Source organism: Lagopus leucura, unplaced genomic scaffold (assembly GCF_019238085.1).
Source record: "Lagopus leucura isolate 7727_CA_CO unplaced genomic scaffold, USGS_WTPT01 Super-Scaffold_100037, whole genome shotgun sequence".
NCBI lineage: Eukaryota > Metazoa > Chordata > Aves > Galliformes > Phasianidae > Lagopus > Lagopus leucura.
In genome coordinates this window covers 2,393,838-2,465,030 of record NW_024962286.1, presented here as the reverse complement: position 1 = coordinate 2,465,030, position 71,193 = coordinate 2,393,838, and the positions used below count along the sequence as shown (strand labels likewise).

At 45.0% G+C, this 71,193-nt stretch overlaps 2 protein-coding genes across 6 annotated transcripts; one reads left to right on the top strand and one right to left on the bottom strand.

Annotated features, from left to right (window-relative positions):
• Positions 1-47,918: 47,918 nt before the first annotated feature.
• On the top strand, positions 47,919-53,525 carry LOC122186393 (TAR DNA binding protein). 2 transcript variants are annotated; one of them, XR_006181123.1, is made up of 7 exons: positions 47,919-48,008; positions 48,322-48,574; positions 49,270-49,433; positions 50,414-50,554; positions 51,100-51,270; positions 51,588-52,175; positions 52,684-53,525. XR_006181123.1 is itself a non-coding variant. In XM_042883006.1 (6 exons), the coding sequence occupies exons 2-6, from the start codon at positions 48,337-48,339 to the stop codon at positions 52,116-52,118; spliced, it is 1,245 nt and encodes a 414-aa protein (XP_042738940.1). In that variant the 5' UTR covers positions 47,919-48,008; positions 48,322-48,336; the 3' UTR covers positions 52,119-53,525. The 2 variants fall into 2 exon arrangements, 1 of the variants encoding a protein (XP_042738940.1); XM_042883006.1 differs by having other exon boundaries at positions 51,588-53,525.
• An 859-nt stretch (positions 53,526-54,384) lies between these two features.
• MASP2 (MBL associated serine protease 2) lies at positions 54,385-68,803 on the bottom strand. Of its 4 annotated transcripts, XM_042883003.1 has the most exons (12): positions 68,699-68,803; positions 68,220-68,439; positions 66,683-66,860; positions 66,363-66,494; positions 60,638-60,834; positions 59,933-60,080; positions 59,267-59,385; positions 58,204-58,282; positions 57,759-57,896; positions 57,302-57,376; positions 56,456-56,531; positions 54,385-55,462 (listed from the first exon to the last, which is right to left on the bottom strand). In XM_042883003.1, the coding sequence occupies exons 1-12, from the start codon at positions 68,701-68,703 to the stop codon at positions 55,417-55,419; spliced, it is 1,413 nt and encodes a 470-aa protein (XP_042738937.1). In that variant the 5' UTR covers positions 68,704-68,803; the 3' UTR covers positions 54,385-55,416. The 4 variants fall into 4 exon arrangements, with proteins under 4 accessions (XP_042738937.1, XP_042738936.1, XP_042738938.1 ...); XM_042883002.1 differs by lacking the exon at positions 54,385-55,462 and having other exon boundaries at positions 55,491-56,531; XM_042883004.1 differs by lacking the exons at positions 54,385-55,462; positions 56,456-56,531; positions 57,302-57,376 and having other exon boundaries at positions 57,771-57,896; positions 58,204-58,254.
• Between the last annotated feature and the right edge of the window lie 2,390 nt (positions 68,804-71,193).

Below are 71,193 nucleotides of genomic sequence, written 5' to 3'. Positions count from 1 at the left end.
ATACACGCTAAGACGGGTACACCTAGCTGAGCTTGACCCCCGTGAACCTTGCAGCAGTTTATCTCATGCTGTGTCAGACCTTTGCTTAATGCAGCCATCCTTCTCTGAACTGAGCCCACGCTGACATTACTGTGCTGCTTCCTTTCTTCACTCTACACTGAGGTGTCACCTCCTGCAGGGATCTGCTGCACCCCTCCAGGGCAGAACTCCTAAGCACCCTGGAAAGACTAAGCTGCACAACCTGAGCTAAGCGAGAGCTGTGCTCCACATCAGGCATGGGATCCGATCAGAAAACATTAGATGTCTCCTTTATTGCTCTCTAATGGATCTGACCAAACATTTCCAAGCATTTACCCCATCCCTGTCCATTCTGTTACCTTACACCCACAATCTGGTTCTCCTTCACTCCCCATCACAAACTCATTCAGCTTCCTGGCAGGGCAAGGAGGAATGGGGGCAAAAAAGCAGTACTTAATTTCACATAGAGGTATTGTGGCGGGACAGGGAAGGGGGCAGTGTGTAAATGTTACACACCCTCCTAGAAGGCAGCAATTGTTTTGTCCCAACCTGCTGCTGCCCTCCATCCTTCTTGAAGGGAGGGAGATTTCCCCTGTATCCTCTGCAGGCATCACATCTCTGGCTCACCTCATTTACTCAGCTAGCGCATGTTTTATTAATCTGGAGTCTCGACAAGGTCCTTTACTTCTATTAATTTATTAATATTGCTAATTAAATATCATATTCGCAAATGTAAATTTCCTAATAGTGTCCCTTCCATTTTCAAATTTAAAAAAAAAGAAAAAGCAGCAGCAGCTTGTTAGTCAATTGAAAGCAGTTCAGTCTAATCAGAAGAGTGGGGGGGCCTCGTGTCTGCAGTGAGGGATGGCCACAGTTACCTTGCTTTTGGGCAAACATCCTCCCTTCCTCCATCATTTTTAGCTACCGGATTTCAAAGCAGCAACAAATCGAGGTGCATGGAGTAAAAAGGGGAAGGAGGAAAAGGAAAGCAGGGAGTCGGTGTACACAGGAACAGGTGCCAGGAAAATACTCTAGAAATTGGCACAGCAGCGCCGATAGGAACAGGGGCAGCATGCAGCCAGACCCCCAAAACTGCGCTGGTTATAAAGGAAGGAATAATGTAAGAGGCAGCCTGCAAGCCTGGGGCATGGCTGCTCCTGTATGGAAGGGTGATGGGAGCAGATCAGCCCCTCTGGAGGAGTGTGCCCCCCTGGGGAAGGAAGGCTGACAGAGGGACATCCAACACCAGGGCTACATTCTACATATTCCCTTCCTGAAGCTTGCAACTATGTATTTATATACATATTTTTAGGCAGTTGTGATAATTCGAGTGTTGGGATGACTGGGCTGGTGTTGCATTAAGGAAAGTTTTAAAAATACATTATATCGTTTTTATTATTAATGGTAATGATATGGGCCTCCTCGTTATCTTTCTTTTGTTATGAGCTCTGTAATCTGAGGATGCTGTGGCGTGAAATGGATAATGCAGGGGCTCTGCTAGATTTGGTTCTGGTTTAAAATTCTGTCCATATTTACGAGCAGGAGCCAGGACAACAATTACATTTTGCTGCCTCTTGAAAGGGAGTTAACAAAAGCTAAGAAACCTTCCCCCCCCCCTTCTGCCTTCATTCTGCACCCAAAGCAGACTTGGGTAAAAAGAACATGATGCTCAAATTATACAGGGGAAGAAACAGAAGGTAAAATCCAAATCCTAAGGGTATTGCTGAATGTGTCTTCTCATCTCCTCCCTATGTTGAACTCTAAACCATCTGCATGAAGGCACAAAGCAGTAGCAGAAATTTGGGCATCAAACTCGGGCTTCAATCTCTTGTTTTAGATGCTAAAAGCTGCCCTAACACAGACCATGAAAGCATTAGAAGGGTATGCTGAACCAAGGAAAATACAAATCACAGCCTCTCAGCAGGTGACTCTTTACACAGGAAAGAATTCTAAACTGTACATCCTTGGATGGCTTCAGGATCCCTCATAAAGGGCAGAGAACTGACCAGGTCGTGAGCAGGTTCCAGTCAATGGCTCAGTGGTGACAGCCATTCTGTCAGATGGAAGTCAGGCCTACAGCTTCTGGGGCACAGCTGGAGATGAGGTCCCAGCCTGAACATCTGTGCTGACTCACAGCAGCTGCCCAGCTTTCCCTGGTGCTTTGCCTGTCCACATGAACAGGCTGCTAAGGACAAATGCTTTGCAGGCCAGGCAGAGGGGCTGTTGCTTTCACAGGTGGAGGAGCTGGACTCAAGGAAGGAGAAGGGGGGCAGGAGCCACAACAAAACCCTTCTTGGTCTCACGTGCAAAACAGAGAACAGACAAATCCCTGGCTGAATTGGAAGGAACTGGTTCTTGTCACCCACCAGTTTCAAGCCATTCATGATCTCTGTTGACACGACCACCATTTTCTCTGTGACCCAGCATGTGTAATTGAGTGGGGCTGCGATGGGGAGACAGCACTGCCCCAAGTCAGCACTCACTGACAGCCTCATCTCAGCTCCAGGAGCGTTGCCTTGGTGTTGGCTTCTGATGCCTTGTTATCTCCCCAGCTTGAGAAAGTATAGAGCTCACCTCTCTGTGTAGATGTAATAGGGGAGGACATCACCTTAATTCCACCTCCATTAGACCTCAGAGAGTCGACTGTGACCCCACTAACCTCATCAATATTCAAAAGCTTAACAAAAAAAGGCTATAACTGGGGAAGTCAGAAATAATGTAATGCAGTATTGATTATTTTATGGTACGATTAGGTGTAATTACATCTCTCAAATTTTATTTTAATGTTACTTTCTACTACTTTTAGCCTTTTAAAATTATCCAAAACATCTCCATTTAATGGAACGAACATGCCTTCAATTTAAATGTGAAACACTCTTTTTCTGCTAAAGTGTGACCTCAATATATTTGAAAACATAAATTACTGCTATGTATAAACCATAAAAAATGAATGATGAATTTAATTCTGGTGAAGCGTGAGGGACTGGGAATGCAATGGGGAAATACTGTTTATCCAGAGGGTACAGCCCAGGTGGAGAGGAGGCGAAACATGACCTTCTCTAAGGCTGGATGGGACACTACATCTGAAGGACTTGACTTTGGACTTAGACTAAGGGCAACGATAATCTATTCCCTCAATCAAGTCTTTAACAGGCTTTGATCAGCATAGTTTTGTTGCAATCAAAGGAGTTATGCTTATTTACACCAATGGAGATTTCAGTCCGCTGTGTTTGCTAGGTATTTGGTTCCCTCCAGCTGTGTCAGACACGGAGGTGATGCTATGGTCAGACCCCCGTGGGTTGACCTCCAGCTTCTCAGGCCTCTTTGCACTGGCGTAAACTGACCTTTGCATAAACAAGAGCAGTGCCCAAAAAGCTCAGCTGAACCCTCCCACCTCTCACTCGACGGTACCACCTCACCCATGATTAGAACTAATTACATTCATTACTTCGGACCTCGGAGCCTTCGCCACGAGCTGGGGCTCCATTACTGCAGAGAGGAGACAGCTGAGTGTCCCTGCTCCACCTCCACTACTGAGCCTTGTCTAACGCACCCACATTTGGGTCCCTGCATGTTATCACAAGAGATATTGTAATAAATAATGATAGCCCAGAACAGCTTCTCTCAGTGACCACAAACAGGGATGATGCGTTCTCCTGGGTCCCCTGTTTTAAATGGAAGCTAAACCTGGACTTCACCAATGCTCTACAGGCCTCTGAGCACCTACTGTGCAAAGATAAGTTCTGACTTTGTGTTCATAACATCCCCAACCTCCACCAACAAATATTTCCCTATTTTATCTCTAACAGGCAGGGAAGGAAGAAAGCATGCTCTCACCAGAAGTGTGGGGAAAAGTTCAAGTTTATGCTTGAGGAAAGAGTAGCCAGTAGGGTCACTGATAACAGCCTTGGAGCTCCTTTGGGCCAGTGTGAGTGACAGACTGGTAGATTAAAGTAATTTTCATATGAGTTCCCTCCCCACCTCCTGCCTTTCACTCCCTGGAATCATTTAAGTTTTTTATATCACTTTGGGGGGATATGGAAAGTGTGTAGGATGAAAAATTAGAAAGACAGACAATTGAAACAAAACTGCTGGAGAATCTTGGCTTCTGTGCCTCAGGACTCTGCAAAATCATACATATCACTACATCCTGCTTACCAATTTTCCCTCTGAAGTCCATCCATGAGATCTGAGCTTTTTCTCCTGATTCTATCTGCGGACCTGGAAATCCTAAAGGATTTTCAAGGAGAGATACCAGCCCTGCTTACCAGTACATGACAACAGAGAGGTGATATCACACTGACTGTCCCTATGCTCCAAGAATGGATGTTGCCCTTCTAGATCATCTTGACAGTCTAGAACATGCTGTGACCTCTGCAGCCTCCTGTACTCTCAAAGGAGCAACTTTAGCAACAGGTACAAAAGACAAACCTCAGCCTCTGTCACAAGAGCAACACAGGGTTTGTTGAAAACCGAGCAATTCATCTGAGGAAGAATAAAAGCAGCATGAAGTCTTACAGCAGAAAGCTCACAGAGATCCAGTGAGAGGGATCCTTGAAGGAGCAGTCAAACATTAAGCTAAACTGAAGTCCATAAAGCATTAGCTAAGTTTATTGAGTGGGTTTCCACTGGCACAGTTGGATCAGCTCTGGTCAAATTGTGCATATTCACTGAGAAGACAAAATTTAAGTTCTGTGATTTAAATTATGTGAAGCAAAATAAATGTGTAGTTTGATTATCAAGTCTGGCTAATTTCTGAACTTAAACTTCTTGAAACTCACACATCTTCCTCATAACACTTGTTCAAACTGAAAACACAATGAGCTGCGTTAACTGCTAATTGCTGGGATCACTGCTGATAGCTTTGTAAGGCTGGTCTTTGTTCCAGAACCACTAATATGGCCTTACCATGAAGGACCTGCCTGTTTAATCCACAACTTTTCAAAAACACCTGCCAGCAGTTCAGTGAAATCAGCAGCCAATTCCCTAAACATCCCAGGATGCTCATCAGCTGGACTTGCTGATTGGTTGCTATCCATTCTTTCAAGTGTTCCCTTATCTGCTTTACATCAACAGCCAGGGTGCCAAGATGCTCATTACTTCCTAATGGTCCATATTCCATTTCTATATTTTTCTTCTTAAAGACCAATTAAAAAAAAAAAAAAAAGTTAAGTAGCCCAGCCATTTTAGAGTCACCATTGATTCCAGCTCTCTCCTAATTTATTAATGGGCTTACCTTCTCTCTCATATTTCTTTCCCCCAATATACTTGGAAGAGCTCTCATTATTTATTGTGGCCCTTTGGGCCAACATTAACTCGTTCCTCTTCCTACCTACACTGAAAGCTGGAAAGGTTTCTCCATTTGCCTGCTGGCTTCTTCCCCATTGCTGGATGAGTTCAGACACTTAAAGGTTTTCCAATCTGAAAACCCAGGGAGTTCTGTCATTCCTAGTCGAACCACACCAACCTTGGAGATAAAATAAAGAATTCAAACCATGAGCATGTTCTCGCATCTCAGGAACACAGAAACGGCACAGAATTGCATCAGCAGTCTATTACTTGAGAAATGAGTGCTTTAGAGAAAAGCACAAGGAACCCCACAAAACTGGAGTCAAATAATTTGACTCCAAAGAAGATTTCATAAGATGCAAGCAAAACAAATGAAATACAGCATCACAAAGTGTCCCAGGGGTGCCAGGCACATAATTTCCATTTTTTTCCCTCAGTATTTTGGGAGAATCTCAGTCTGTGAGAATGGTTGCGTTGGCTGCCAGGATTTACAGGATTTTCTCTCTTTTCAGATGAGCAAATTATTCATAAGACTGAAGTAGGGAAATCCATTCCTCCCTGGCCACAATCAAGTTTCACATCAATTAGGCAAATTGGCATGAGGTTTAACATTTTCCCACTTACTCAAGTACTATGAAAACAAACCCCTAAATTGATATCCAAATGAGCCCTGCCCTGTAAAACAACTTCAGGAAAAGCTTTAGAAGGTAAAAAAGTAAACCAGAAAGACGTCAGTACAGCAGGTCAGCCAAAGACGACAAGAACACGGACAGACCATCTTCAAGCATTGCATTTCACGCAGACAGGCAGCACTGAGAGAAATCACAGACATAAGAACTCACAAGAATTCACAAGGGGCATTCACTAGCCTGTTCTGGAGCAAAATTCTTTCTACAAGCATTTCTGATGCCTGTTCTGTAAAGGCAATAAGAAAGGATGCTTGTGGAAGCATGACTGAAAGGCGCTCATGTGTTTCTGTATCCACACACACATACATACACCAACATACAGCAGAATGCCTCTCCCTTACATGATACAGATCTTCATCTTTCACCGCTGCTCGTGACAACCCCACAGGTTTGCACTGATGGCACAGAAAGGCTCACAGCTGCATTTCAAGCTACTACTCTGGGCCACGTACAGCCTCTGCTCTTGTACTGACCCTCTGACTTAGATTTAGAGCAGGAAGACTAAAGAACAGCTTGCAACTGTGCTTACTCCAGATTTACCCGTCATTTTACAAGTCTCATCCTCAGAGTAGAAGTGTAATCCAGCAGGCAGTGCTAATCTCAAGGCAATACCAATCCCTGGGGATAGTCAAGACCTGCTTCCCATTTAAAGAACACGCAGTGGCTGGTTAGGCAAATTGTGTGCCTGCATTTCCTATGAATATCCCTGACAGTCTATTCCCAGCTCTGTTTTCTATTTAAAGTCGGCATGATGGATGCTTGGAGAGATGCTGTACGCTCATTCCTAACAGTACCGGTATCAATTCTCCTGAGATAATTCAATTTATCCATTACCATTATCTGCAGGAGAGTAGCACCTAGATGCCATACAGGGCTGAATAGGCACATGCTATGATGCAGCTCCTATCCAGAAGGAAAGAAAAACATCCAAACACACAGGCCTGCAGAGAAGGCAAACGGAAGCTTTCCTCCTCTTAACCAGTCCCACACAGCAAGCCCATGGCAGAGTTACACAGCCAGGAGTGCTGAGCCTTAGTCCAAACCATTAACAAGTACAACAGGAACAACTAAAGGCTCAAGTCGTGCTCTTTGAGCATACACTCACAACTCATTACCAAACAAGATGGGTCACCATCTTCCCTGCCCTGATGCTTCTTTACTGCATCAGCACTGAATGGCAAAGAAACTCCAAATATAGCAGCTCAGAAATCTCTTGCCTATTCCCTACTTGCTGGCAAAAAGCTTGTTTTGATATTTGCAGGAGTTAATTTGGTCTTCCCGATATGATCTCAGACACACCCCAGTGACACTTACACCCACAGCCATAGAGGCTGATAAAATCATCAGCTGACTTCTCAGCTCAGCAGCAGCCTTTTTCACCCGTTTCTAGGATTATGAAATACATATTTTGTGTGGCTGGCTAATGCCAAAGTTACAAAATCCATGTAATTAAGATTAATTTAAGAGCTGGATTGGATCAGCTTGTGGCATCCACCCATTAATTAAAAGAAACACTTTGAATTTCAAGCGGCTGCCTTAATATTTCACTCCGTGCTGGCATTGTTAACCTCAAGTTGGCAAGCAAAATGAAAGTGCCCAGGTGTGAGAGGCTGGGGGCCATCGGTTAAGCAAGGTTGCCTGCACTGGGAGACAGATGCCCTCTTCTGGAAGGTGTGTACGTTCCATCTCACAGCTCGGTGTTTGCATGAATACATGTATGTGTACTCCACCCAATGCACAGCAAAACATAAAATCTACATTCATTTACAGAGAATTATGACACACATCTTGCCAGTGCTACACATGCTGCACTCAGATGCTTACCTGCAAGGATGACGCGTTTGACTACTGTGAATGTTTCTGATTTCTTTCCAAAAAGCTCGGTCTTTGTTTAACCACATGCATGCACTAGCTCTACATACAAGTAAATCATGTCCACGTGTGCAACATTTCATCAGCCATGCAAAGAGAACACTGAGATGGGGATGCATTCAAAGTTGTACCTATTTCAACCAGAGTAGAGAAAAAACCAGTGGCAACTATTTCATGTAAGTTTACACGGATGGCTTTGAAGGCTCTCTGGGGGAGCCTTCTTGCCCAACTCATCCCATATTTCCATAAAAGCTGACCATTGTTATTACCCATTTGCATTGTCCTGGCACCTGAAGTCTTAAACAATCTGTCATTGCTTTTGTTGTATAAACAAAGAAGGGAATCTACTTACTGCCCTGAAGAGCTTACAGTCTAAGCTACAGAGCATTAAAACCACACTATATGCTGAAATGTAAAACTTCAGGTCCCAAGATTACCTTTCATTTGGAATGGTTCCACTTATCCCTCGGGAATGAAATGAGAAATAACACAGATTTGGAATAACTTAGTTTTTCAATTTGACTACGTTGATCACCTCATGCATATATGGGAATATGAACAAAGATACACAGATGCACCTTGGGACATGCTGATGTATATGCATAAAAGCACATTAATTCAAAGAGGAAGTTAATTTCTGTGAGATGATGCACACACACAAAGCACGTCGGATGTACGAGGCTGAGGAACGATGCGCACACACACCAGGAGACTGCATTTCTATCAACAGAAGAACATGGCTATAAAGGTCCTTGAACAAACTAGCTGGAGAAGATGCAGACTACGTGTAAACAGCTGCAACAATGCATGAGAGCAAATGGCTTTACTTACTGTCACAATGTATGAAAAACTTAAGAATCTCTTCCAAACCCAGATTTTCTCTTAGATTCTACAGCTGCTCAGTCTATTTGTTTTATGTATATTTTATAATCTGAACTGCTGTCATGCAAAGACATTATTTTAACTCATTTAGAATAAAATTTCTCCCTTCTCTTTATGACAGTATCCCATCTTCTCTGTGGCTGGAAAACACTCCGGCCCAAACAGAGCATGCTGCTCTCTTCAGCACCTCCTGTTGGGTGCAGTTAGACTGGTCTTTCTCAGATATATTCTATCATTTAACCTATGGCCCGTGGCTGAATCAGAGATAAGTCCCTCATAACATCTTCTACTAGATGACATGTAAACCAGCCACTGCCTTATGCCTTATTCTCTCCGTATCATTCCATCAGCATCAGAGCTGAGTACTTGGCTTTGATCAAACTACTAGTTTCCCTTCCAGACATCATCATGATCCATATCCAACTCTCCTTCAGCAGGGCAGGCTTCAACCCCCTGATTAGCTGCTTTGTATTTGCAGAACTGTGGCAAGTACAGGCTAGATGAGAACTTGCATACGTTTAATATAATCTAAGTAACTGAACAAGTACTGGATTTAATTCATTTAACAGATTGGTTATTCCCAATTATATCATTCTTCTCTCCTGAGATCTTGATCAACAGAAGCAATTGAGCTCCTTACATTATTTCAAATACTAAATCAATTATAGGACTAGAAAAAAAATCATATAGAAATACAGGTATAACTTTACCTGCCTTGTGAAATGCAGCCGTATCTGGAGTGCAACACAGCAGAAGTTCAGAGCACAACAAAACTGCAGTCCAGTGAATCTGCAAGGGAAAAGAGTTTGATTACCATAATGTCCTGTACCAGCTACATTGGTTAGCAACAGATTGTTTTTAATTAGTCTCTTCTGCATTTTTGCAGCTAATGTCTGAAAGCCAGGTAGGGGCAAGACGACTTATTCAGGTTTATCAGCAGGTGATCCAACAGCAGTCAAGCAGAAGCTAGAACTGAGGAGCTGTAAAGCACTGTCTGTTTTTCCAGCACCTCTGCTCAGTTATGCTTAAGAGCACCATGAAATCTTCAGCAACCAGCAGTGACCAGAAGGTCGCCCAAATGACACTGCAGAAGCTGCTGTAACTAATAACCAAAACAAGTTTCCATGGTGAGGGTTATAAGGCAGTCGCCTCTTCTCACAGTCACAGATCTCTTTGCTGCTAATGGTCACCAATTTACCCGCACCTGAGGCCAGCACATGGAAGCAGATTTTAAGGTGTCAGTGTACTCTACATGTGTTCTTATTCTTGGGGAAAATGTTCATGATTATTTCATTTTGTGGCAGTAATGGAAAATACATTTTAGTGCTTGTGTTCTGCATTTGCAATTCATGTTCCCATACATGATTACATTAAGTCTGTGTTCTGTCATTTTTGATGAATGTAGCTTGTTTTCTGTAAAAAACAGACTCTGGGATGAAAAGTGACAGAAGTGAAGCTGTAACAAAGGATGATCAATTTTTTATGGCCAGCCCCAAATGCAGAGGAAGTCCCTGAACGTCTCTCCGAAGCTGGGGACCCTTCAGTCATGGGCTGCAGTATGACCCATTCCTGTCACCACACTGCAGTCACAGGGCAACAGTGTCTAACATTGCTGCCTTTTCTTTTTGTCTAAGTCGATGAACTAGCTTTTCATTAATAGGTCAGTGGCAGAGAGCACTTTAGTCTCTGCAAGCAAGTTTCAGCAGGTAGAGAGCAAGCAGCATGGCAAAGGGCAGCAGGTGGGTTTGATTCACCTAATGGCACAGCAGCATCTATGATCCTTGCACAGAATAACAGTCACAGACCCTGGAGCTGGGGCTGTCTCCCCCACAGTCAAAAAGCAATGAAACCTGAGGAGAAAAAAAAGGCATGAAGAAGAGAACTGATTTACTCAGAAATAAGTTCTGGAGGCTCCACTAGAGTTTATCAGGATAGCTGCACTAAAGATGACATCCTAAAGGACTTAATTTCCCAGTGCGTGCAGACTGGAAAATCAGAGTAACGCAAGTCAAGAGGCTTTGGTTGATCTTATTTAGACTTAGGACTCGAAATAAAGAAACATTGGCCCCACATACTTGTAGGGACAAAGGGTTCTGCCGATAGCAGCTCCAAAACCTGCCTGCGTGTCGGTTCTGTTCAGACAGCCGTGAGCCGGATTCTGATCTCCGGGATTCAACGGTGCCCACCCTGCAGAAGCAGAGCTGACACTGATATCTTCCTCCCTACAAAAGCTGGGCATAAGGCCTCCTGGCACACAACCCAAGCTTACTGTGCCATTCACATTTCTTACTCAGGCTACGGTGGAAGAAGCTGAGGGACTGCTGGGTTTGCTCGCGCTCCCCCTCCTCGGGGACATGTGCTCACCATAAGCAGATGGTTTCAGAGATTAAGTTCTAAGGAGGCATTAGCAGGAATATCTGCACACTGCACCCCTGCAGCTGCCTGAGCTCACACCTGTTCTAAGTTTCACAGCTTTCAAAGAATCAGTGTTCAAGGCTTTTTTGCCCTTTCCTTTTTTGGAAAATGGAAGCTTTTAGGGCTACTGAAGAGTGGGCTTTCACACAGACCAAGAGGTTTCTCCCCTTCACAGATTCCCCATAGCTGCGCCTCGGTCTGGATTTTTGGTTATCATCATCAGGCTCTGAAAGAAAGTCAGATTGCTGCCCTCCTCCAGAAATTCCAACTGCAAGGAGAGCTGCAGCTCTCAGACAGATCTAACAAGAAAAGGGCAGAAGGCAGCACCGTGGGCCGTCACAGTGGTCTCTGGCTGCTGGGCACTCAGTTGAAGCATGTCTCTGCAGGTTCTGCACTGCTGAACACATGCTGCAAGGCTCTGTGTTTTCCCTAAACGAAGGCGGAGGTACCGAGCTTGAGTCACTCTTTGCAGGAAAGGAATCTCCCTTCCTAAGAGGAATTCGGCCACAGTGTAATCTATTACCTGGAAATTCATAAACAAAGAAATATCAGCAAAGCAACCATGCCAGAACGTCTCTTTGGGTTAGCCATACATCCCAGGTGATCCACAGCCCTTTTAGCTTAGCGTCACCTCCATTCTCCTATAGAAGTGGCCTTGGTTCTCATTCCCTCTCCTGAGCACAATCCAGTAAGGTACGCTCGTGAAGGAGATGCCATCGAAAACTGGCAGCTGACAGCCAAAAATATTCCAGGCAAAAGCCTGAGCATCAAATAAAAACAAAAGGGGAGAAGCAGCAGACAGAAACGAGATAGAAGAGAGAGGGGCTGGCACAAGAAGCAGGAAAGAGACTGAAGATTCAGGGGGGAGATGAAGAAATTTAGACCACGCAGCAAGAGAAGGAGGAACAAATGTGTAGAGGACAAGGATGGCCAAACATGGGCGATCCTGCTGTCCCACCAAACACCCCTGGGTGCCCTGTGCCAGCAGTGCTCATTGCTCATTAGCAACGTGCCATCTGCCTCTGTCCCTGCCAAAACACCAACCCCAGCAATCAGTGGAGATTTGTTGGTGACATCTGTTGGGACAGTCCACAGATACCAGTGGCTTCTCACTGCGCACACTTGTTTTAAGCAATGTTCAGCTGGTATTCAGGAGTACTCAGCTGACCCCTGCACCCACACACACCCCTAGCAGCAGGACAACAGGCAGCTTCTCCACCCCTTCTGCCCTAGCTTGGCCATCACACAACACAGGACCACAATGCCACGTCTCACCTGCAAGGCACAGCCACCCTGCTTGCCATGCCCTGCACTGCTCTCAGGTGAGGGGTTCTCCCAACCCATTTCCAAAAGCCAAGCTGTCCAGAAGCCTGCCCTCCAGCACCCGCAGCACAGCCCTCCAGGCAAACATGCCAGCAGGGATGGTGGCCCAGCTGCCTGCTGGTTTGGAAGAACAAAGATGTGAGCACTAAACTCCTCCCCCTCCATCTACCATAGTAAGAGGGTGGTCCTGAAAATAGAACCACGGGCTTAAAAATGTGAGCTGCAGAAAGTATTTAGCTGACACAGAAAAATAAAAAATAAAAAGGGAAGAACCACATTAGGCAGGGCAGGAAATTCCTGCTGCTGTGTCACATGTGGCTAAGCAGGCTCTGTGTGCAGGCAGGACACGCAAAAGCTTCAGTGCTTTTTTGCTGCTGGTTATTTCCCTGGCTCCCTCCCTGCCTGCACCTCTTGGAGCAGTGAGGGCTCTTTTGGGATGCACACCTCCACCTGCACTGTGCCTCTGCCTCCCATCGAGGTGTGCGTTCAGCAGCAGCTTCCACTAAGCCAAAGAGCCCGTGCCAGTCGTGTCCCAGCAGAATCAAAGCACCACTCCCAAAGGCTCAGGTCTAAGGGTTGCCTACACTGTTTCCATGTTTGAGAAAGAAAAAAAAAAAAAAAAAAAACAGGAAAAAAAAACCAAACACAGTGAAATCCATGAGATGAACAGCATTTACCATGACAGGAACACAGCAGATTCCACATCTACTCTTTGACACTTTGGAGAAGCTCAGTCATTATTTACAGAGAAAAAATACTTAGCAAAACACAACGTTAAGTTTCCAGAAATCACCTCATAGTTGCTGCAAGAGTTGTTCTGTGCCTCCCTGTTTCTTAGAGAGGTCTGCTACCCTTTCCTTTCTTCACTACCAGATACAAGATGGGCAGTATCCAGTAACAGGATTGTAAAGCTGCTCTCTGCAGACCAGTGGAAGAGCCAGAACAGGGGGCTCCAGCACTGCTGGAGAAGAGGTGAAAGTGGCTCCTGCCTGGCAAGGGAAGGAATGCCTTTCTTCCTTCCCTCAAATGAACGAGCAAACTTTTCAAATCACAGTGGCCTGACACGCAGAATGGTTGCATGTCATCCCAGTTATCCTTTTCTACTATTCATTACTTCCATTTTATCCACTTACAGGACTTCACAGCTTTGCTTGGGACCCCGATGCAGCGGGAGCTGACATTTCCCCCATGAGGCCAAAATCAGTTTTGATGCAACACCAGAAACTTCTGTAGAAAACAATTCCAATTAATTCAGGTGAAATACGTAATATAAATTCAAGGAGTCACGTTAATATGGCATGAAGGGGTCCTGGGCAGTAGCCTAGAGACCAAAGGTAGGCAGTTTCTACCCACCTCAGCAAACCTCTGCCCTCCCTCCACCACCAGGCACACGGCATTACTCACACCACACTCGATCAATTGCCAGCTGCTGCTTCCCGTCCCCTGCAGCGCCCTGCTTTACACAGCATCACAAGGATGCTCTTCACAGCCAGCACCACCCAGTGACACGACTGCGTCCTCTTTAGACAACAGACTGCCCAACCTCTGCTGGTCTACTGGCCATCTCCTCGCATCTGATCGAAACGTGCTGTGCAAAACTGGTGGCTCACCACAGTGACAACAGTCAATAGCACAGCGACGGCACCAAGTCCTATGGCTCTGGTAACACATCAGTGCTATCGCTTTAGATTCTGACGCCTGGCGGTTTTTACCTCCTCGCCCATCAGAGGTTCTCAGGATGCCAGTGGGAGGAAGAAAACAGCCACAGGTTTGGGCAGAGGCTCCGGCATTAGAAACCCCAAAACCAGCTCCCAGCTCTGCCACTGCGGCTCTGCCGTAATTACCTCGCCCACCAGTGCCTCAGTTTCTCCATCTGCAAAATGAGGACAATGATAACGACCTACCTCAGCAGGCTGGGGTTCAGATGGGTTAGCGACCAGCGCTACAGAAAGACCCCCCACCTACAACCAACCCAGCCTGGCACTGGAGGAACCGAGGGCACCGCATCCTCCCCTCCTCTCACTCCCTCACCGATCCTGCTAAGGAGAAAACTGCTTGCCAGAGCTCTGCCTGCGACTGCGCAAGTGTCCACTCAGCTCCATCCTCATCGAACCATCCTGCGTCTATTTGATAAAGACGAATATTGCTTTTTAAATAAATATAAAAACTCTGCTTCCTCCTCGGCGAGTTCATTTTGAGTCATTTTATCTCTTTCCTCCCCCTAGATTTTTCCCCAAATAATGTGATTAAGTGAGTCAGCGTTCTGCTTTCCCTGACAGCCTCTGGATTTAATTCAGTTTGAGGACTGTGACCTTTGACTCCTTTTTACTATACTAACCCAGCTAAGAGAACACTTAGCGATTTCTCTGCTTCCTACTGGGAGAGAATCTGGTGGGGGCGAGGAGGGGGAGGAGGGGTGGAGGGAGGAGGAAGAGAAACAAACTTTCACATAAAATTATGGTATATGGATAATTGAGAAGTTTAAAAACATGAATCTAATTGTGCTGTCCCTTGAGAAGCAGATATTGAGCCATCCTATAAAAGGCTTGGAGTATCCCAATGGTGATTTATTGCTAAATCCTAGTATTTTTCAATACATTATAGTTTTTAAATTGTGTTTAAATTGAGTGTAGAAGAGCAGAGGCCATTAGGAGATGCAGAAATGATGATTATATTTAAATATTCATGCACGCAGTACCTTATTATTGAATCTGAACACTAACAAAATCAATATTAAGTGCGGTTTGACATGAATTTATTTATGAATTTCGACTTTCTAAGTACTGTATTTTTTCACTCAAAAATTGTGAGTATAATGTAGTAATGATATCAAAACAGAGTGTCAGGGAGCATTAGCTAAGGAGGTTATAAACCTCCGTATTATAGGGCCCCATATCGCCCTCAAAAGTGCTTAGTGCACAAAACCAAAATGTTTTTTTTGAAACACGTAAATACACACACACACACACACACACTCAGAAATAGGAAGGAAATTCTCCATCGGAAATTGCACTGCAGTGGCTTTGATTGCTCTCAGAGCCTGCTTCAGGGACCGGGCAAACTGGGATTTGAAGACAGGCAACTGTGAATGGAGCACTCCGGGTGTGTGGTTTGTGGGTGCACTTTGGTGCTCCGAGGGGAAGCTGGCAGAGAGAGAACAGCCCGCAGGCACGGCGCAGGGGCCCCACCAGAGAGGAACCCCATCTATCAGCCTCCACCGAGAACCACAGCTCCCTCCCACTCAGCAGCGCTGGGTCACTCACGCTGCCATCCCAGGTGGCAAGCAGTCAGAATTACTCGAGTATTCTCATTCAGAGCCTGGTGGTGAGCGGCGTTCAGAGCGGCTGGTCAGCCTGGTAGACAAGGATGCCCCGGCTCCGTTCATTAACGGAGCGCCAGCAAAGCAAAGGCAACAAGCTGAGGGTTCCATCCATAAGCAATATGCAGTATGGCAGGCATCCTGAGCAGCTCTCAAAGCAGCACAAAGGTGGGGAAACTGGAAACCATCAGCCTTCCTCCTCTCTCAACAAAGCTCCTGAAGCTAGGCACTTGGTGCCATTCATTTCCTTCAGATCAGTTCGTGCCATGGTAGGCAGGGTTTTAAATGGAGCTCTCTCCCTTAGACAGCCAGATGCTGGGGAAGACAGAAGCCTTTACTGTACTGGGGAGGGGATGAGGAAAATTTCAGGCTAAAGCCTTGACAGAAGGAACACAGGAGGGCTGTGTTCATCTATCTACAGATAAGTGATATATATTAGAAGCTGCTTCCCTTTCTCCTCCACCAATTCATTTCCAATGTGAGAGGAATTTATTTGCTATTGACAGGAACCTGGACCGAGCCCTCCGCACCGCGCTGTGCGATCCACCCCTGCTTCCAGCACTCGGTTCCAAATGCCACGCAGCCCACAGGAGGAGACACTCATTCCACTTTCCTCTTCAGCACAACACGCACTCCTGCCCTGGCAGCACTCCCAGTGGAAAGGGCTGTCCTTTCCTCTTCAGAGCCATAGCCCTTACAAGTGTCAGACTACTTACACTACATGACAAACAGTTCTGGTAGCTCTCAGTCCGATTCTTGGTCAGAAGCCCACAGGGGGCAGCAATAGATGCTGTGGCAGAAGGCTTTTCTGACTCATTGCTTTCCACACACTGACCACAAGAACCATCTTTTGCCTTTCGTTTCCAACCAAGAACAGGAACCAAAACTTACTGAATCCAATACAAAGTCATCTCGCCTTCAGTAATACTAAAGCCCAGCTACTGAAAGAGTTAATACTTAAGAATGCTTGAGCATTTCATTTGAAGCACGCTGTCAAATGACCACAGTCCCAACATATACATAATTTGCTCAGATCTCTGAAATATCAAGTGCTGGCAAGCAAGAATCAGGAACGCAGAGCAAACTGTGCAGCACAGAACAGTACTGCAGTCCTGAGGAAAATCTCTTCAACTAGAGAAGCCCTCTGCAAAGGTGAACAGTGAAGTGCAAGCCCCAAAATTCTTTTTCCGATGTAGAATTTCTGCTCAGATTAATCTTTTCTTCCTCTTTCCTGCCTCCTTATTGTCAGCCTTGCCTCTCTTTGCTCATGCTAGCATTTCCCAGTACAGCCTGCCAGGCTCTTAATGGATTGGCAACGTTCTTCAGGGACTGGAATTGACACAGAAATCCATGTAAAGTATCCCCTCTCGGAAGGGGTTTGATCATGGAGCACTGACATGATGGCAGATCACACTGCGCACACAGGGGCCGCACACAACAGGGCAAGCAGCAGCAAAAACATCACTCATTAAAATTAATTCCTTTCTCATTTTCATCTTAAAAGGAACGCTCAGATTTAGTGGTCTCAGCTGAGTCTCCGATGGATAGAGATCTGCATTAGCAGAGCCCAGCACAGCCAGTTTGACTTGGTTTGTGCTCTGCAGAATGGATTCATTGGGTGAATTTTCCAGGAGTTAGAACCAGTGCAGGAGCCCAATACTAAGAACACACCATTGGAAAAGACTCCATGAACGGCCAGTGAAGTTCTTATCACTGCATGCATCCACATTATATCATCTCTTAGATAAACCAAAGGCAGAGGCGTAGAATTCCAGTGCCCACCTGCCTCTGAGGAAAAGTCATCATCTGTAAGGTCTGAGAGCTCTCTGCTCCATAAGGGACCCAGCAGCAACGGCAGCTGGCTGTCAGAAGCCAGTCTTCATCTAGGCTGGGAAATCACAGTACCCAACACAGTACAAGCATATGAGGAAGACTTTTTTCTATTTTCTATTCTGTTGTGCTTTATCTTCAGAATCTAAGTGCTTCACATGTAGAAAAAAGGAAAAAAAAGCCAACATTTTGTAAATGTAATGCACAGAACAAGTGATGTGCCCAAGGTACACAAAGCTTGCAGCAGAGTTGGGAATCAAGACTGGCTAAGTGCATGTGCCAGCATACTGCCTTAACCACAAGATCTTGATTCTGAACTCAAAATATAACCTTGGTAAGAGATGCAGCATAAAGGGCACGGAGGAACATTTATCACCTAACCTCACTGTTAAGCTTTTGGTAAAAATAGTCAGGTCTTAACCATAGTGTGGCTTCCATCAGTGCCACCCTTCTGTGCTTAAGAGCAGGACGTGCCCTGGAAGAGGACACCGGGCTGAAGTGTCACTGCTCTGACCCAGGGACAGCAAACCCACTTTTCCCATGAGATCTTCTTCCCAGAAATGCTGAACACCATCTTGGAAGCTTCGCACACAAGAGATGTCTAATGCTGGCATTATTTCTAACACTAACAACTCGTTAAGTTTTTCCACTGTGCATCTGTATCAATATTTTAACACAACTGTTACAAGGAAAATTGCTTTTTTTGTGTGTCTGTATCCTCCCTCTCCTACTCTCTCATTAAATCAGCATGACAGATTTCAGCCTATTCCATAACTAAGTGAATATCTCGGAAATTTAAAATCCCCAAAGCACAGGGACGGGTTCTGAAAGCTTTCCAGTTGTGCAGAGGATGAACGAACTGGATGGGCTTCGATCGTCACCTCCCCTTATTGTAACTACGTGCAGGCTGCCACCAGAGAGCTCCAAAAAAAATGGGATCAGCCTGAACCTCAACAGGAGATACAGAACACAGCACACAACGGCCATGAGATTCAGCTGCATGACCACAAAAGGACTAATCTCTCAGCTGGCTCACCTTGACGCAAGAGACGACAAAGAAGTGGGGCAAGGGGGGATCCATAACACTGTGACAGAAGTCAGACATCAGGATATGGACGGCAAGATCCACAGATGGAATGAAAAGGTGCCATCCAGATCACTTCCCAGTATCAGCAGACCAGCCATTTACTGGTGTTTGGAGATATGACTAAAATGCATTGATGAAAGATAATTACCTCAGATCAGCACAGACAAAACAGGCTGCAGTGGGGGGCAATGAGCAAACTGTTCTCAAGAAGAGCCAGGGAAAAAAATAATACTCATTAGGAACTGATTAAAAAGCCCCAAGAAGAAATTGGAGGTCTTTGATATGGAACATCCACCAGCATTTTTAAGGTGGGGGTGAAGAAAATGCTATGACCAAGGGGGGGAAGAAAAAAAAACCATACCTGCTTTTCCAGTAAATCGATGTATTTCGCTCTAATTTTATTAGGAATATAAAAGGAGCCTTTAGAAAAGTGCTTAGAGAGCAGAAAGAAAAAAAGAAGAGATAGGGAAGGCTAGCAGTGGAAACATTAGTCTGTCTGTATTAGGAATCCCATACTCACATTTTATTGTTACTGTCAGGATGCAAAAGGCAGCGCTTAAAACAAAATAATACATAATGTATTACAGGGGCATAAACATCAGCAGTCATTTTTATTTTAAAAAGAAAATGCAAAAAAAATATGGAGATAGCTTGCAGGGGAAGGATCTGAGGCACAGCATTTATATCTGTGTCCACTGAGATAATCAAAAAGGTATTAGAGCAGCTGATGGAAGGGTACCACAAAGGACTCCTCAGCAGTTTACCACTGTTCTCATTACAAGGTGCCTGTGGAAGCTCATTCGAAGAAATCGTGGGGGTCCATTTTTAGATTGGTTTGGTGTTTATTCTGCCTCCAAAAATGAGATATTTAGGGAAATAACCCCATGTTTTTTGAATAATTAGTAAAGAAAATGGGTTTTGTACTTCTAGCAAAACATTGGCCCACATTCTAGGAGTGAAAGGGTGTGGAAAGAGAGAAGACAGATGCAGAAATAAAGCCACTGATGCTTTTCAGCCAGCTCTTCTCAACCATTAATTTTCTGTCGTTCTTGCCTTACGTATTTTAACTTCTGTTCTTCCAGTGCCAGCTCCCTTACTCTGCCTCTGCACAGCACACCTAACATGTCTGACTCCACTTCCAGTATCTTTTGTCAGTCATAGTATAAATAAAGCAGCTTTATGACAACTGCCTCACACAGAAGTGATGCATGTGTCATCTACCTTGCTTGGTGGAAGGGGGAAGGCCAGGTCCCACTGCAGCAAGGACCCTCCTCTGCACAGACTTCAGTTGCCAAATTCCTCTTCCTGCATAATGGTGCTTGAATCACTCCTGCTGTTTTCTTCAGGATTGCTTACTTACAGGGCTTGAACTGCACAAGTGGCTCCAACAGCCTTGTTCAGCCTGCTGGTTCCAACACCGCGTGTTCACCACAGAGAAGAGACTCCTGCCCTTCAGTGGGCTCCAGAGCCACACCTGCTTTGAGAGCAGTTGCTAAACTCAGGAATGCAAAGACCACCAGGTGAGTGTAACAGTGGCAAGTGCAAGCGAGATGGAACGAAGAAGCAATATTTATTGCAAGCACAGAAAATATCCCCTTTAAATACTTCAGTTGACAGCTGGATCCAACATCACCCAGAACAGCTGGATCCAGGCACATCCTCACTAAAAAAAAAAAAAACAAAAAACAAACAGCTTCTTCCTCTCATTCCCTGCGACTCTCTGAAGGTCTCAAGGGCACCAGATCCCTCCGTTTCCCTACCTAGTTGTAGTTTGTCACCACATATCATGCACACGTGGCACAGCCACAGCTTGCTGATGGGATGATGTCAAGAGGATGCGACTGCTGGTGGCCCGAATGGGCAATGACCTGGGGGACAAGGAAAGAGGACAGGAGATGCAGATTGGCTGGGAGGCTGAGGAGAAGGGAGTTAGAAAAGAAACATGAGAAGCAGAAAATAAAAGTAATAATAAAGAAGTAAGCACAGCAAGAAAACGAGGCTAGGGAAAATATTCACCTCAACTAGGAATGCAATGATCTTATTTTTAAAAAGACCCCCACAGTAGACCATGATGTGTACATCTGCCAGTGCTGTGCACGTTTACTCTACAAAGCAGGGTAATTGAGATCCGTCACAGAGCAAATACAGGGGTAAAAATCAAACTTGCTGTACTTACTGATTTCAAATGACCTGGAAAAAGAGTCTGCTTCAGCAGCCAGGAATTATTGACAAGCAGTTTGGAAGCCCCATATGGAGAACCACATGCACCAGAAATTGATGAATTATAGAGTTCTGGAGGAGTTGCTCTGGAGAACTGGAGAGGGGTTGACACAGAGCTAAGTGTCAGCCCTAAATGCACTGCTTGCTTCAACTCTTAGCACCTTAAATTAGCTGCAGTGCTTAGTGGTTTAACAGAAATAACTAAGGATACCTCTCTCAAAATGAGAGGTCTGGAATTGATCAGCATTAATGGGACTCTGCACTGTGTTCAGTTTTTCTATGAAGATAGGTACACTGACTACACTGATTTCAGGTTGTCTTGGAGGATAATGGCTCCTACAATGAAAACAGTTGTATGCACACAGGAATCCTTTGTCTGGGAGAGAGCTGTAGGTGGAAAACTAGAGCCAAGGCACACCAAGGAAGAAGGCATGCAGCCATGCTGCTGAACAGAACTACTTCATGAGCAGCTGCCTAAACTCAGGCCTGAAGGGCAGCAAGCTGTACAGGGATGAGCTCATTGGGTACCTGTGCATCTGCAGTCTCCCTCCTCTTACTAAAAATTGTACTCTTTAAAACCAGAAAGAGAACAAATTCCAGAGAAGATACAGATTGCATGGTCTGAAAATTCTGCCCACAACCCAGACGACCGTCTTCTCCTCCCTCCTCTCCTACCAGCTCATCTCTGTGACATTTTTCCACTTCACAGATCTCTTCCTCTATTGCTGGAAACACCAGGGCCTGCAAGCACAGTCACTGAGAGGCAGAGCTGGGAAACAGCCCCTGGGGGACTGGGCGAAAAACAGTTCCTGAAAAGCCTGCATACCAAGCCAGAGGCATCTTCTCATTGAGGTACAAAGCAAGCAAAGGCCTTATACTGATTGCAACTGCACGAGGGTTCTTGGCACCATCTAGTGCCAAGAAAAGACACTACGGAAATAATGCTAGAGAGGAGAGATGTGCAGTGTGCTAGGACAGTCTGCTTGGGTGGTGGGGACTGGCAGCACAAGCAGGCCACAGCTCATCATCTCCAGATTTTGGGTACAGTGGATTCTTCCTTGTAGCACACTAACAAGAGGAGATGCCATGTTAGGGAAGGGATGATGGTATTTGCCTGGAGCGCATTACCTGCTGCTATTAGAGGCAGCTCTGCTAGTACAGGTGGGGCTGTGTACACCAAGGTGCGTACAGAGCCCCCTGTCAGCATGGAGATGGCTAATGACAGCTTTCAGAGTGCATAGCGAAGTCTGGAACCCTCTGAGGAATCCTGAAACCCTGAGCTGCAAGTGAAGTTGCATCAGCCATAAGGTGATAAAGGTTCTCCTCAGGCACATGTAGCTGTGACAGGAAAATAGTGCTGCATGCGTCAGAAAACCCATAAGAGTGGACTGAATTGGATTAAAGCAGAGCAAGAAATGTGCAGGGATTGAGTTAGGTGAAAGAGAGGGGTGAGCAGAGCAAGAGACAGCTCAGAAAGTGACTTGACTTGGATACATTGTCCAAGCAGCAAAAGACAAGGAGGATCTCAGACCTTTTTTGTGGTCAGCCACTCCTGCGCACAAACACAAATGGCAGAGATGCAGATTCTAGGAACGTCACAGGTGGAAACCAGACCATAACTGCACAAACTGCAGTGATTTTCAGACCCCACAATGAATTAGAAGATGCAACATGGTGCTAAGAAAATCAGGTGAGTTTTTACGAGATGTTCAGCTCACCCACCCATCCCTTACTCCTGACATGAGCAGCTGCCATAAGGGTGCAGAGTCCAAAGCCCAATCAGAAGGAGTGCCATTGGTTGTGCTGAAAAACGGATTGGCCTTTCTGGAGTCCTCTTCCTGCCTCACTAAGCAGTAGAAGAATAGAGAAGACGACAAGTTAATATCAAGGCCACAGACTGTACAAAAACGGATCTGACATAGAGTGTAACTATCACTTATGAGCAAAGGAAAGTCATCAGGGTGCATTACTCATCCACTTCCCTTCTCTCCTGTACAGCAAGAAGAATAAACAGTTGCCAAAGTTATACAAAACAATCAGCATTTAAAACTAAACAAGGCTTCTTGTTTTTCAAGCTTTCCTGGAGCCACCCTGCTTCCTGTCCAGGCACATCATCTTTCATCCTTTCTGAACACAGTCATCACCACCAAGCACATGGAACTGCAATGATACTGAGCCTAGTGTGGAACTTCAAAGACAGCTATCACCTGGAAAAGGCTAGTAGCTTGTGATGCTGACAAATTGGGGCATGTTTTGGAAGACTTCAAGCATCACTCCTGCCTGCAGACCTCAGAAAGCAAGTGAAGAAATCAATGAGCTACCCAGGAGTAATGTTCTCCAATCAACTCAGCTCTTCACATTTCTTAGGGAAGCAAGCCAAAGACCATGCTGAGGTCTTAACCACAGGGCCCAGCTGCTCTGTGGATGTGAAAGGTGCCAGGGCAGTCTCCCAGAATGCAGGGGCTAGCTTTGGCTTCCTTGACCAATATTTACCTTCTTCTCTGCTGTTACAAAGCAGCTTTCCCATGAAGGTAAGGGATAGATTCCCAGGGGAATGTAGGTACCTAACTCCAGTTTCACTGGGATTAAGAGCTGAGTATCTAGATCTGGTCTATAGTGCTTCAGGATCCCTGTCAGGCAAGTGAGCGTGGAGGGGTATGAGGCCCATTCTACCCTGTCTTGAAACCCATGTTATCATTCACTCCACATAAAGCAGTTCTGAAAAGCTCCCATGCCAAAACTCCCCGCTTACCCAACAAGATCACGATTTACATTCACTTTGCTAGGGTGCAAACGACAGCCTGTGGTGCAAGGAAGCAGCAGGGATCCTGATCTTGTGACAGTTAAGTGAGAAATCACTGCAATGGCAATAGATCAGCAAATGTGGGTACAATCCTGACACACACAATGCTCAGCACTGGCAGCATGCAGAACAGTGCAAGAGCATCCATTCTGCAGTCCTGTCTCCTTTAAGGACACGGACACATGCAGCTTTAAGTGCTTTAAGCAGCTAATTAGGGTGTCTTCCCCTCCTTTATCCCACAAGATGATAATTGCATTATAAAAATGAATATGTAACTAAGCAGAAACCACAGGAACGGTGATGGCAGAAAAGGAGATGGAACCGGCAGCAGTCTCACTCCAGTCACAGGTGGAAGCCCTCACATTAGAGGGACCAGCGCTCCAGTGCGGTTTCTGTAGCCGTGGGGAGGAAAACCTCGAAAAAGCCCCACATCATTTAGAGTCACAAGAGTCAGCGAATGGTTTAGTGCTTAAACAATCGATGTCAGGAAGAGAGAAGATCCGTGAGAGTGTCCGCCTCTTGCTCTCCGTGCATACATCTCCCCAGAACATCTCCAGTCATCAGGGTAATTTAGAGAGGGGGGAAAAAAACAAGAGAAAAAAACCAGACAGACTTGGCATGGCCTAACGGGGACTATCACTGTAATTGTGGAAGGAAGTGAGAACATATCAGCAGGGCCCTGGGGAGCAAGGAGCAAAGTAAAGGGGAATGGAGACTGCATTTGTGGGACCCTGCGAAGCTGAAGACGTGTCAGAGTGCAGCACAGCGATGCCTGAGGGTGGAGCAGAGCTGAGGCACTTCCATCCTCCTGAAACAGCAAGCAGCAGAGATCTCAGCTGCAAGCACAGCCTCACTGCTCCCGCGCTCCGTTCCCCTCAGTACTCGCAGCACAGATGACCAGGTATCTGGGCACGCTCCCTGTACAGCCCAGCCCCCTTTCAAACCTGAACAGCCGCAGGGATGAACACCTTCATGCTTTCAAAGAGGGAAGGGGCTCCTCCTCCTTTCTGCTGCCAGTTCCTCGCTGCCCCCTGTGCACAGGCAGCTTCTCTTCTGCCGGTCCATTCTTCCAGATGCAGTGCATTATTATGAACCCTCCAGCACACACAGTTAATTAGGGAAAATATCCTTTCTAGCAATTTAAATGATTTTGGCATTTTCAGGAGGGCACATGTAATATTCAAATTACTTCCACTCTGCGCTGCCTTGTCTTGCCTGGCTCATCTTCCCAGGTGAATTTGTAGTCTCTGAAATGCTCTAATTTCCCACACAAGCCATGTCAAATATAATTTTGGTGCAAAGTTAGTAATTATACGTAACATCAGTCTGATGTTAAAAACACTGAAAAATTTAGCAAGAAGAGACGAATAGAGAGACACAAGTCTGAGACCAACGAACGAAAGGCGTGCGGCCCCCTTAGTATTTGTGCTCTTTAATTAATAATAGCATGTTTTCAGGAACTGAAAGGACGTGTTTCCCGAACTGACTGGAATTCACTTATGTCCCAATTACATTGTCTCAGCAAAGAACTTTGGTCAGGTCTCGCTGAAGAGCTACAGCTAAACCAGAAGTAAAATCCAGGCTCCCCACTGACATCCATCACAGCTGCAAGAGGAGCAGAAATCTCAGCCTTGGGTTCAAACGCAGAGATTAGATTGTCTCCTCCTCCGCCACCTCTGCTGCAAAACCTCTCTGGAAGGAGTCAGATTTGCATCAGTGAGTCATCAAGGGTATGGATATGTATTAGAATATATGTAATTATAACTGCTGGCCCCAAAGTATTGGGCAAACAGTTTAACAGACTTGTTCCTTGGCTCCAAAGAGAAGAATTAACATGAAGACTGAATTATCTGACCCTATAATCAGCTCTTCCCCAAGGATGCCTGGTCTGCCTATTTAAAGGAGCGTCTCAACTCCGCTTGCTTTTTGACACCATTATCCCAGTACTCTGGCTATCAGTCCAATCCGGTTGAGAAACTCTGCATTAACCCATTCCACTCTAAAATTCATGGCTGCTGGAACTCCTGGGAACTGCTCAGCAATTTATTCTGAACTTCTGGCTCCCAGTAAAATCCATTTGTGGTGTTAATGCATTGTGGAAGGGAAAGCTCAGGTATTTAATCACTGCTGCAACAGTAATTGCTGGCTCACAGGAGAACCTGGACCCAAGCAGGTAAGAAAACTTAATTTTGAGCCTAAATTTATGACAATAGTCAGGAACCATAACATGTATGGAACCATGTATGTAAATTCAGTGCATTCAAGTAAGAGTTTGACTCCAAAGGATCAAGTGAGAGCCACTGCTGTTGCTTTAGATGAACAAGGTCTCACAAAAACAGATGAAGTCTCAAACCTGAAGCTCCTGCATTTATACACAAATTCTGCTTTTACCATACACTACCTTGCACATGCTTGTATGCAGGAGTTCAAGAGCAAGTCTTGAATTTCAGTCTCATTAGTGTTTAGTATTTCACACCCCTCTCCTACTTCAATCCCACATTACAGAAAAGGATGAGATCCCTTGTTTTGGAGAATGAACATTCCCTGGCTTTGTAGCTCACTCCACCTACTGCCTTCAAAGCAGTTCCAATTTCTTACACCCTTTCTCATTCTCTCGGGTTTGTGCTGCTCATTTCACAGTGGCTGGCTGGGTGTAAACACACCACGCTCAGACCATATGGGCCAAAGAAAGCCAGAAACTTTCACGACAGCTTTGTAAAGAGATGAAAGAAGATCTGTGCATCTCCAAGCAAGAAATGAGCGGGACTGGCTTATGGATCCAGAAAGCAGAACCACAGTCCTGTTAAGGGCAGTGTGAGTATCTATTGCAGGGAGAGGAGACAAAAGAAGGGGCAGGCCGGAAAGGGGAAAGGTCTACAGAGGATTAAAATATATCATCTGAACCAACATACACTGACATTACCTAGACATTGATATGTTCATTATGAGGTAAAGCAGAATCATAATCACAGAATGGCCTGGGTTGAAAAGGACCACAGTGATCATGTAGTTCCAACCCCCTGCTGTGTGCAGGTCGCCAACCAGCAGCCCAGGCTGCCCAGAGCCACATCCAGCCTGGCCTTGAATGCCTGCAGGGATGGGGCATCCACAGCCTCCTTGGGCAGCCTGTTCCAGTGCCTCACCACCTTCTGAGTGAAAAACTTCCTCCTAATATCCAACCTAAAGCTCCCCTGTCTCAGTTTAAGACCAAACTAAAGTAAACATGACTATAACTGCCTATTGGAGCTTACTGCATTTATAGATGTAGAGGCAAAACGAGACCAAACCAACTCAGAAGGGCAAATGTGGGTTGTTAGCTGGTGTGCTTGGTCTGTTTTTAAGACTTGCTGGGATCACTGTTAAGTCATTAGGGATCCTTTAAGTTCTGCCAGCCTTTAAGAAAGCAGTTGTACGCGATGCTGAGCCATCACTTTACACCCATATACTGCTTGCAAACTCTTCGCAGGCATCTTTCTAACCTCTAAGAACAGCAGGATTTCATTGTATCTACTGAGATTCATTATTCAACCCATTATAGCACAACACCAGACAGAGTCACTGGCCTTGCCCATCAGCTAGAACAAGAAGGCGCCTTCATACACTAAATAAAGAACAATGCAAGTAAATGCAATCAACGTGGAGAATCTATTTAGTTGCTGCTCTTGAACATCTGGCCTTGGCACTGCTGGTTCTGGTACAAAATTCCTACCTCGCCATTTTGCTGCTCACCAGGTGCACTCAGCGCCCACATCTCACTGAGCTGCAGAAGGCAGTCTTACTGAATACAGTTCACAACAGAATGCTCACATAGAGCCCTTCATCAGACGCTTTCTGCTGCTGCCTCAGCAGTATCAAAATACTACAGCATCAACAGGCACATCAGAAATAACCCTTCTCTCCAAAATGCTTTTACTTCAGCTTACGTGACCCTACCCAGGAGTCACACAAGCATTCCAGTGGCACGGATACAAGGATAGAATAAAGGCATGAAAAAGCTTGGAAAAGAAAACCTTTACAGATATGGAACACAACTTCAGGAAAGTCATCACAAACATCTCAAATCCAGGTTGAGCACAGTGGGTTCAATTCAGCACGACCATGGTCCTCGTCCAAAGCAGGAACACCATGCCAATTTTGTAAGAATCTCATACTAGCATTTGGACTTTGCTCTCAGTTCATCAGTGATGATTTGTACCTCATATTAACAGATCCTAAAACTTGTTTTTCAAACCGTAAAGTCTTCAGAGTATGCCCATGACTTTGTACTTTTGCACATTATCTGCTGACAAACAGTGCAAGGCTGAGTTTTACAATGCCCTGAAGACCCTTGGCTAAAAGCAGCTTTACAAATGTAAACTGTGATTCTGCAGGGCTTCTCCTTCTTGGTTTTAAATGACAATATGCAAGACACAGAAGAATAGGAAAAAAGATGACGTGACTTCCAAGTTCCTGAGTGCTGAGCAGCTCTCCTTGCCGTTTTGAGTCAGATCTGCCTTTGCATCCAACGGCAGGCCAGGATGTGCAGAGTTAGTTGATGAACAAACAGTCCCCTCACTGCCATGGCAATGGTGCAAACACACTGGCAGACGACGTGCCAAAGGAAATCGTCATAAATCACCAATCGGTCAATTCTGTTCAGTTTCCAAGCAAAGGTTACGCAAGCTGGTAGGAAAGTGACTCACCAAGGAACCAATTTTCATTTTCTGCAGGAAAATAAAACGTTTTCTCTGTAGCTAAAGCTGTGTTTTGCAGATTTAGTTTTCTCAGCTTCAGACCTTTCTCCTTCACAGGCACGAAAGACTCTTACTTCCACAGAATTCCACTATTCCCAGTGTAGTTTAAACTCTGCCAGGATGCTGGGAACAAAGGGCGAGCAACATCCCAGCACTTGGGTTATTTTCATCTGTTTCTTAGGAAGCCATCAGCCCCAGCCTGGAGGAACTTCCCCACTTTCACAGGTGTTCCTTACCAAGTATTCTGCAGGTGACTGCAAGGTGAGCTAAGAACACGGGATATGTTCCCACGCTCTGCTGTCCAGCTACAAGCTGGAAACAATCTCTACAAACATGCAGTGTTTCCTGCTGTTCCACTGATGCACCAGGAGAGCTTTCCCTCTTGCAAACAGAAATGCCTGCGATGCTCATGCCCGTGAACTCATTCAGCTTGTGGCCGAGACACCAAGTTGGGAACTTTCTCACCTCTCCTTCGTACCAAGCAAAGAACATCCTATGCTAAACACCACGCAGCCACCACCAGCACCGAAATGAAATCCAGCTTCTTCTTTCACAGCTATTTTGGTTTTGTGGGCTACATTCATTGAAGAGTCTGGGAAAGGGGGAGGGGGAAATTCTGCTCTGTCAGATGAGAAGCTGCTCCCTCGGCCTGCTTTGCAAGGTACCCATTTGACTACACTCTCCCATGCGTGGTCTGTTACTGCTTGGGGTGGCCAGCTAACAAAACTCTTCTGCAAACCTTTCTGAGTCCTGTCAACACTGCATCTCATCTGGTTTAATGTAAACCAGGAACTCATTCTCCATCCCCAGAAGGGGTCAGATACAGTTGTAAACCATGAGAGTGCTGACAGGGGCTTCAGCAGTATGCTCCTGTTGTATCATTAGGTCCATATTCACTGCATCTCGTGCTCCTCCTGGATGCTATCTAGGTTCATTCTGATGCCAGAGACATTCTGCAGACAGTCAGGGACTTCTCCCTAACTCACACAGTTACAGTATGCCCCATTCCTTCCCTGTAAACTTCACATTTGCACCATGCTAAGACAGCATAAAACCATCCAGTCAAAAAATTGGAGCACGTCCTTCACCTGTCCCGTGCTCAGAGGGCACAATTGAGAATGAAACTCTTCCTGGTAAGCCCTTACTGATTTGCCAGCTGATGGGGACATGCGAAGAGACAGAATTATTTTCTAGATTAAGCAGAGACCTCTGGTCTGCACCAAAGACAACAAAAATCAGCAGAAAAATAGCGATGGAGTTCAGTGGATACTGACCACAGCAGCAGGCTCTGTAGGAGCAGCAGAAGAGCAACAGTTTCACCCACAAATATTCACAATTAACAGATGAAAGCTGGCAGTAGTATTTACATGATAAGGGGAGCCAGTCCTTTAAAAATTAAGCCTGTGCTAGTGTCAGACCATGAGAAAGTTCCATGGCTTCCTTATACAACATCCTGCTCTCCTTTATGTTCTTTCCCACCCAGGATAATTTGCCAAATAACTGTTCCACCTAAGCCAGTGCTAGGGAAGCAAATAGCTGGGAAGGGGATTTTGCCCGTTACAAATGTCCTGTGGTCTGGCACAAAATAAAGGAGACACTGATCATTGTCTTCAAAGCCTCAAAGAACGTAATGGTAGCAGAAGTTAATTCTGGACTCCTTGCTTAGAGAGTATGAAGGAAGAGAGCAAGTGCCAGGGGAGAAACTGATTTCCTATCATTTCATTATTACCAGAATCAAATAAGCAAAAAAACCTCACACACCAGGCTTTCATAGCCATGAGATCTGGAAATGAATACATTGGATCGCTTTGTACTGACTTGACTTCAGAGCCTTTACAGTGACGTCATTTCAAACTTCTCTTGTAGACCATTGCTGTCAGAATTGCCTTTGATTCATGTAAGTTTAGAAAAAAGGAAAACACCTCATTTAATCACCAGACTCCACCGCTAGGACTTTAAGGAAGATGCCCACCAGATCAACTGCACACTCATCGCTGTCTCCTGAGGCCTGAAGACAAGATACCATTTAGTATGGGGTCAGAATTAGGCACAGAAGAGCTGAGATGCAGCCACGGTGAGTTGCATTTCAGTCCTAAAATGGACTTCACAGCACATGTTACCATCATTCTATGTTTTAATTGTCACAGACAACCAAACTAAGACTCAGAATGAAAATCAAGTGCGCCTTTAGCTAGCAGTGCTCGCTCACAAGTTAGGCTACAGCCTACACACAGCTAACTCAAGGAGCGTGGCTGTACAACAAAGGACCCAGCTCAAAGTCTTCCTGCTTCAGCAGGTGATGAGACAGCTAAATTTGGGCCACGTTGGTGGCTGTGACTATGAAACAGCAGAACGGTCTCCTACCCTGCTGCTGAAACCCAGCTCTGACACCCAGCCAGCCTGTTACCAGCATGATGTAATCCAGCAGCATCTCATCAACTGCTGCCACCCTGTGCCTTCCCCCACCCTCAACACTGGAGGATATGTCAGAGCAAAAACATCTCTGCATTTCTGATCTCCCTGGGGTCACATCTGTTTTGAGTCAGACCTCCCATTTGGTTCCAATCCACTGATTTCCTGCTACTGTCCATGAAAAAGAGTGCGACTCTGTGGCTTCCCCTGGGTGTAATGGTCTAATCTGTACCTTGTTGTGCACTGTAGAAGGGAGGGGGAAATCAGAGCTACTTGGGAGCACATTTCTCTTCTCTTATGATTGCATCCTGTTCTTATGCAAAGCACCTTTATTCTCGCTTGCAATGGCAGCCCCAGATGTCCTGGTGCCCTCCCCATCTCATCCATATTTCTCCGGCCTCCTAATTGAATCCATCCCTGGCTGGGACAGGCTTTCCTCATTACGATGAGCTGGATCCAATCTACTTCCTCCCCTCCATCTCCCAGTCTTTCCTTGTGAACACAGCACAGAGCTTCTGTGAGCAGCTGACTGCACCAGTGAACTGTTCTTGCAGCTACTGTAATGCTGCTCAGGAGGTTAACAGAGCAGGAAAGCCCCAGACAGGTACAAGGTGCTGAAGGCATCTTCTTTGCCAAGGTTCTGGCTCAAGTCAAGGCCCACTTTAGTCCTTAGAAATAATACCTAGTTATTAGAACGTATGGCTTCTAAAGCCATTGATCTACAACATCAGGGTTTTGTAGTTAGTGAAGTAGCCCAGGAGTTCTCACAAGACCAGAATCCAGGAGTTTAACAGGTCTCTTCCATCTTCATCTGATGCACTACCCACGAAGTGATGCTTTCTTCCTGTAGTAGACCAGTGCCTCTGTGCAAAGCTTCTCCTGTGCCCTGAACAAGGTAGGGCAGCACGAACAAATTCTTGTTTTTCACCCTTATGCACTCCCTGAAGATCACAGGAGAATTCAGTCCCCTTACCTTCTTTATCCTTTGGCACATTACCTAAGATAGTGCAGCACATTACTCTGTACAATACCTACAGACACCCAAGATTTCTTTGAATGCTCTAATTAGGGAAGAAGGAGCAATGCTGTAGTATTAAGACACTGAAGATGACTCTACTGTGAAGTTACATCAGTCTGGGCTTTGGTAACTGAACTGGCTTGTCTACAGCTAGCTAGCTTATCATTACATGGCACTGTATTAGCGTGTGCAGGCACAGCCATGACTTACATCAGGGTAAGTAAATGCAGAGAAAGCTGAGGCACAAAGACTTAGCTGTACTGACTTCCACGCAAGTCCTCAAGAATGCTGCAAGGAGAACTAGTACTGCAAACTTCCCGAGTGACACTGCTTCAACTACCAATCCACACTCTCCTACTGCAATAAGCATTTCTGGATTTCATCAGAGCCTTGATATTATTAAAAACAAAAAAACCTGAATCTTTGGAAAAAAATATCCAGGGCAAGGCCTCTGATCTAGAGGCTTTTCTACACCTTTGGTGGTGAAAGATGCTGCCATCATTGTCGCTGGAAAAGATCTTAAGGCAGTAGTACAAGCAATGATCTATAGGGCAAACGCACGTTTGTTATGCAATAATTTGGATCCACAGAGGAATTCCATATGTGACCTCCCCTCTGGTGACTGGAAGCTCCCACCTTGGCAGCGATCCTGGAGCCCTGTGCCTACAGGCTCAGCAGCATGCAAAGGGAGGGTGGACGCTGGAGGAGTAATGGGATCGTCAGCCGCCGAGGCTGCTGCTTGGCACGCCGACAATGTTTGTTTGCACCTCTTTGAAGATGAGAGATGAAAGTGGCGCCCACATGGGCTGCCTTTGATTAGCTTCTTATTTTTAACATTGCAGCTGCGATTATTTTTCTTTTTCTTGAAGCATTTCTTCCCCAGCACTAGAAACTCTGAGGTTCCCTTCTCTAGGGAGGTTCAACTTCAAGGAAACATAACAAAGAGAAGTGTGAACGTAAAGGAGACTGGACAACTCGGGGCCAAGGGGGATTTATGTCATTTTATTTTTAATTTTACTTCCATTTTTTTCCCCAATCCCCCATCCTCCACGGGTCTCAAAAAGAAAATACTTGTTTACTTCTTTTTTAATAGGGAAAATAAATGAGTCCTGGGATTGTACAGAGCTGTCACGAAGAGGAAAATGTCTAATGGTTCAATTCCCAGCTCTGTCACTGAACCACTCTGGGACTCGGGGAAAAGTCAGTTTGCCCATCTGTAAAATGGGATTTATAATGCATTGCCTCTCGTGGGTATCGAAGGAGTACAAGCACCACTGATGGAATGCTTCATGCACCTTGGATAGAAGGGGCAATAGCCCTGTGAAGTGCTGTCCTTAATAGATGCTTAGAGGAGTTTCCTTCACTGTGGTACTTATCTGACCACAGCAGCTGAGTGCCTCACAGCTACTGATGGATTTTATTCTATTACCTCCCTGCATTGTAGGCTTGTTGCATAGGAGAATAAGGCAAATTGAATGAAACGGGCTGTCGCAAAGAGAATCTGTGGCAAAGCCAGGGACTAATCCTGTATTTCCTAGATTTCTGCCACATCCATTAGATCTTCCTCATAGCTGAGCAAATCTCACAGTCTGGAGGCATAGAGAAAAGCCTCCTTCCCTTCTTCCTACGTTTGCTAGTCATGCTATGGCTCTCTTCCTACTGCCTAAGGAGCAAGTGGTCCGAAAAGGGAGTTAACGTTTGTTGCACGTTTATTTCCTATGACACCATTTGTTTGTTTTTCTCACATTTGATTGAACATTATTTTACCCAGCACCTTGGTCAGATGTTAATCCAGCTACCTGCAGTGGATGCTCTAGCTTTAATGATGCAACACCCATGGGACATCAAGATAAACATTTTCCTTATTTTCAGGATCAATTTACAAAGACACTCAAGAGCTATACATACAAACAACATCTGAAGAAACTGCTAGTAATCAGTACTTGCAGAACACAGCTTCACAAAGCCTGACCACTCATAGTAGTTCAAGTTTGACTTCTGTCAGATGGCATTATAAAAAGTGCCAAGAAGAACTTGATAGCAGCAACGTTAATAAGAGAAAAATCCAGAATAGGGATAAGAGGAACAGCCAAAAAGGATAAATAACATCAGGTTCTTGATCCTCGTGCTCTTCAAAAGGAAAATAAAGAAGAAGAAAAAAAAAGAAAAAGATACACAACCATGCATTTGCATTTATTTCTCTATTTTATCTATCAAGAAATTTTCAGCTAAGGAAGGACAGGAGCACACAGCTTGAATAAGAAACTGCTGCATTCCTGCACAAATCCAACCAACTCTGAGAGCAAAACGCTTCCACCAAGCAAAGTACCTGCTGGATTCTCTAAAATACGTTTCAGTCCACCGTGACTCAGTGCAGCCCTGGCACAGCCCCAAAAAGCCTGCCTGCTCCAGTCAGTGCACACAGCTCACCCCGCTCTGAGATTCCACCTGCTTGCAGGAAGCGAGGCGCGCGCTGCCCCAGCCCAGCACACTGCCCACACAACTCCAAGCACCCCAACACCCTGTTCTTCAACACAGCCTCCCACCAAGCCATAAGCCAGCCCTATGGGCGACCTGCAAGATATCATGGAAAGATTACTTGTACAAGATAGCTTGTAAAATAGCTCAACTTTATGTTCACCCCCAGAGAGGGAACATATTCCAGCCCAACTCCCTCCAGCCTCTCTGACTCCAGAATGTTAAATTAACCCCCTGCCAAATTTACTACAAGCCATCTGACCACACCATTTAGCCACTGTAAAGACAAAATCTATATCCAGTTGCAGCCAGGAAAGCAGGCAACTCTGTTGAAAACCTATTTATATCACTCAAGGAGATCAATGGAGAGCCCAGGCCTGGAGGCCAGCGACCTTGGATTGACACAAAACTTAAAGGAAAAAATTAATGGAATCGGCTCACAAGCCCATGGCTGCTACGTCCTGAGGATTCAGAGCCCGTCCAGCAGCTTGCTAATTAAATAAGCATGCTTAAGTACAGACAGATTTTTGGAAATGGAGTAAATACTCACCGGCTGCTGGTGCAGGAGCACAGCACAGAGCTGCTTCTGCATGGAGCCCAATGGCTGCCCAGCTGGCTCCTTGCACTGACCGTGGCTCTCTGTCTGTCCCAGACGCCAACAGGACTGCTGGGACACCAGGAATGGCATTTGCAGAAATCTCTCCTCGGGATGCTCTGAAGTGAGGCTCCAGCAATTCTCCACAGCTGCCTCCAGAACATGCTTCCTTATGGACCTGGCTCTGAGGAGACAACAGGAGAAAACCAGGAGGAAAAAGAAAAAAGAAAAAAAAAAAGTTGCCTATAGCAGGCTGCAGGCTACATGTGCTGAGAAAGAGGCTTTTCAGATGTAGAATTTCTCAGTTTTACTCTAGTCCTTCCACAGCTGCCCCAACGTGGAGCTGCAACCAGCCCCAAGATGGCCTCCAGCAGCCCCAAAATGGCGCCCAGAGGAGGGCAGTTCCCTCTCCTTTGTTAGTGGTCAGCTGTGCAGGTGATGAGCCCAGGTGGTGCTGCACAGGCAATTAGGGTCCTCCACAAATAACGAGGCCCCCGAGCAGCACAGCAACCCTGCTGGGCTGGCTAAAAAAGGCTGGAAGTCCCCTTACATGGTGCTGCTGTGAGGCAGCTCCAGCAGAGCCGCGGCTGTTAGAAGCCATCAGTCAGGTGTAAATTGCAGCCCAGTGCTACTATGAAGGGTGTTTGGAGGTTGGAGTAAAGCCTGTGCCCTGTCACAGTTGGCCCTGATGCCAAGGAAAGCTCCCAGGAGGATCTGCCCTACCTGGCTGGGTGGGGGCTATGTGATCAGCTCTGTGGAGAGGTTACATGCTATTTTTGCTTATTTTTCAAGTCAAAAGATTAAAAAAAAATGGGATTCTAGAAGCAGCAGGTGGCAGGGGTAGTGATATTCAGAGGGAGGAAAACACAGAGATGAGTTTTGCTTCTGGAGCAGCCACTGCCTGCTAGCACAGTGCTGGCCATAAGATGCCTCTGCTGCCTTCTGCGCCTCTCACTTCCCTTTAGCTTAAGGTTTGGGGTTCCTTTCTTCTTTAACTGAAGCTCCTCAACATAAGGGACTTCATTTAATGGTTTCTTCTGGGTGAGAAAAGCGGGAGGCTGATCCCAGGCTGGGACCAGTAGCTCCCACTTGAGGTCCAGCATCAGCCCAGCTGGCTGCCGGAGCAGAGCTGGCTGCCACATTGTGGCCCGCTTCTCCATATGTCACATCTGGCTGATGTAAAACACACATGTTTTGACTGAAGCTTTTTCTTTAAAATGCCAACATTAAAGGAAGGTTTGCTTTGTAAAACTGAAACTGTAAAACTCTTCTGAAACCCAATCTGGGGGATTAAAAGAACCACATGAAAAGGGATAAATATGACCTGGACATTCACTTCCTGTGCAGAAGTTCGCTGAACATGTGCCTCCCAGCCTGTCAGGGTGAGATGCGACCTTCTCTTCTTTGCAGAAGGAGATGGAGGAAAAAGAGGGGGGAAAAAAGAAGACGGGAAGCTCTGTGAAATGACAGCTCTTCATGTTCCATGGCTAACTGCAGGGATGCTTTTCTTTACAGTGGTGTCTCATACACCCCAGAAGTAGAAAAAAACAACTAATAGCAAAAGTATTTAATATACAACCTGCTCTTCTTCATTGTCTGCAGTTATACAGAGCTTGATCCCCATTTTAGCTGGGAGTCAGTGGCAGAACTCCTTTGGATTTCAGTGGGAATAAGATCAGACCTAAAGATATTATGGATTGAGTCCAAAGATTCTCTGATGTGCAGAAGAAACACATGGATAGACAAGCAGATCTTCAGTTAGTCAAAAAATGGCTCACTTTCAACCAAATGCAAGATGTTTGCATTGCCCATTTCAAGTACACAGCCAGGTTTGACGAAACAACATAAACATCATGGAAATTAACAAAGGTAATTAAAGATTCTCTGTATTTGTTGCTCAGGTTTTGGATCTTTAAGAGGATTTTTACAGATTTTCTTTCCATGAGGGAACTGTTAGAAACTTTATATTTTTCAAAAACAAAGGCGACGTTCTGATTTATTACGGTATGATTTCACAGGATAAGATTTAAAGAAAACAAACACAATACATTAATCACTTGTTCTCAAAATAGTTTTCTACTCTGAGCTCTCAATGAACTGTTACTGCAGAGGACAAAAGGCAATGCAAAACTAAGCATTTCCATTTTGTTTTGGCAAAGCAATGTCCCTTTTTCTTGGTGTAGATCTAGAAGCCAGCTATGCATTAATTTGGGATTATGTTTTTCCCCACATGGACGATGCTGTTAAGTGACCCTGAAAGTAACATTAATTGTCCGACGGTCGTAACTGAGAGAAACACGGCTGTCAAATACGGGGAGCACAGCACTGAATCTAAGGCAGAATTATAACAGGAAAGAAAAAAGTTGGGGATCTGCATGAGGTGCTGGGGAGCACCTTCCTGCACCACTGGTTCGTAACTGATGCAGCAGCTGATCCTGCGGATGCACATGCAGGGTCCAGTTTGAGTCTCGGTTCGAAACCCACTGTAGCACGGGGTGCCTGAGTCAAGACTTTGTCAGTTCCAGCCAACTAAAGTGATTGTTTTTCTTAAATTGGGAAGCGATGAAGCCCGGATTGTCACCTCTGTTCTTTGGCGCTGTTGTTTCTGTGTGCAGCATAGATACCCATTGACTTCTGTCCCTCCAGGTTCATCTGCTGAGGGTTGGAGGTGGAAAAACAGACATTGGGGTGGGACACAACTCCTATCCAGCAGCACAGGGGGGAACAATTTTCATAATGCTCTCTAAACTGGGTTTGATCTTTGAGATGGAAAATAATCTCTTCCGCTTAAAAGCAGTGGTTTCCTAATTCCTATAGAAGTCTTCTACAACCTCTGCTATTGGATAGAGTTATTTTTTTGTTGTCGTTGTTTTGTGTTTTTCTTAGGAAAAAAAAATCCACCAACTTTTCTGAGTAGCCTTCGTCAAATTTGGAAGGAAAAAAAAAAAAAGAAGTAAAAAGAAGAAAAAAACCTCTCTCATAGTTCCAAGCCATAATCCGAAGCAGAACAGATGAGTTTTGAAGTTGTTGATGGAGAAAGACCATCTCTGGAGTGCTTTCCAAATCCAGCGGACAGTTCCTCAGTCATTTCCAAGCTGGAAAGAGGCCATTTTATGAACCAGAAAGCATCCATTTTCTGTGTTAGTCCTGAGCCAGAGAGGCTAGTGTCTGAGTCAGTTCCAGGGGGAATGTCTGGCATTTTTCCAGGCTTGGGAGTGTTGCTATCACAGCAATTGTTTGGTGATGCCATCCCAATAAAGCTTCATTATGGCGTTCCTCTTTCTATAAACTTCAGTGCCCTCCAGTGTCCCCAGCAATCACTTATCTAATATTAGGATATTAAAAAATATGGAAAGATTTTAAAGAGACTTATTAAAATGCAATTAGCAGCGTGTACGACTTAAGCAGTGAGATTATTTTAAAAAACGACTTGATTGTGTGGAATGCCGTGCACCTTACAGAGATAATAAAGCTGCCAATCAAGTCCATTTTCAAATTAGGAAATTTTCATTCTTTTTTTACAGCCCCCTAAGTGAATATTAAAACTGATTATTAACCTCAGAGTGTAGTAGCGGCCCCTAAGCCTGTAAGCTCAAAAAGAGAGGTTTCATAACTGTAGGTAGCCTGGGCTTCATTCCCCATTTGGGCTGAGATGTCTGAGCTTACTTAAAGGGACAGCGTTTACCCTCTGAATCAAGAGCTGCGAAAAACCTGCACGGAACCCTTCTGTGGAAAGGAGCAAGGCTCCACATCTTGGCACTGCGACTCAGGCTGAAGCAAGCTGCCCGCAGTGACCCTGCCTGATATTACACAGCACTTTTGCCACGAGCAAACCGAAGATAAGAGTGCCCCCTCATGTCCGCTCCGTGAATCCCACCAAATCGCACAGCTCCTCAGCATTTCACTTTCGCTTTGTCCACGGTTTGCTGCTGACATGGGGGCGCATGTGGGAGCACACACCTCTGTCGTACTCAGGTAGCTGTGCACAGCTGCTCAGTTATTCTCATGTTCCCGAGTTATTACTGCTGTATGTAAAAAATACACAGCTGGCGTTGCCTTTTTACTTTTCATCCTCCTGAGAGTCAAACAAGTGCAACATTTCTTGCTATTCGACTTTGCTATTTGATTTGTATTTTACTTGTAAGAAATGAATCTTGCCCTGGGAGGTTAAGTCACCTCACCCTGATGTGTAACTCCTTCTGCAGCCCTTTACTCTGCTGTCAGTGATTTCATGACACTGCCTGGATTTCCCTCCCCAGGCTTGCAAACTGGAAGTGGTGAACTCTTGAGGCAGCAAGCTGTTTCTTGACTTGAACACTTCATTCTGGGGCTCAGGAGGGGCCATTCACTGCTTCTGACTGCAATAGTATGTTTTGGCACGTGCTTCCCTGTAAGTGTTTGCTTACATTTACCTTTGCTGATCTCTAGGACCACACGCAGGCCTGAAGATAGGCATTTAGTATTGTATCAGACTGCTGCCAGCCCACCTGCTGCTTTGTAGGAGTGACAGTCCAGGCGATGTCTGAACAGGGAGAACGTTACTGAGTTTGTAAGTATCTAGGATACAAGCGATTGTATCTTGTGACCATAGCTCCCTCTGGAATCCAGCTATGGCTCCTGGACCTACTGAACAGTTTGCATGAAAGCTATCTACAGATCTTTCCAAAGTAAGTCATCTGCTTGGGTTGGATAATGGGGGTTAGGAGGATGACAGATTGGGTTAATAGAACGTCAGCAAGAGGCAGGTTTGAGTCTAGAATAAGTCTCAAGTGAGACAAGTTTAGTGGCCAGGGTTCTGCCTTGATCTTGAACTGGCATTTGTCTACACTGCTGCATAACCACAAGTGATCCAGTATAACAGAGTAACTGACAATCCAGTGCAGGCAACATTACTGAGGAGGAGGAAAGATGCTATTGCCTCTTCAGAACCTTACTGGTTAATAAATGCTGGAGGAACAGGAGCCTCAGAGATGGTGGTATTCTTCTCAGGTCTCTGGGCTGAAAAGAAGCACCTCCAGCACACCGAACGTCTTGTGCTGCTGCTCGAGTTGGCAGCGTGCCTCTCTTCTGCTCCCCAGTGCCTGGAGGAAGTATTTTTATGGCTCACCCATGGAGCTGGTGTGGGTGGGAATGTATGGAGTAGTTTGGTATCCACAGCAGGAGAACATAATATTGGTGATATCTTGGAAGTCTGATGGCTAGGAGAGAAAGAAATGCAGTCAACTAGGACAGAGGTAAAGACACATGGAGGATAAGGAAGGTGTGCTGCAGCTGAATTAGTAGAACTGAGTTCTGAAAAAATAACTTCTTTTTTTCCGTCCATTTCCATTTAAAGAAAATATTTACTGCTATGCAAATTTTATGCTGATTGGAACCACGGTGGAATTAAGGAGTGGTAATGGACATAGAATATTTGGGTTTCTGAGATATGCAGTGTATAGTCATGACAGCACAGTAAACAACTCATTTATTAACATATTCTAAAATTAGATCAAGCAAAAACGACTTTCAGAAATACGAAGATAATTCCTGGCAGAGAAGAAAGATTACTGGAAAGGTTTGAGTAAGCACTGCGAATGGGTGATTGCCAGGCTGGGAAGCAAACCTCCAAAAGCAAGAAGCTGCCTTGCATTCCTTGATTAGGATCAGCTTCAAGAAGAGCCTTACCACGGGCGCTGACAGCCAGGCATGAGAAGACCAAGCTCTACGTGATGCCAACTTGCCAGCTGCAGCTTTGGCATAGGAACTGCCCTGCAAGTCTCTGCTCCAGAAACTCCCAGCACCATTACACAAAGGACAAAGCAGCAGCAGGAAGCCGGCATGCAGCAATCAAATAAGTTATGCTAAACAACCAAAGAACCGACTCACTGCCTGCAGTGGCTCACTGAGCCAGAAAGTTTTGATCAAAGTATTCCTGAATGTGGAAGAAGTGAAAACCTAGATAACCCAGAGTTCACTCCTTTGCTCTTATCCACTCCTAAAAAAATAGATATGGAAAAGCTGAGATCGAAATTTGGATTTTTTTTTCTTTTGTTAGAAGAGAGGAGAGGGAAGAATATGGAAAGTCCTTCACTAGAAAAGCGCAGATCCAAAACCACCTCCTCTGAGCTTTCCTAACCCACGCTGTGCTGCAGCATCCCCAGCTCCCCCAGGCTTGCCTGCCTGCAGCTCAGCAGTGCCCTCCAGGTGTCAGCCTTGCACTTCGCATTCATTTCCATCCCTCATCCACATCTCCAGTGAAGCCCTGTGTTCAGCCGAGATCGTTGACAAGAGATCATCAGAGTTCTTAAAAGATTTGATGCGTTCCCTAATTTCATTTCAGGTCAAAAAGCTGAAAGGACCCGGCCCTGCGAGGCCTCCTCACAACTGCACAGCCCTCTGAATGCAGTTGTAAGGGCCGGTATCGAAATGGGCCCATTAGCTTTCCACTGTATCTGCCAAGGGAGCTGTGAACATCTGCCAGCCCAGGAACAGTTCAGCAGCCAGGACTTTCACTGAAGATTTGTTGGGTTTTTTTAAGGATGTAATGGACACGAGTGTCCTTTCTTTGGCCTTAATTTCTAACCACTTCCCAAGATACTAAAAGCTTCTGCTCTCCTCTGCACTTTGCTACATAAATCAGAAGTAGGCTAACATTTTTCTCAATTGGATCTTGCAGTAGTAAAGCCACTGGAGGCTAGAATGAAGACCAGCACATGCAGGCCCACCACATGATCTAACCCTGCTCTGACTGCAGGATGAATATTGTTGGCAGTGCTGTTGCTTTAGGAGTAGCATTGTGGGAAAGGCATGAAATATTTCAGTGGTGACCATCAGATACACTTAAATGTAGGACTGAGCAGATAGTCTGGATATCAGAATTAAGATTCCCTTCAGGATGGTGCTGAAGTTTATAACGTTGCTCAGAATTGCTACAAATCGTTAGGAAATTCACATTTGAGAACTATCTGTGCGGGCAGTAATAGTGCAATCGTTGGGCAGCAATTAGGGAGGGAGTGATGTCGAAGTGCTGTGGGTGGGGGGAAGCTTGCACAGATACAACATCTGGTTCAAACGGAACTGTCTTTCAATGTAATTAGTAGAAACAAGGATCTCAGTGGAGTCTGCTGACCTCGTAGGTCTTGAGATGACATGCAGGGATGAGAAACAGGGCTGAGCTGAGGTGGTTAAGCCTTGTAGCACAGGCCGCTGAAGGACTAACAGGTAGCAGCAGCTTTCAGTAAATACAGAGCCAGGAAGGCTCCACATACAGGCTGAAGATGGGTGCAAAGGTCTGTGTGCATTAACTGTCATAACACAACCAGAAAATACAATAATGAATGCTGTTCCCCACAAGGTCTTCCAAAAAATCTGTCTCAAGATTTTTGCATGTTTTAGGAGAAGGTTTGCAATGAGGGCATCATTCTGGGCGTCAGCTGTCACCCGTTTCTCACTACGAACATCAAGAATGACCTTGGGCAAACTGGCTTACCTCAGTTTTCCAAACAGCTGTGTGGAACGTTAACAGGTCAGTGTTCAATTAACTGCATTATAAATGGAAAGACGTTAAAAAGACATGAAAACATTCAGGAAGCAGAAGATAGATGTCTGTCACCTCTGGCAGTTTCAGTAGCACTGAAGTCCATTTGATCACATCCAGTAGCTCTCATCAGGAACGACTTGCTCTCCTACATGCATTAGTTCCCCCCTTTCCACAGCTGTCAACAATTTCTCACATAAAGGTCTCGCTTTTCTTTCACTATTACCTGTATTAAGGCCAATTATGTGTTCCCTTCCTTTCCTTCTTGAAAGTCATTTACATGAAGAATCACAGAGCTGAGGTTAGAGATACTGGGGGAGGGAACGCAGAAATATAAAAGTGGAAATTTGGGTGGGCTTCAATTTATGGTGGACAGCCAAAGAACGAACGTCTGATGTCACAGTAAATCATTTATATTGCAGATGATTTAAAATAATGAAAACCCATATGCATTAAATTTTGCCCTGTGCATCCATTTGACATATTTTAAGTAGACAAAAGATAGATTTTACATAAATCTTTCGTAAATGTTCTTTAAAAGAATACCACCGAGTAGGCAGTACAACCAAACCATTTTAAAACAGTCTCTGTCTCATACTTGAGCTACTGCTTCCATGCACGTTTGCAAAAAATTATGCCCACTGTTTAAGAGGAAAGGGGAAAAAAAGAAAAAAAAATAAGGAAAACCCAACAAAACAGCTCTTAAATTGATCCTGGCAAATTTATCCTTTATGCTATTCCCACTTACAGGAACTGTTGCTCAAGTTTACCCAAGCCACCTGTGGTTTTAGCATTGAAGAGTCTATTTCCAACTGCAGCTGTAAGTACCAATGTTTGTATTCACTGCAAACCAGGTGCAGGTGTAAGGACCCGAAGCTCCCAGCACAGCTGGGATTTGTCCTTTGGTTTGTGGATCCTGTGCTGATGGAGATTCACGCTCTCCTGCGCTGAGAGTTACTGCATAATCTAAAAAGCCTGAATCCTAGCTGCAGTATGCTGTACAAGGCAAATTCCTTTGGAAGATGCCTGCCACATCTTCACCAGGAACTGAGCTCCAAGAACCTCCTGGGTGCTTCTGAGAACCACAGGCAGACATTCTTCCCAGGCTCTGCTGTGGATGGGCCAGAAAAACTAGGGAGGTGACTTGCAGATGGTTTGCTGGTTCTGCCAAGCAAAACAGAACGAAGTTAATTTCTGCATTCTCCAAGTACAAGATGCAAACGTTGGGCAGTTCCCACAGGCACCAATCAAACAAGATGGTGAAGATGTCAGATGCTACATGCAGTTGTGCTTTGAACCCTGATTTTCAGCTTCTAAAAGCAAGACTCCTGTGTATGATCACAGTCACAAACTCCGCTGACTTAAATCCTCCAACCACGTTGTCTAAACTAAAACAAAAAGGTGATATTTGATGCCAGCCTCACAATGCCTGCCACTTGTCTGCCAACCTAGAGCACAAAGCCAGAGAAAACATTCCCCAAGACAAGAAAACATTCCCTCTGTCTCAGCAGACAAGTAAGAATTAGCAACTGTGTCAGCAGGAGCTGGAACGCTGCAGCACTGCTGCTTGCTCAGTGTAACAAGACAGTCGTTTGTGCTCGGGATAGCCAACAGAAGCATGGGCCTCCTGCTTCCATGGCTTCCACCCACTGTCTGTAGCTCACAGCTCAGAAACAAAGGTAGCAGTCAGCACCAAACTGCCAGCAGATGCTGCGGAGCTGAGAGCGGCCTTTTGTCACCACTGCTGCCTTTCTTTTTTCACTGCGCATTTTCTCCTTGCCAAGTGCATCTTTCTGTAGATGAGGGCTCTGGGAAACCACACCTGGATGGCTGACCCCAGCAGTCTGAAAAGAACACAAGCAAATCAGCCTCACTCCCACAAACATTCATTGCCAATTCTGATAGTTTCTTCTTTCTCTAACACTCAGCATCTGTCTGGCAGCAAAAAGCAGCAGTTTCACTTCGTAGTGTGGCAGAGGAAGAAAGCCAGAGGTTTTTTTTCCAAACAGCTACTAGTGCTGGAAGGTCCCAGGCTAACAGGCACTGCATCCTTCTGGCTCCCTGCAAGTCAAGCACACAAATCATCTGGCTTCAGTTGTGCTTGCTGCGAGCTTGAAAAACACATCAGGAGTTCCAATCAGTTTTGGAAGAGTTAAGTAAATAAGGACAGGAAATAAGGAATGAGAAAACCATCTCAGGTGGATTTAAAATGAAATAATTGAAATGGTGGCCTTTTAGGATCATGGGAAAGTTGCTTGCAGTCAGGCGCCGTAATGAAGCCTTAGAACTGCTTCCACAAAGGGGGTTAGGAAGAGCGCTGCTGTGAGAACAACGGACTGAGAGCTCTTTCCAGGTATTTTACATGGGTGGAAGCTGCTCATTATGCTTAAAAGAAGCTCTTCTGTAGGACGTTGTTTCTAGGCTGCTAGGTATTAGGAATTTTTTTAACATAAATATTTCATTTGCAGTTTATCAGAGTTTAATACAACATTTGTGATCCTGTGTAAGACTACTGCAGAGCTGATGCGAGACTGGCCTCAGCACCAAGGGTTAAAGAACACTGAAGCTATAGATTTTCATGTTTTCATTCCCTGTCCCTGAGGGTCTGTTACTGCACTGCAGTGGGTTTGCTGGCAGGACTGTTACTGCCCACCTGGAACTGAAGGCAGAACATCACCAGCCTCACACCCAGCCTGGGTGGGATAGTTTGTGACTGTAAGGTATGGCTCCAAGTGTTCTCCCCAAAAAGAGGTTTAATCTTTATATTGGGAAGCTCACAGTAGAAGTTTTATATGTGTATGTAGAGCAAAGTTTTCCTCTGCTTGTGTGCAGAAAGTTCTGCTTATGGTAGACGTTTCTGGGGAAAGGAGGAAGTAATTATTGCAAATGTCCTTGTGATGAAAGCTTCTTCAAAGAGGAAGGGAGAAAGATAAGTATTGTAAAGCACTGCTCTTCTGTGTGTGAATGGATTTTCAGCTGTAGCTAGGAAAATGAAATATTACTGATCTTGCTCTCTTGGGAGGGAACAGTATCTGATATACAACCTGCTTAATTGAAGGCTCAAATGGCCTCAAATGACAAAGAGAAATAAGTAACTGCAGTGTCCTCTTCCTTTAGGTAAATACGTGCAAGGTGGGCTTTACTTGGTGCTCGTGGTAGGGAGGACTGTGCTTATAAAGGAGCAGAGTAAGACTGAAAGGATGCAGGCTCTTTTTTTTTCTCGCTATGTAGTTAGAATGAGAACCAACATAGAGAATGTGATCTTTAAGTTGCTCAGATTTCTCTGCAGAGAACCTTTCTCCCATATCAAGAGAGGGGAAATTGTGATTGTCATTCCCACTAAGTAAGGGTGAGAGATGCACCTTCCTCACTATTGGCAAAGCCAGGCCAGAATCCAATTACACTGAAATGCCATCATTATTTAAATCCTTTTTACTGATCTAACTGAAGTTAGAAATAGGCCTCAGTACTCCCTGTTTATCTGTTTTGCTTGTTTGTTTAATCATGAGGTTATATTTGGATGCCCAATGATGTTGGTTTTTCACCCCAAGTGCTTTTGGGAGAGAGAACAAACAGCTGATGGTTTCGGAGTTTGTTTGTACCCCTGAGCACACTTAACCTAGAGCAGCAAATAGTTATTGTATTGCATTTTCTTTTTTTCCTGTGGGCACACTTAACTCGATACACACGATGGCTAGTACCATGGTACTGCATTTGGCTGCACCCATGGGCACTGTGAATTGCCAGTGTGAGACAACTGGTGAATTAGCTAGCTGCCTGCCTGCTGGTGTAGTTACTTCAAGAGCAATACTGCTGTTATTTGCTTAACTTAAATCTAATAAATGTGCAAACTAACAGTAGGAAAACGCTGCAAGAATCCCTGTTTTTACAGAAAACATCACATTTGTTTAATTCTAAGGTTGGTTGTTGCAAAATCTGAGGAATGAGCTGTAGAGGCCAGAGTTTCTCCTGTGAACAATCGCCTTTCTTCCCTTTCCCTGTACAGGCAGCAAGCTCACTGCCCTCCCCTAGCTCTTACCTGCACAAATCTAGCACAGGGTTGATGTTTACTCTGCTCATTAATAAAATTACCAGCAGATGCTCTGTCAGATAGAGGTCACTTTGGCTGAATGCCACGACAACCTCTTCAAATAGCATGATTGCTAAACTATAGCTTTGACTTGAAATGGTGCAGTAGGTAATGTTGACATGCTGCAATTACCGCTCAGTCCTCACAGCGTGTTCAGACAACACTGACTACCTCCGTGCTGACTTGGCAACACCAGAACTGGGTTTGGGATGCATCTTGTGGATGGCTGGAAAATGTAGGAATTTCAAGAGAACGCCTACGTGAAGCATTAGCTTATCTCGTCAGCCTGAGCCTTGTGAGTTGCTCTCAGAACTCTGTTGGAAAACGGTAATTAAATGATAAGGCTGAGTCTAAAGCTACAAGGGCATAGATGGGCCAGGTTTTGATGGTGCCAGAGCCAATTTTTACAATTGCAAATTTAAAGTGGGAGCCTTAAATACTCAGCAAATCTCTGCATTGATGCAAGGAACTGGATTGGCCCTTCCTAGCAGTAGTCATCTACCTCTACTAATAATGCTTTTCTTTTTTTTTTTTTTTTTTTTTTTTTTTTTGGGAGAAAGAGGGAAGTGCAAGGGAAGTCAAGTTAGGTGGGAGCACAGCCCATGTGTGGATGGGAGGAGAGGCACCAAGAACAGGTGGAGATAGAAGCTGCAAGGAGCTGCTTTCCTTACCACAGCACGGCACAGCACGGCAGCCTCAGCCCTGCTGCCCGCACACACAGGGCTGCTGGGCTGTGAGCACAGCACGCACGAAGTCCTGCACGGCGACTTTACCTCAGGGAGCCAGAACAGCAGCAGGACAGGAGCGTCCTTCAGCTGTCGTGGCTTTCGATTCAGGAGATCCCTGTGCAGTACGGGGAGGTTTAACTTCCCTTTAAGTAAATAGAAATTGGGATTACAAAGGATTAAACCCTCTTAGGGCAAACAGCGCTACAACAGCCAGCACGACCTACGTTACACACCTAGCAGCCGCACCGAATGGCTTTTCGAGGCCGGGCAGAGCAGACAAACCAACGCCGCCCCTCTCGCCGCGCAGTGAGGAAAACGCACGCGGCGGGAACGCCTCGCGCTGCCCTGCCCCGCCCCTCCCGGCGGCCCCCGCGCGCTCGCGCATGCGCAGCTCGGTCCGTACCACCTCCGTGCGCGGGGGCGCCGGCGCGGACTGCCGCCCCGTTCCCGGTTCTCGCCGCCTGCACCGTTCCGGAAGCTCGGGCCGCGGCTCCGGCTCGGCTCGAAGGCAGCGTGCCTCGAGCCCGACCTCTTGCCCCAGGCCGGCGGCGGCGCGCCGATCTTCCCCTCCGCCTCCCGAAGTGGTTCGCCCCGCGGCCCGGCCTCCGCGGGGGGCGGCGGCCGCCATTTTGTGCGGCGCGCGGCGGAGGCGCTGACGGCTGAGGACACGGCGCTGCCTTCCCGCCCGGTGAGGCGGCTCGGGGTTCTGCGGACGGGGCCGCCGGGGGGGGGGTCGGGCCCGATGGGCCGCTGGTCATGCGGGCGGCTGGGCCGGGGCCCGAGCCCTTCTCGCGGGTCGCTCCGCGGGCGGCTCTGAGCCCCGGGGCGCCGCTGCGGGGCCCGCGCTGCTCGGGGCGGGGCGAGGCGCTGCCGTTCCGTGCGCGGCGCCGCTCCGTGGCGCTGTGTGTTGGCCGCGATAGGGCCCGAGGCGCGGAGGCCGGAAGCCGACGGCGCGCTTCGCTCGGGTGGTTGTTTACGCGTGTTTCTCTCCCACGCTTCAGTGACTTCCAGCGAAGATGTCGGAGTACATCCGGGTCACGGAGGACGAGAACGACGAGCCCATCGAGATCCCCTCGGAGGATGACGGCACGGTGCTGCTGTCCACCGTGACGGCGCAGTTCCCCGGGGCGTGTGGGCTGCGCTACCGCAACCCGGTGTCGCAGTGCATGCGGGGCGTGCGGCTGGTGGAGGGCATCCTGCACGCCCCCGAGGCCGGCTGGGGCAACCTGGTCTATGTGGTGAACTACCCCAAAGGTTCGTGCCTGCGCCTTTGTGTTTCCTTACGAGCGTGCTTTTAGTCGATGTGTGTCGATTAGTCCTCGCGTTGGCAGAAATCCTCTGATTTTACTCGTGTTCGTCCCGCAGGTGAAGTTGAGCCCGCTGAGTTTTCAGATGCACACGAATCTTTAATTCTTTAGCTGCAGAAGTGCTTGAATGACAAAGTTCTATGTTGTGCTTGGGAGAGCTGCAGCCTCATTAGAACTTCTAAAGATTGCTGGCTCTGTGTGTGCTCACAGCTGCTTCGAGCCATGCTTTGGTCACAGCTACCTTTTGAGATAAGTGCTGAGGAAAAGAGCAACCAAAGGCACTCTCTCCAAAATTAGAAATGGTCTTCTCATTCAATATTCTTGTTAAAAAAAAAAAAAAAAACATCTTGTTCTCATCCTCAGAGGACTCTAAACATTACTGAGTGGTCCTTAAGTGAACTAATGCAAAACTAACTCAGAATGTATTTTTGAGGAGGATTTGGTAAAGTAGTTTTTTCTTTCCTCACGCTTGCAGACAGTTGGCTGTGGGTTGTAATGATAACCTCCAACAGCTGGCGTGTGTTCTTCTGCAGTCTGCACTTTCTCTTATTGTTGTCTGGTTTTATACCACACTGTTCAAGATTAGTGGAAGCAGTTTCCAAGTTTACGAGGATAATTTCTAACGTACATCGTTGTATTCAGATAATAAGAGAAAAATGGATGAAACAGATGCATCATCAGCCGTGAAGGTAAAACGAGCAGTACAGAAGACTTCAGACTTAATTGTCCTAGGTTTACCCTGGAAAACTACAGAACAAGACTTAAAGGAATACTTCAGTACGTTTGGAGAAGTTCTCATGGTGCAGGTAAAATACTTTTTGAGTAAGGAAAGATGTTGAGTCGAAATTGGGGTTCTGATGATGCCAGTAGAAAGAACCAGAGCCACGTACGTGCAGAGCAGATTTGAAGCTGTGGGCCTCAGTTCGTAGGTAGTTTGTTCCATGAGCCTTGTAGCTGCAGACTGGTGTAGGTACAGGTAGGAATATTTGGGAGTGGTAATCCATGCAGATCTGTCTAATGGGTACAGTATATTAAGATCTGTTTATGTTACCATTATTAATTGTTGAAGCTGAGAATGTGTCTATTTTTCAAACTTTGAAACAAAGCCTTACTAAATTAATTCAGGAACAGCATGTTCCGTGCTCTAGGTTTCCTCTGTGTCACCACTACCTCACACAGCCTGTGCAGCATCTCCTGTGCCAGCTGCAAGCACCGTGCTAGTGCTGCTTGTCTGGGACAGGCACAGCTGTGGTGACCTGGCCAGGCCTAGGGGCTCTTTGCTGAGAGAAGCTGAAATATAAGCTCGCTTCAGTTTTCTTCTCTCTTATGCAGGATATTTTTATCCTCCCAGAAGGGGAAGATCTCACTGCCACGGAAATGCTCTTACATCTTTACCTTCTGTTACCTGGCTGTGTCCCACCTGCAGCTATGTGTGGTTGCTTTGTTTATACAGCAAGTCTGGCCATGCCATTACAGTGTTACAAAATAATTATATCCAGGTGCTGGTCCTGCTGCTTCACTAACTAACACTGGGGCTGAAAGCAGCCAGAATGCATTAAATTTGTAGGTGTCAGAAGCCTGTGCAATGACTGTGTAATAGCAGGGCTAGTTTCATAGGAAAAGGTAGTTGAGTACAAGGGGGTAATCAGATCTGAGTGCATCCTTCCTGGTGACGATGATATCAAGGCTGATACAGAAGATGATAGGTAAATAGCATGCCATTAATGTCGTCAGTACGAGCACAGTGCTACTGCGTTCTGTTTTAAAGTCTGCTATTTTATCCTAGGTTAAGAAGGATATTAAGACCGGTCACTCAAAGGGTTTCGGTTTTGTTCGTTTTACGGATTACGAAACCCAGGTGAAAGTCATGTCCCAGCGCCACATGATAGATGGCAGATGGTGCGACTGTAAGCTTCCCAACTCTAAGGTACTTTCATATTTATGACTATCTTTGTCTTACCTAACATTCACAACTACTCTTCTTGAGCCACTGTGCAAAGTGAGCAGATGAACACATTAATAAAAGCCCTGGTTGTGGTTTTTGGGTTTAGGATAAAGAAAATAGAGGAGGTGGGTGAACAGGAAGAGAATGAGAGGTGTTGGGGACTCAATTTCCCAATACAAAATTCAAAATAATGTGTTGTTAACATGCAGCAGTATGTTGCTTATCCTTGTCTGATGCACGAACAGAGGAGGCAGAATATATAAACTACGGAATATCAGTGAGTCTTTTCTGATCGTGTGCATATGCAGTTAAATGTGCACACACTGCACTGCCTTGTCACTGTCTGTAACTGACTACCTTTATTTCCCTGTTCCCATCTGTACCAAGTTGCAGACATGCTCTCTGAAGAGAATTTTGGAAGTCTTAAGCTTACAAGTTCAAACTTCGTTATCTTCAGTCTTCTGAACAGCGGTCTTCATGTTAAAGTTTTCATTATTAATTATACTTCTCTCTTCAATTCTCTTCAGCAAAGTCCTGACGAGCCTTTGCGGAGCAGAAAAGTGTTTGTTGGGCGCTGCACTGAGGACATGACAGCAGATGAACTCCAGCAGTTCTTTGCTCAGTATGGAGAAGTGCTAGATGTCTTCATTCCTAAACCTTTCCGAGCTTTTGCTTTTGTTACATTTGCAGATGATCAGGTACGTGTTAAAGCATTTTGACCTCATGTTTAGACAGCCTGTGTTTCAGTAGCTGGGTGACCCTTAGGGTCCCTTCGGTGGTGTTGGCCTGGCTGAGGTTAGGTTACTCAGATGCTGTTGTGCATACAGCTTTTATACTGCAGTTAGTTCTGTAGCAAACATGAAGATAGAACACCTCATATATACACATATGCTTCTTTTCAGGTTAAATAAGCATCTGCTTAGGATCACACGGGCTTATTTTGTCTTGTACTACTAAATGTTCTTATTAAAAAAATATAATAGCCTACGTTTAACTAATCCCTTATTTTTTGTAGGTTGCCCAGTCTCTTTGTGGAGAGGACTTGATCATTAAAGGAATCAGCGTACATATATCCAATGCTGAACCTAAGCACAATAGCAATAGGCAGTTAGAGAGAGGTGGAAGATTTGGTGGTAATCCGGGAGGTTTTGGGAATCAGGGGGGGTTTGGCAACAGCAGAGGAGGTGGGGGAGGACTGGGTAACAACCAGGGCAGTAACATGGGCGGTGGCATGAACTTCGGAGCCTTTAGCATCAACCCTGCCATGATGGCAGCAGCACAGGCAGCCCTGCAGAGCAGCTGGGGGATGATGGGCATGCTGGCTAGCCAGCAGAACCAGTCAGGGCCGTCGGGAAACAACCAGCCCCAAGGCAACATGCAGCGGGAACAGAATCAGGGCTTCAGCTCAGGAAATAACTCTTACGGTGGTTCCAACTCGGGAGCAGCAATAGGCTGGGGCTCAGCTTCCAACGCGGGGTCCAGCAGTGGGTTTAATGGAGGCTTTGGTTCAAGCATGGATTCCAAATCGTCAGGCTGGGGAATGTAGACGCAGTGGGCTCTCATACTGACTCTGTGGTGGGAAATCAAATTTTTCTAACGCGTGGTAAGTATCCTGTAAATTACATATAAATTTTTTCCAAATCAGTTTGTTCAATGTGCGCTATATTCAGCAGTATTTTTGATGTCTTTCTTTTGTAAAAAACATACAAACAAAAAAAAAAAAAAGGAAGAGGAAGAAAGGTAAAAGGAATTTTATAAGTTTTGTTACATAACTTGTTGGAATAGTGAATGTTTGGAAGTGGACTGCTGTTTGCCTGAGAGGTAAACTAACACTACAATCAATAGGAAAGGGTTCTCTTGTAGTACTTTACCCCTCGTTTCCTGGCTACCTGAATTCTTTGCATGTTCAAAATGGAAACCATTGGTCAGAAACAGCATTCTCTCCCTCTCGTTTTTAATTTGATCCCACCATAAGAATCTCCAAGTGCCCCAACTGGAGAACTCAGTGTTGTTTTTCTGTTTCGTTTGGTTTTTTTGTTGTTGTTTTTCTTTTAACACTGTCTCCCCTCCATACTAAAGTACGATATGAAGGCTTCATTTAATCTCCGCAGTTCATCTCATTTCAAATGTGTATGGAAGAAGCACTTCATTGAAAGCAGTGCTGTAAATATTCTGCCTTAGGAATACTTCTGTCTACATGCTTTCTCATCCAAGAATACTTCATCACACTGCACATGCTGCGTCTTAGACGGTGGGTGTTCCATTTTTATCCGCTACTCTTTATTTCATGGAGTCGTATCAACGCTATGAACGCAAGGCTGTGAGATGGAACCAGAAAGCTGTTTGAACTTCTGAAACCTTGTGTGGGATTGATGGTGGTGCCGAGGCATGAGAGGGCTGGTATGAGCGAGAAAAAAGAGAGCGCATGCGGAGACCTGGTGGTGCATTATGGGATTTTATTTTACTTGGCGAGATGTCTCTCAATCCTGTGGCTTTGGTGAGAGAGTGTGCAGAGAGCAATGATAGCAAATAAAGTACAAGTGTTCTTGCATTCAAAGGACATCCATACGTGGAAGACTTTAAGTGGGTTTTATACCTAATTAATCAATTAGCTGAATGTGTTTATGTGAAAAGAATACTTGTATTTTTTTTCCCTTATGTCAACTGCTGTGAATGCTGTATGGTGTGTGTTGTTTTTTTTTTCTGTTAATGACCTGTAAGTGTGGCAACGTGAATTGAAGATGGTGGGGTTTGTGATGAGAACATTGAGCTTGTGATGCGCGTGGCAGTAGCTCCGGCAGCACATCACTGGTGAGCTCAGTGTGCCTCTTGAGGGTGGAAGCTCTGCTGTGTAAGATACCTTAAGAATGCTGTTTGCTGCAGTTCCGTGTTTGGATGCTTTTTATAAGATTTGTCACTGTAGGAAATTCTTAAATAAAACTGATTTAAGTAATATGTGTCTTTGTTTTGCAGCCCTGAATGCAAAGAATTCATAGCAGTTAATTAATTTTACCCTTTTGAGATGAACTTCTGTAAAGTTTTGTTTGCAGCAATTCAGCTTGTTTCAGATAAGCATGCTCTAAAAGTTGGCAAGTCAAATGGAGCCACCACGTGTCGCTACCTGACACCCAACTTAACCCACTGCATTTTTGCATTGCTCAGTGATACGTAGATATTTAAAATCCAGTTCCCCAAGTTTGGGTATCCGCACCTAGAATGGTAAGCAGTTCCCTCCACCCTGCATCTGTACCAAGGGAAGTTACTTCTATTTTGAGGAGTTGGGGCTCTTACCAGAAGTGTGATGGAGGGGAAACAAACACTGTCAGATGTGCTGACGTCCACAGCACCTCCTGTGGGGGTGTATTTTTAGAGCAGTCCACCAGTGGGAAGTAGGGCTCTGTGACACTTCCAGCTCAGAAGACGACTATAAACTCAGAATTAGTCACAGAAAAGACTTCCTAGCTAAATAAAGCATTAGTGAATGTACATGGGTTTGACAGAAGCCTTATCTGAAAAAAAATGGATTTACTGTGAGTGCAGAGGGCCAAATAAGAGGCAGCTTCTTAACAAAGAGCAGGATCTTTCAGAGCAAACTGCTGGAAGATTATTTCCTCTGGTGGTAGGAACTTGAAGAATTGTTGAAGCTATTTGCACTTGCAACCCACTAAAGCTTGATCCATGTTTTTACGCAATGTACCACTGTGCTGTAGCTATGCAACTTCAGAGTGTGGATGTTAACACAGGTTGTAATAGATTTGAGTTAGAACTGAGTATCAACGCTTGTGAACAGAAGACCATCTAAACAGCTGCACTACTGTTAGTTTTCCATTTTAATTGCAATACTAAATCAGCTGGGTCTCAATGTATACCTAAAGTGGTTTGAAGAGGGGTTGCAAAAAACAGGCTGAAAATTAATCCTGTGCTTGTTCATATCCCACTGCAAAAAGTTGCTTAAGTCTTTTTTTCTGCACTTAAGTCAGAATAATATCCAAACTCTGTACCATTGTGAATTTTGCATTTTAGCACTTGCACTATTACCAGCTACTTCTGCTGAGTAACACTTAAAAATGGTATTCTTGGACCTCCAAAGACTAACTGTGACATCCCTGCAAGGAACTTTATGGTAAGTTTTTGTGATTAGCATGGCTTTATTTTTATTTTTTTCAATTGTCTTAAGCCCAGGTTTAGGCTTTAAGAGGTGGGTTGGCGGTGCTGAGTAATCCTCTGATAACTTCAGACTTTCCTGACCCTCAAGCAAAATCGTTGAAGGTTTTTGAAGAGTTTTCAAGTTTTAGTGCTATTTTCTAACTGCTTTGCATACTCCAGTGTTTATAAGCGAGTAAATAAAATACTATTGATTACATATTGAAGTGGTCAGTCTTGTTTTTTTTAAGAAGGCTTCAGTATTTCTAGAATAACTCAGCTCAGAAGAGAATGTGAGATAAAAGAGAGACAGTCTCTTTACATTATCAGATAAGGATATACCATTTGGGCATGCTTGATAAAAACCAGTTACTGCAGAACACGCATAACTCTACTTCCAAGTAGTTCTTGACTGTACTGATATTATGTATTTTATATACCCGAATGTGAAAGCTTGTTCTGTTCTAAAGCTATATTAAGAGAAATGGTTTTTACAGCTGACAGCATGAAGGCCTTTAGGGTTACGGTTGTGCAGCTGTGCCTGCACTTCAGTACAGCAGTAACCTAGGGAGCCTGAGAGGTTTCTCTGTACGTGTGCTCCCCAGGTACGTAGGGCTACTGGGACTCTTCAACTTCCCATCCACTACAGTGGTTTAAGGTACCTTGGTGCTGCTCTGCCTGCTTTCTCTGGACGTGTTCGTTCAAACGCTAGCTGGTAATGCTGCAGTCCTACAGGAATCCACAAAGCTATTTAAAAGAAAACAAAATAGATCTTACTGAGTTTTTAAAGAGTAATTAAAAGTCTCGAGTTTATTTAAATTTACAAAGTTGCCATATGCTTAATGGTCTTTTAACAATTTCTGGGACAAAACAAAAATGAAAATTGATGCTCAAGTGTTCGTTTTTTTGTTTTGTTTTAAAGAACAGTTAAGCCTAATAATAAACATGCAGGATTTTGGTTTTTTGAAGTATTTAAATAGTCTACGTAATGTAATCCAAGAACCAGTGAAAAGCTGGTAGGAATTAGCAGTAAAAATCGACTAAGAGTTATTTGTAATGATGCTTTCAATCCAAGGAATGTAACTCATTACTCTGGTGTAGACCCCATACTGCCCTGCCACAGCACAGTCTAAAGCCCAGGACACAACACCAACAACAAACCATTTTCTGGTCTGAACATCCAAGAGCACGAGTGGCCCCCCGCTGTCCCCATGGCAGGCATCTCTGCCCCCTTCCTCAGCTCCAGCACACAGCATGTTGTCTGTTACCACAAGAGGGTTGCCATTGTGTGATTTACCTGCATATGCATCTGCACACACTTTCTGGTTGATAATCATCAATTCAGTGTACAGCAGTACCACAGAAGAGCTCCTGGTCTCAGTTCTTCCCCAACCCGATACAGTTACTGTGTCGTTGGCTTTCATTTGAAACCTTTCTTCTCTTCCAGGTAAACAAATGGGTGAGATAGTGGTACTCACGGGGACTTTATGTTCCAATTTAATCAATGCAATATCATTGTCAAAATTGACAAGATCATTTTTGTAACCTTCATGAATAAAAATTTCTTCTGCCTGGACTTCCTCATAGTGAACTGAATATTTGTTCAAAATCCCCAGTTTAATCTTTAAAGTTGAGGGATTTCTTTGCTCAGCTACAACATGAGCAGCTGTTAAAACCCAGCTGTCATACAAAAGTGAGCCACCTCCTAATTCTCCACGCTCAGTAATTAACATCACTTGCCATGGAAATTGTCCAGGGTTGGCTCTCCTTCCTCCATAAATACGTTCTACAGCTCCAGTTCTTTGCATCCCACAGACTGTAAAACAATGAACGCAGCAATAACGTCAACGTTTTAAGATTTGGACACTGATTTATTGCTCTGGTATGGGTAAAATTAAGTTAATGATTCTAAATGTAATTCCAAGATTACTTTGAATGGTAGAATTGCTTCCAAATGAATATTTGATTTAGCACACACTTTTCATTAGTCGGTACAACATACAGCTTTTGGAGAAGTTCTGTAATCAAGAGATACCGTTTTGCTGAAGAATTTGGGCATAGAGAGCTAAATGCATTTGTGCTGAATGTAAATTAAGGTAATTGGAATATATGGACATTCTAATCTAAAAGATAAGAGGAACAATTAGGCTTTTAGATTGTAAAATGTTTCTCCCAAAAGTCATTCTTTGATCTTGAGTAATTTTACGGTGTAATTTAGCAGTTTGAGCATTAAAAAAAAAAAAAAGTGGCTTTTTTCTCTCTCTCAAATACTTCTGGAGAGTGATTCAATTTTCCTGTCAGAAGCGATTCCAAGCAATTTACAGGCAACAAGAGTTTAGTTAGCCATGAAGCTGCAGGGAGCTGGGATAAATTGGAGGTTCAGCTTTTTACTCTCTTCAAGGGAACTGAACCACTGAGTTGATGGCATCAATCTCCAATGCTAGCAGCAATAGAGAGCCTCAGATAAGACCAAGACTTGTAAAAAATAGTTGTCTCTGTACCAACAGCAGTGAGTATTAGCTGGCAGTTTGTTAATGATTCTTCCATAACCACTAATTGCAGCAACTTTAGTAATCCATGTGTTACCTGGTTCACAGACAGGCAGTGTTACTTCTCCCTTGGTGTTCTTCCAAAATCCATCATCACTGCATATATATTTACCTGCAGCTCAGAGACAATCAAAATGGGAACAAATGAACAGAAGAGATGCACATAGTTCTCATGAGTCCTAACACCTGTAGAGCATCGTCACAGCATTGGGCTCTACACTGTTTAATGCACTTCTGAGGAGTATCACCTCCCCTCTGGCTGTTTGCAGGATCAAACACTACTGCAGCCTTTGCTACCACCCATGCATGTAATGCTGCTAACTGGAGAATCGTTAAGAACGGGTTAAACCTACAATGGATCATGAATTTAGTCCGCCTGGGAACATTTCAACATGCTTAGGTAAAAGTCCTTAAAAATACAGGTAATATTTCCCCCAGATGACAGCCTCTCACCGTGTTTTGGAAAGAGAAGTTCCTTGAGCTCTGTGACCTACCGCTGCTGTCAGCCCTCATGGTGTAGAAGGGGGCTGCACACTGGTACTGAATGGCAGCACTGTAGGTTGTCTTCTCAGGCCCCGTGAGGTACACAATGGCGCCGCTGTCTATGTCCGCAGGCTGGCCGCAGTCAACAACTACAGCAGTACAAAAGATGTAAGGAAGTCTTAAATACTAAAAGCCAATGGGTTCGGTGTCCACCTCACCACGCTTCTTTTGTGAGATACAACCACCAGTGCCTTTCAGAGATTTTAAAGAATGGCAGAAATTGAAAATTCTTTCAACTTGCAAAAACTAAAAGTACTTTGACAAGAAAGGGAATGGTTAGCAAGCATAAGAAACTGCTTCTCATACTGCCATACCTATCGTTGTCTTTATAAAACCTGTCTTGTATAAACAAATATTGACACAAATTTCCCAGTTCTAATGTTAACATGGACTTACTGATGCACTTTGCCATGGGTTTGTTCCAAGAAGCATTCTTTTGACATTCTGCTACAAAAGACATCACAACATTTTCATTCTCCAAGAAAAATGGATAGAAATAAAAGGTCATATTAATTTCACATCAAATTAGGAGGGTTAATTACAGAAAAGCAGCACCAGCTACACGTTTATTTGCTCATTCAGAAAGGAAAAAACAGTAATTAGATTTTTATTTGCTTAAAATCTCTCTACTAGAAATACTGCTTTAAATGTATATAATTCCTATACTGCCACTATTAATATAGTGGCAGTATAGTTAATAGTCTTCAATGTGTCAGGGACAGCTTACCCTGTCTAGAAACGTGGACTAATTTGTATCTTCTGTAGGCAGCAGTTCTACCATTCACAGCTGCCTGCTCTCTAGTATGGACATGCAGTGCCACTCAGTGCGCTGCAGGGACACGGAGTGCAGCCTGCATCCATCCATTTTCACACCACTTCCCCTTGAACACAACCCCTCACATCAGTTTTGTTATTCTCAGTTTCTACATAAACAGTAAAGGTGTGCAACTACTAAATCAGACAGAGTATAAAATAATTACTCAGAAGAGTCTGCGTGCTTTGCTAAAACGCAGACACTTAACCCTGATTTGAAGTTTTGCTGTGTGCATGTGCAGCCTAGAACAGCTAGGAAGTAGGATGCTGTTGAGGACTAAGTGAGAAATGCTGTGTTCAGTGGGAATGACCAAGTTACTAGCTGTAACTTCCCAGAAGAGGTGCAATAACAAATGAAAGAAAATAAATTCTCACTTCCTGAAATCTTTTATAAAGTTATTCATTCTTCCAGCATAATTATAAGCTAACCTGCAGTGTTCAAAGAACATCAGCCAGTACACAGGCATACAAAGAAACAATTCTTTGGGAAGGGTATCAAGGACAACTGCTAACAAATGGAGCATAATGAAAATATCTCAGAACTGTTGTATGTGAGCAACAGAAACTGTTAATGAGAAAAGGCACCCACATGTTTAACCCCTGAGAAATTAATCACAATAGGGCTGACAATGCCATGTTCACCTACTTCAAGCAGCACGTATCCAATGTCGCAAGAGAGCACATAGTGGTCACCCACGGTGTACCGTGCTTGCACTGGTGCGATGCGGCCATAGGGTGGTGCTTCAGGACTGGGGCACGGCAAACCTGGCACCGGAATGACAGAAACTGCCCTTAAAGTGACTTTGCTATTTACTGCTGGAGGCTCTTAAGGAAAAAATATATATATTTTTATATATATATATACAAAATATAAAAATAAACGCACTTCTCTACCCTTTCTCTACACTGTTTCACTCGCACAGATCTACAGCTACTGAGCACAGAAGGAAGAACTGTGGGCTGACACCAAAGGTGTGCAGCGGCCAGCACAGAGCCAGGCTATGCTGGCAGGATTCACCCAGTGCATCTGCTGCCTAAACACACACCTCACCTCTTGTCCAGGTGGGAAATTCATTCCCTAAAATAACACCTTATACCAAAACTAGAGGTTAACTGTAAGGATAGCGCGAACCCTGGAATTCTCTCAAAACTCAGTTTCAAAAGTAACTACTGGGAGCTACATTCAATAAGGTAGAAATTCAAGGGTGAAACTACTGTTTCAAAGCACAGCTATTTGAGTGCTATTCAGGCCTTTCCAGAATTAAATTCTGGGAACAGTCTGGATTTGAGTAGTGGATAGAGGTCTACCCACCTGCTGCTGTGTATTTCACCTTCCATCCAGTGTGTGCTCCTGACATGTCAGTTATGAAAGTAATATTTACAACACTGGTCTGTGTCTCAATTTTTGCAGGCAAAGTCTTCCCGCAGAATGGGCCAAACTGCTTTTTGTGTGTTTCAATCTGAAAAGAAGGCAGAAAAACAGTAACAAAACAAAAAAATCCCCACCCCTATATTTACATCTCCACCCACGAGGCTTATAGAAGAACAAACTAATTTTAAATTCCTTGAACTTGAATGGCCCTTTCTTGCAAAGCATGCAAAGGAAAGGCAGGGAGTTAGAATGACAGCTTGCCACTGCAGTACCTCAGAGGGCCTTTCCTCCAAGCATCCTAACTGCTATGGAATTCCTGGGAAATGATCACTGGGTCCACTGATACAAAAGCAAAGAGAATGGAAAAGACTTATCTGAGCCCCCTGGTACCACTGGGATACAGGCAAAGCTTGTGATCATCTGAAATCTTTCAGGACATTAAACACATGTTTGCATTTGTTCTTCGGGTGAATTTCCCAAAGATAAAAGGTGCTGAAAGAACACAACAACAAAACTGAAGAGATGGGAAGAAGAAACGAGTGAGGAGAGACACAGAGACACAAAATGAACGTGGCAAAACACAGGCTGGGGAAGATGCAGAATAGGAACCAGTGTCTCAAAAGCTGTGAGGGAGCCCCACCCTACCTTGAGTACATCATAGGGGCACAGCACCTCGGGGTGTGCCTCCACATTAAAGGTCTCCACGAATTCCAATGTGATCAGAAAGCCATCTTCTACCTGGATACTGTAGCTGCAGGTGCTGAATGGGGGATAAGGTGCTGGATAGTCAGGGCTGGCAATTTCTCCAGTTCTTTGAGTAAAAACTTGGTTCTGACACTGGGCTAGAAAAAGTAATGGAAAATTATTGTGTTTATATTAATCCAGTCCAGCCACACTGCTAACTGCTATGCATTTTTTCTATGCTTGTCACTTAGAGAAAGTTTCAGAGCCACAATTTAATGACCTCTGAAGGGAAGCAACAGTTACACATTCTACCGGCAGGCACCTGTGATGGCTCAGAAAGCTGTGCTCTGCTCGGGCAGGGCTGCAGCACAAGCACTATGCAGCGCTGCCACCTCAGCAGCAGTGTGGGGGAGGACACCAACAACAGCACCGCTTGGATGGGCACAGGGCTGGTGCTCAAAATGAGTGCGATAGCTGGAAGCTCAAAACATTCCAAGGTGTTAAACTTGCAGCTTGTCTCCTGCACCAGAGCGTGCAGAGCCCTAGGACAGCTATCAGCACCTCAGTTCCAGAGGCCTCTGAATGAAGCTTTCTTTTTAATGCCTTTGCTGCCAGACGTTTAGAATGTAATTGTATTTTCTGAGCAAAACCAGCTGGGCCTCTTGCAGACACAATTGGAGCCACAAATGCTCCCTGCCGCAGCGAGGAGGAACAGCCACAAGTGCCCTGAGGATCTCTGCTTGTTGACAGCATCTGATCGCTGTGAAGTGGTGCTTTGATCAGCTGGGAACAAAGCCTTTATGACGTGCTGCAAAAGCTGTATGAGCAATCCTTCAGCTGATGAGGAACGCAGGACTGGCTGATAATGCCGGAATATTTCTGCAACACTGTGATGCTGAATTAATTCCGAGAGGAAAATCGCTTCAATCGTATCATCAAAAACACTACGTGAGCCTCCCTCAACAAAAATAAAATAAAATAAAATAAAAAGCCATTATCCAGTCACTATTTACAGACTGCCATCTGAAGTAAACCATCTGATTTAAGGTTGTCATTTTAATGGAATAGGACCAGATTTTAAATGCAAAAATGAACATCAGTGTCTCTTAACTAACTGGGGATGTCATCAGCCAGGATTCTAAGCCTTTTTACTTCGGACAATGAAACCTGCTTCCTCCCTACACCTGAGCAACAGCACTCCTGGCTACTGCGGGAACCATTTGGATGTAAGTGATCGCTTGGAAAGTGGGAATGTGTAAAAAAGTTCTCTTTTTGTTTTACATTTGTGTGGCTCTTAGCACAACCACAATACTGTAACACAAGTAACGTCGCGTATGGGCACCCCTGTGTGTTTGTTCTAGCACAAGCAATAACTTCCTGCAACAGAATCTACCTTTACCAATCTGAGTATGCTCCCTTACACAGCAGATTCCATGCTCAGGGAAAAATGGCTTTGTAGGCAATAGGAAAGGACTCTTGATGCAGAACTAACAGCAGAGTTCAGATTTTAGCTTCCCAATGATTTCAGTAGGATGTTAGGGGCATAAAGAAACAAACAGTATTTCTCTGTCCATCATCCCTGGAATTTATGTGCAACTAATCTTATTTGACATAAACCTATCCATCACCACAGTGACTACGTGAGCTCTGCTCTGAACTCACTGTCTTATGATTTCAAACAAAACTTATCAAGGCACAGAGTGAACCAGTCAATAAATACTAATAAAGGCTTATCCTGCATAAACCCAGCACTCTCATTATTAAATCCTGGCTGAAATGCCCCTCTTGGTCCAAAGAAACACAGGGAGCTCGACTAATGCACATGGAGGTTCTGGCTGCTCTGCACCAGCAGATATCAGTTGAGCTACAATGGGAATTAAATCTTTTCCTTTCATGCTGTACCAGCAGGTTTTGGTTTTTTTTTTTCCTCTGCATGCATGTTTCTGTAATTCACTCATTCTGCCTCAAACTACAGAAGCATTTGATGGCTACATGAGAATAAAGCACATTTTCCAGCACGCTCTCCTGAGCTGCTGCAGGTGCTGCTTACAGTACTGCCAGTGACACAGTGTCTCTCCCCAGGCATCAGGTCCTGCTGCAATGCTTCCTTCTACCTGCTGCAATGCTTCCTTCTACCTGCTGCAAACCCAGGTTAAGAAGCACCTCAAAACCTACCTGATGTGCAACTTCAGCAGTTGATAGCTCACAGCCATCTCAGCGGAAAAAAATCCATTCCTCTTAAAAACTGACATCTCCTCATGTTGACAGTGTCTGTCCCTGTTCTACAGCCTCCAGAGCAGTCTAGAGGCAATGATAGGAAGAGAAAGGAATAAAAGAATAAAATCCTTCAGTGTGGAAAAAGACTCTGTGTGAAGTCTTATCCTAAACACACGTGCCACAACGTAACAAGTACTATCTTCACACCCCTAATGCCCTTAGGAAATCATTAGAAAGGAAAAACCTCAAATCTAATGCTAATTCTGCATCGGAATCCTTCCCTACCTACAAAGCCTTCCTTACTTACAAAACCATTTTCTTCCTTCAGCATGCATGGGATCTACTGTATAAAGAAGAGTACGCAGGTTGGTGAAGTTAGATTCCCCTACATGAAGCTCAAAGCTACAAGGCAGCATCACTTGGCTTCTATTTACAGGAACAACCAATAACTTTCTTTCCCTAGAGTACATTTGAAGGAATATTATTAGGCAAAAGCTCCTCATAAAAACATGAGAAGAGGACACTGTTTGGTAATACGTACACATATATACATGTATGTAGAGATAGAAAAACACTACGTATAACTATCCAGCTCAGTTTCCAAAGGTGGTTTTACCTCCTCTAGTAATAAAAGAAGCAAAGGGACATATAATGAAATAAAAAGAAATGATACAAAACTGGTAATTCTTCATGCTTTACTGTATCTTTCTTCTTTACCTTCAGATTCCTAATTTTGATGGGGGATTTTCACCATATGGTTTGGAAAATGTGTAGTCATCACCAATAAACTCTGAGTTCACATGGCCAAAACTAGCTGACCCATCAGAAGACACTCTGTGCTAGTCAAAGGAAATCTGCAGCCTGAAGATGAAAAAACCTAGACTGGACCTTACTTTTCTCATTACCTCCTCAATGCAGCTGCTGGGAGATCCCTGTGTCAGGGCAGTATCTTTATTATCCATCAGTCTGCAAGGAAGAAAGTCATAAACTATTCAGCACAAAAAGGATCAAATAATTTCTGAACATCTCACAGCAGAAATACTGTTCCTTGACTTCTCAGTCTATGCTTTAGAGATGTCCAGAGAGTGCTCAATTATGCTCAGGCCATATTTTATTAGAACTGCAGTGAGCTGTTTGCCAGAGGCTTCATTCTGAAAAATGACCCCCTCAAAATTTGCAACTCCACTGTCACTGGCTTATTAGGTATCTCAAGGAACGTGGATCATAAATTGTACCACTGAACCACTGACAAAAACTCAAGCTGCTTTGGTCACAAATTCACTGTGATCATAAAGCGGCTTCTGAACAAAATTAAGCGCAGAGAAGTAAGTCCTGGTAATCACTTGCACAACTCCATCCCCAAATCAGCTCCTGCAGCATCTCTCTACCAGCTATTCACCTGGGCTGCTCAGCTCTGCCACGTTCAGCTCTCACTCGAGATTATCATAATTCCCTCCACAGAACTGGGGAACTTTGGTGTCTGACAAAGCAGCAAGCATGATGCTCCTCCAACGCGCTGCAGGAAAGCAGCCCCTGCCCAGATAGTCCAGTCAAAAGGAAATGAGGCAGAACCTATCAGTGCCACAATGCCTTTGCGCTGCACCTATTTTGGTGAGGGCACTGCTGACTGCACAAGTTCTCTCCGAAGCTGCCCTGGTGACATTCACATCATTTTACCTAATTCCTGTCAATCTGAGGCTTTGTTCACCAGAATGAACTTCGGCAATAAGACTGGGTTCACAACAGAGATATGGCCAGAGGCCTTCTTTTATCAGCCTCCATTATCTTCTTCCTTCTTTCACTAGTGACACACAGGAAATGCAAGAAAATGAATGCCCACAGGATACCATGAGCTTTCAACAAGTAATGGCCTCTTTATTGGCTGGAGGAAGGAGGTCTGGGAGGCAAGGAAACAAGAGAAGCCTGCAGCCCCCTTAGTTGGACTGCAACAGGAAGGCCACAGGGGAGGGCAAACCAGCTTTTTCCAGCACATCTGTATCCATCTCTGCCTAAGCGAGGAGAAGCTTAATTATTTCACGCTGGAAAATAAAGGAAAAAAAAAAAAAAAAAAGCCTGTCAATATCAGAGCACTCAGGCAGGGACCAAAATCAAAGGGGCAGCTTTTGCCCTCATCTCTTAAGGACGATCTGCAGAGACCTTTGCTTTGCAGCCCAGCCCAGGGGCTGGAACTTTCATCTGAAGGTCCCCCCGAAATGTGAACAAGTTCCAACTCCTCAGCTGTGCCACAGTAACTCCCAATGCATGGCTCCACCTCTCAGTAGCATTGTAGCCCAGCCCTTCCATATCACCAATACATTTCTGTTACAAGCCATCGCTTTAGGAAGGAGAGAGTGAACAATGAATATGTCTGTTAACGCACCGAAAACATGAAGAGTTTGAATTCTGCATCAGATCCAGACAGTCATGGCTGGAGAAGGGTTGTAATGGGGTAAAGGTGGGAAGCCAAATGTCAGTTAAGCAGTGCAAGTTACAGCCAGGTCTGATTTTCAGCACTGGGAAGCACAAACTATTATGACAATTTTTGTGAGTATTGTGTGCTGGTTCTTTTCAGACAGGATTCAGCTTTAAGTGGGCAAAGTTGCACTCACAGAGGATTAATCTGATAGCATGTGTAGGCACACAATTCACTGCAGACAATGTGAATCCTGAGGAGCTGATCACTGCATTGATTCAGACTTTCCTGCCTACCAAATGATAAGCCTTCCCCAGCTGTGCACTGAACAACACAGCCAGGCAGGAGTCAGCTGGGTAAATCTCACGCTGTATAACCTCCTGAAAAAGAGACTTGTGCTTGGCCTTGTCTTTTATTTAATGAGAGGATGATTGTATCTGGTTGTATCTGGTGTCAGTGATAAGCAGACTGCACTGCTCCTCAGCCTGGGTCCCTCCAGGGACAGTAAGCAAAATCTTTCTCCATTAGACTTGGCAATCTGATTGTTAAGTTTTTTCAGCACATCTACTAACTCAGGTCCAGAACACTCAGTCCCTCAGCACCCAGACAGCATGATATACTCAGTGCTGCAAGGCTGGCTGCACTGGCAGCCATAAAGTTTGGAAGTGTCTGTAGTGGGCAGCAGACAATGAGTTTCTTTCTTCTCTGCTCAGCCTGTCTACAGCTGAACACAGGTGCATGCTGACTAAGAAGTAGCCAAAAAATGTTACCTTCACACTCTGACAGCCACTGACTTCTCTTCTGGACCTGAAAACTGCCAATGCACCATTCTGCTATCACACAATGTTGATTGCCCTCATGGCTGCCATTAGCCCACAGCAAACCACTCTGCTCACAGCCCTAAGCCCCTACCTACCCTACCCCTAAGCCCTCCTCCAGGCCCACAGGGGATCTTAAAAGCAACAACAGTAAAAGGCTGCTTTGATTTTGATGCTGTGACTAAGTTTAGGCAGATGCTGTAGACAGGAAAGTATCTCTTGATCTGCAAGAACTCACCTGTGCACGTCCTCTTGTTCTCATGCAGTATGTAACCAATCCGACAGCTGCAATAGTAGCCCCCCACATAGTTGTGACAGAAATGATTGCAGAGGGGCTCACCATCAAACAGCTGTTTGCACTCATCGATATCTAATGGGCGAAGCATAGAAGAATGAGGCAATCAACACCTTTTAACTTTGTTTCACTTCGAGCAACATCTCCATACAAGACCACCTTCTGTCACCTAACACAGGAGCCACAGTGTGTGCGAGCACATGGAAGCACCAACCCCACCACAGCTGTTTCTCTTCCACCTACAGGAGGGGCTGGGCTCTTACCTTCAGCAGCATAGAAGGCCTCAAAGCCCGTGAACGGCTTCTCATTGGAGTAGTCAGACCGAAATACAACCATGAGGGTGTTGTCAGTAGAGATGTATGTTTTGTTGCCTGGAGCCTCCTCGGTGTCAGTACTATCCCGTCCGCACAGCGTGGCCAAGGTCTTCCCATTGGAGCTTAGCTGCAAAACAGAAATTTACCAGATGATCACAGAGCTTTGCTGTCGTGCATTGGAGAGCAAGTGCTTAATGGAATGTGAAAGGAGGTTCAAGACATTTCTAGACTTGGATGTTCTCAAAAGATGCTTCTGGAAATTAACCCAGATACAGCGACACACAAGGACTATCCTTGTTCTCTGTGAATTAAGCTCCCCTTTTCTTTTCAGAGGCCTCCCACAAAGCTGTGAAGCCAAGCTGGGCTCCCAGCACCATGTTTTGCTTATTGTACAGAAAGTTCTTGTTAACTTCACACTTTCAATGACAGTGAAATCTTTGTGTACAGCAGACCTAAGTGAGGACAAAGCTAGAGATAACTGGGGTAGAAAGGTTTCATACACTGATACATTCAAAACATATAACAAAAGGTCTCTTTAAATTAGTGACTCATGTGCTCTATGATTCACTTATTACAGTCTGATCTCTTCATTTATCTCGTGTTTGTAATGTAAGACAGATGTTCTGATACACGGGTCATGGTCATGACAAAATTGCATATACTACAAATGATCAGAAATGGGTTTTCTGTCCTGTCCAAAGAAAACCACAGCAAGAACACAGCAATGGCAGCAACTTGTCATATTAAATTACGGAAATGAGATCTTCCAAAACAGTATCAAGTCCACCTGATTTGGTTCCATCAGATGCTAAAGTACTGTCAGTACATCACCTTTGCAAGCTTTCTCTGTACACAGCTCCCTCATCGATGGGACCAGGTCTATCCAAACAACAAACCGAGGCAGTGGTGGGATGGCCTTAAATGAGCAACAGGGCTGCCTAGGCTAAAGTATGTGGAGCACAAACATTTCAGGGATAGTGCTCACCATGCAAGCACTTCCCAAAGCCAGTATCTCTTCTTCCTGACGTCGTTTCTCACATTAGCTAGCAAAAGCAGACAGCAAGGGTTGCAAATGCACGTTTGGACAAGCTGACGGTATCTTGTTTAGACTATCGCTTACACCTTTGCAGTCTCCCATTATTCCTCTGTAAAGCACTACATGTTAATTTAAAGCACACAGTGGAACTTCAGAAAAATGAAGCTCAACTGTTGTCCTGGGCAACATCTCAAACTTTTTGCTTCGCAAGAAGGGAATTTCAGAAATTTTGAGCACAAAACCCCCAAGTTCTAAATGTTTTAATGTGACAATCATGGTCACACAGGCCTCCATAAACACATCATTTATAAATCAACCGAGCCTGAACTTCACTAGCATACTAGAAGCAACTGCTTACAACAGTTCTGTTGGCCCTGCACGTGGCCAGGATCACACACACACAGTTTTAAAGAGTGCAGCAAGCCACACAGCCACCTGCCCTACACATACCTTCACGTAATCGTATTCACACTGGTAGGACAGCTCCAGGTTGAAGTGGGTGAAGTAGATGCGGACAGCATATCCTCTGGGGACGGTAACATTCCACGTTCTCTCCTTGTGATTTGGGTAGGTACTGGGGAAGTTAGGAGATGTGATCCTCCCGTACATTTTCTGCAGCACAATGCTGCTGTTTACTCCACCACAAAGCACAGCTAGCAAGAGAAGCAGCCTGCCTCAAAGGAACAGATGAGCAGACATTGAGTGTCAACTCAATCACATCCCAAACACCACACATCCAAGAAGCTCATCTCGGTACCAGATCACAGATATGCCAGCACTAGATGAAATCCTTATGCCCGGACACCCTTCTCATTTGGTAATAGAAGAAACCACAGTGCAGCAACAGCGAGACAAGATGAGACTCACACTCGTGCCTCTTCAGGCCCAGGTGGCCAGAGGAGCAGGCAGGTTGCTGTGACAGCACTCACCTCATCCTGCTGCTCTCCTGCCTGAGCCTGCTCTGCTCGGAGCCCTGGGGGCAGGAACCTCCTCTGATGTTTTTGCATTTCGGGGTGGATGTATTTATTGTGTGCTCTGCTGTGTTTGTCTGGATGTTGAACTCTGATGTTTATCTTCCTTCCACCCGCCTCCAGCCTGCTGAGTTCTGGGAACAGCAATTACTGAAAACCGGGCTTAGTTCAGCACATGAGGCCCCAGTCAGCAACAGGCAGAGGCAGACAGATCTGCTCCACACCTCATTTCTGTGTGTGGATGGCTTTTTATCCTATCCACCCTAGAACACCAGCAAGGTAAAAAAAAGTCTTTTGAACCTGGCTTGCTACGGAAACAAGAAAATTTATTCTGTGCTCACATATGCTAGGTTACACAGCATAATTTCTACTAAATCTGACAGAAGAGAAACAGTTTCAGGGATGTTAATGTAATGGAAACAGGTGGATGGAGAGAAAAATAATTTCCTATTACCAAGAAGTCTTGGAGATAGAAAAGATAGCAAATCAACTCAAACACCTTTTAGGTACTGGGAGTCTTCAGAGGAATTTTACACTGCTACAACATCCAAATAAACCCTAACAGACCCCCCAAGGAATTCAACTGGAAGGGCCAGCAGCACAGGACAAAAAGCTTTATTAATTCCACTGCTCACAGATACATTCCTCCAAAAACAGCATTCAGGTTTCCTACAGAACTTCTGTGCCAGCGGATATGGGGGTAAGCACAAATAAGGGTGAAAATCCAGCACTGGCATCAGTAGAACATGGATCCCACCTCTCCCCAACAAAAATGGACAGAGAGCAGGGAAGCTAATTTGCAGCAGGGAACAGACTCCCACACTATGCATGCAGGCAATTTATAGTGAGATATTGTGTAATTAAATGGATACCTTTTCATATCCATTTTCAAACAGCCAAAAAGCATTACCCCAGGCAGTGAATTTGGAGCTGGCAGGAAAGCAGGAGTTATTACACGAGCAAAACTAAAGCCAAGAAACCATCTAGCAGACTGCAATCAGAAAATGCCATTTAATAAGAGCGAAGGAGCAACCAGCAACAGTAATCAATTGAGTAACAGCAGTTGCCACAAGCATGGTTAATGGACACAAACTCAGAGGGGATCAGCTTTTCCCAGGATCCACTAGTTTACTCTTTCTGGAAAAGAAAGTTTTGCAAACATCAGTACATTCCTAACTGAACTGGTACCCAAATCCTACAGGCAAATACTTCCAGGAGTGTTTCCTACCAGGCTTCCTGCTCAGTTTAGTAACAGAGGCATGGAAAGTAAATTCTGATCTTAGGTAGGAAATGCTTCCCACAGTCTCAAATTTGATGGAACCTCTGAAGCCAGAGGCTACCTAGCACAGAAACAAGAAACTTGACTTAATCTGTAATCCTGAAGGCTGAAAAAATTGTGAATGCCTGATATACACTGGCTTTCCTCCAGTGTAATCTTTGGAGAGAAAAGGCTGCTGTGTTTTTAGTCCTCAGCACCTGACATGAACAATGCCAAAAGCACTGTTTCTGTGCATCCTGTTTCTTTGCCTGGAACTTTTCCAGCTCCAAAAGGCTGCATCAGCTAGCCAGGTCCAGCAGGATCCTGAGCACTGGGATGGCTAACTCATGCTCTGCAGGTGCTCCTCCTGCCAACCATTTCCCTTCTGTCTGAACAGGCCTAAAAGCCAGCCTGAAGGCTGAGCAGACTTCATCCGTGTCACTGCCGTTTCCAGATGTCTGTGACTTGCAAAGTTACTGACCCACTTTAGGAAGCTTGGGTGTTATGTGAAATGACAGATGTCTCTGCCAAGTCTGCCCGGCTGTCTTCCTGCGCTCCTGTCTCTTTTCGTGCTTAAGGACTGAGGCAGTACAAATGCAAGGCATCATTTTCAGGAGAACCACCAGCACATGTGAAAGCTGAGGTTCTGAAAAGTCTATTCCTTGAAGAAAAATTCTTCTGTGGATTGGAGGAACGCGGAATAGCAAAAGACAGAGATATGACCCCGTGTGTGCCCACACTCTCCTTCAGTCCCTGTACTGTGTCTCAGAATATGCTTTTACTACTGTTACCTTTGAGGTCTATAAAGGAGAGGTTTCAAATCCCTCCTGAGGCAACAGCAAATGCAGACAGCTGAGCCAGACACATGAATAAATCAGCAAGAGCACAGCTCAGCCAACACAGTGTCCTTCAGGCTGACACCTCCATGGTCCACAGAACCCATCTCCCTTTTCCCTGCAAAACCAGACAGCAGCAGGAATCAACTGAAAAAAGGAAAAAGCTGGAAAGCAGAGGGTCGCCATCAAAGCTGTGTGAGATCCAGGTTAAATCCTGATGTAGCTATTTGACACTGAATCTAGGAAAAGTACCACCTGATAAAAATTGTGCCAAAGCTATGTTCCTATGGTAAAACAATCACAGGGCAAGCACTGAGATCTCCTAGCAGTAAAGTCAGTGCAGCCCCAAAAACACCTGA

Bases quoted from the DNA above. Each gene is read 5' to 3' on its own strand.
- LOC122186393 (XM_042883006.1), top strand. From the start codon at position 48,337: ATGTCGGAGTACATCCGGGTCACGGAGGACGAGAACGACGAGCCCATC. The intron at 49,434-50,413 runs GTAAAATACTTT...ATTTTATCCTAG, and splicing joins GAGAAGTTCTCATGGTGCAG to GTTAAGAAGGATATTAAGAC. The intron at 51,271-51,587 runs GTACGTGTTAAA...TATTTTTTGTAG, and splicing joins TTACATTTGCAGATGATCAG to GTTGCCCAGTCTCTTTGTGG.
- MASP2 (XM_042883002.1), bottom strand. The intron at 66,495-66,682 runs GTAAGAGCCCAG...TTCGCCCATTAG, and splicing joins GGCCTTCTATGCTGCTGAAG to ATATCGATGAGTGCAAACAG. The intron at 60,835-66,362 runs GTGAGTTCTTGC...TACTTTTTCTAG, and splicing joins GAACAAGAGGACGTGCACAG to CCCAGTGTCAGAACCAAGTT.